This window comes from Olea europaea, unplaced genomic scaffold, assembly GCF_002742605.1.
Source record: "Olea europaea var. sylvestris unplaced genomic scaffold, O_europaea_v1 scaffold797, whole genome shotgun sequence".
Taxonomy (NCBI): Eukaryota; Viridiplantae; Streptophyta; class Magnoliopsida; order Lamiales; family Oleaceae; genus Olea; species Olea europaea.
In genome coordinates, this window is record NW_019266402.1 from 84542 (window position 1) to 154451 (window position 69910).

Consider the following 69910-nt stretch of genomic DNA (forward strand, 5'->3'; position numbering starts at 1 on the left):
ATCGGAGCGAGTCAACTCAACTCACCAAACTCAGAACGAATTAGAACACCCAGTTGTACTTAGTAAAAATTCTAGAAAACCAGTAGAGAAGAACGGATTTGAAGATCGATGGTCAGTTTTCTTTAAAGAGACCAATAGATCCAATTTATTGTTAAATCTAAAGAAAGGTAACGTTTCTTTAAACACCAGATTTATACGCAAAGGAGTTAAAAAAAGTTTAACGAAGGAAAAAAAAAATTAGAAACCTAGGGTTTCGAAAAAATAGATCAGAGATCGAGAGAAACAAAAATTAAAAAAAAAATCAAGAAACACTCGCTCTGATACCACTGTTATGTTTTGAACTTCAAATCTTTAAGAATCGATAAACTCAAGAATCAATAAAATGCAGAAAATCAAGAAAAATTAACACCAGATATGTTTTGCCCTTTTAAAAGGGCTCGGATGTTCGATTTTTCAACCTAATCACCCGTTGAGCATCTCCCAAGAAATTAAGCTCCAGATCCACTAATATCGAACAAAAAACAGTGTACATATGTAGGAAGAAATTGAAAAATTCTTCGAGTTTTTCTTGCCTCCTAAAACAACAACACAAACTGCTTTCACTCTCACAGATTGTTCAAAACAATCGTCTCTCTACACAAAGAACATAAACATTATCAATCACAAAGATCGATTTCACATTACAGTAGCCAAGCCCTAATTTTCACTCAGAAAAGGGGAGAGAGCAAGATGAAGAGACTGAAAGAATTCTCTAGAATAAATAATAATGCCAAGACCCAGTGTGTATCTATCCATACCAATCGACACAATCAGAGAGCAGAGGAGCAGCCACGTGTACGGCTGATCTTCAATCCTTAAAGAGGCGTTTTTCAAAAAACACGTTTTATCACCCTTTTAAAACACAATAACCCGATGAAACAAATTTGGCCCAATATAAGGAGGCCCAACAGGCCAAGACTAATAAGAGGCAGCCTAAAATTATTAACGTGGGTGAATCTAATAATGGACACGTTGGGAGCTCTAGCTCTTGCTACAGAGAAACCAACCATGGAGCTTATGGGAAAGCCGCCCGTGGGCCGGACTGAGCCTCTTATCACCAATGTCATGTGGAGAAACTTATTAGCTCAAGCTCTGTATCAGATAGTTGTTCTTTTGACTATACAATTCAAGGGAGAATCAATCTTTGGTGTGAGCGAAAAGGTAAACAACACATTGATTTTTAACACTTTCGTGCTTTGTCAAGTTTTTAACGAGTTCAATGCGAGGAAGCTTGAGAAGAAGAACGTATTTGAAGGGATACACAGGAACAAGCTGTTTCTTGGGATCATTGGTATAACTATAATTCTTCAAGTAGTAATGGTGGAATTTCTGAAGAAATTTGCGGATACAGAGAGGTTGAATTGGAGTCAATGGGGATTCTGTGTAGGAGTTTCAGCTGCATCTTGGCCTATTGGTTGGGTCATCAAGTGCGTACCAGTATCAAGAAAACCAATATTTAGTTATGTCAATTGGAAGATGTTAAGTTGCATGTAAAGCATTCAGTACTGTTGTTTAATCTTTTATAATTAGTTTTCAATATATTTGTAATTTGTTCTTGGTTTTTATTCTTTATGTGAGATATTTCTACAGTTTGACTATTAAAATTGTTTGAACTTTTGGACTAATGAAAGCCCACGAAACACAATGAATCAGATAAAAAAATTTAACATACGATACCATATATTCCCACAGCAATTTTAGAACGACCAAGTAAAAAGCAATCATATGAAGAAACGAGCTAGATGAATGCAACAAATAGCCAGATATTTTCCTTTAGTAATACTGTCAAACATCCAAGGTGCATTAAAAATGAAATTGCTTTTTGTGGAAGTAAAAAGAGAATGCTGTGTTACCAAGGATTTTCGGCCGTTCTCGTGCAACAAATTCCTAATAGATGAAAATCTGCTTTGTGAACGAAATCTTGAAACAAATTTGATGGGAACGTTGTTGAACTTGAGGAGCATTGCATGCTAAATTTTGCCTTGTTTCTTAGCGCGCATGTCGAAAAAGAAAATAGGGTGATTCTTGGCACTTCTTCATGTAATAGTATCAAGAAGTTGAAATTTGTAACACTTCGCTGAACTAAGAAGTGTCAAAATTTTCACTATTTCATTGTCAACTTTTGGGTTAATTACGTCAATGATTGTTGAAATTTTTAGCCCGTTTGGTAAAAACTTAATATCAAGAATTTAATTTAAGTCAAAATTTATAATTAATTTTAACAACATATTTCATAAGATCCACAATTTTTCAACCACATATTTCATTAATTTCTATTAGCATCTATTAAAAAATTAATTTTAATTTCCACCAAATAGGACTGAATGATTACTAAAATTATTTTGTGACAAACTTCTTTAAATACATTAGATCGATCGATTAAAAATATTAATTATAAGTCCCATATGGCGACATTAAATGCCAATACATCACCGCATGACGTTACTTATTATGTCGGTCAGAAAAATTAGGGAGTTAGGGATTGGAGATTTAATACATTCAGATTCTGAAAAATAACGTCCCTTTAATTTTGGTCACTTTTGAGCTTAAATCGTATGGTAAACTTATTCTTGTTTTTTAATAATGTTTTTTTGCTAATTTGGAGTAACAAACAACATTGTTTGTTGATATGTTGGTACTGTGGCATCATATAGGATTTAGTGTTAATATTTTTTAATCAAGTGTGACTTGTTCATAGGAGTATTTTTCTAAAAATTGGAAATTAATGAGGTTGACTTGATCGTGGGATTATCTCGCATCGATCGTTAGCAAACATGATTTACTCTTGGAAGAATTATGGAAATCGCATCTATCGGGCTTCTAATCTCCCACATTCTTTCATGCTCTCCTTTGTGCAATGGACCCTTATGTCGATAATTATATTTCTTATTTCTTTTAGGTATAATTGAAATAATTTGAAGATCAAATAAACGAGATTAAAAGAGGATTAAGGGACAAGTGCCAAAGAAGAGGCATTATAAAGGCTAGCGAGTAAACTTTTTATTTGTTTTTGTTGTTTATTGTTTTTAAACATTTAGAAAATTCAAAAAAACCAAGAAAAATTGCAAGAAAAAAATTGAAGATTTTGAAAAAAAAAAATCCAAAATTATTTATACATATTTGTTTTTATGTTACTAATTAATGGGGGTAGCCTTATTAGTAATGATGATTTTATGTTAGAAATTAAGCTAATTTAATATGTTACGTGTGACCAAATGGTGCTATTTTATACTTATTTTTATATATTTCTTATCCATACGAAACTCTATTCTTGAGCATAATGGTCTGATGTTTGAATATTATTGTATAACATGATGGATTTTAGAGGTGGTAAAACTAGGTTGTAAATAATCCTAGATCCTATGATGAAATACTTCAATCACTTAATGTATATTCGAGAATAGTTTGAGAGTAATTGTATGGATAGAGATGTAGTTGGATATGCGTTGATTATGATCATGAATTATGTGTTGAGTGATTTTGGCTAACATGTGAAAATTACGTATTGACCATTCTTTAGAATTCTGATCCCAACTACTTCTCCTCACAAGATACTTCACTTGCAAGTCGTAGCTGCGATTAAAACGGAAAAAAAGAAGAAGAAGAAGAAATGCCGGATTAGGAAAAATTTGTCCACTAATATTGGTATTGATGTCTAAGTAAAATAGCTACCTACACGGCTGAGATTAAAACAGAATGATGGGTTGCTGCAGATTTTTGTGCTTCCCTAGTTCTTGTAATAAAAGAGAAACTGAACTGTGATATCAAGAAACCAATTTGCTAGGCATACATTGGAATTAAGACCCATAATGTGATTTGACTGAATTTCTATGGTCACCCTAACTTGGTGAAGTTTGATATCAAGAAGGAAATATAATTATGTTATCTTAAAAGTAATATTGAAATGTTAGGCATAGCCGTGTCACAATAGTAGGTTGAAAACAAAATTGCTACAAGGCCTAATAAATCATAAAGCAATCTTGCAGTTTTTCCTCTTGTTTTGCCTATACTTGTTAATGAATATAAGCAAATTTGTTATGAAATTTGAGAACACCAATCTTGGAACTCAATGTCTCGCTTGAATTTTTAGAAGAATCAAATGAATCGTTTGAAAATTGTAAGCTCTGATACCATAAGAAGACTTAGGGTTCTATTTAAAAGGTTAACTTTGTTAAGATGAGTAACCTTAAATTACAGGCTAGAGTATAATATTACGCAATAGTAATGATTTTTATTTGTTTCTGTCATGCTTAATGATCAATATAAGGAAATTTGCTACTATTAAAAAGGAAATTAAAAACTGCCGTATTTCTAGAATTGTGTATCTATCCTTTCTATTAATGACTTAAGAGCATCTTATGAGACAAAAAAAAAAGCCTGGCTGGAATATGGCTAATCCAATGGTCTGTCTAATTAGCCTCAATAAGCCTGTAACATGGCTAGCTACTAAGACATTATCTAGCAACAGTTCCTTCATCATACAGTTTTCGCCACCAAAATGCTTTACACTAATTATCTTTCCTCGTGTCAAAAAGGAAAAGGCCGCTCACTTTTTTTGGTCCATTTCACACTTAGACTTGTTGAACCGTCTCATTTGAAAGTTTAAATTATTAATCATTTTCATAGAAAGTTGATGTCAAGGCCATTTGCTATCGGCTAGAATGAACGAGTGTCCTTTTGTAAGGTAGATTTACATTTTTGTATATAGATAGAGGCTAAGTTTAATGGGTTTCACTTGCATTCTTCTCCATTACCGCCTTCTGTTGTCACTTTTGTATACAACTATATACTGTAAATTCTGACTTTTCTTTCAAAAATCATATATAATATTCGTATTTAAAGTATTAGAGGACCACTCTATCAAGTATCACCTCCTTATTCATGCTCTTAAGGACTACAGAAGAATACCAGAATCTAACGGGCCATTTGATTCTTTAAAGGGCTCTTTTGCAAGTGGCAAGCTGAGTGGTATTATGATTTCCTTTTAATTTATCAATTACCTCAAGAAAATGAGGGAAATTTGTAAATTATTAAGCTATTTTGTGTGCTTAATCGATCCAAATATTCTGTGTACATATACCTTGTATTATATTAATAGGCCAATTAAGTCTTCATCCACAAGCAAGATTTTAAAGGACTTTATAATTGGACGGATATACTAAGTAGAGCTTGATGCACTTACTGAAGTATTATTTACTACATGATATAACTTTTTACTTACATTTCCTTCAACATGCATGCCTAACAAATGCAACTTTGCTCGCATTCCTAATCCCAATCTTTTCCTCAGTTTCACTGCAATAATTGCACCCATATCATCTGCAGTACGAAAATTCGTTCCCAATTCCAATACCTGCAGTTAGCTATATATTAAAATTGTTGTTGCAAATTTATGCATATATCGCTCAAAAACCACTGCAGGTACATTCAGATCCTAGTTACCAGTGACCCTAGCATACCAAGTGATCATCACCATGGGATTTTGGAAGCACCCTCATTTCAGTGAATATAGGCAGGGATCTTCCCAAGTACAAACGCTGAACCGCAGTATCCTTCTGCACACATGCAAAATATGATTCTCATTAATTGAACTCAGAACCACAGTGGTGTCCCAATATTAGACAATTACCAGAGCCACACTTGTAACCATTAACCATCCAACAGACCACTAATCAGAATGAGAATCAGAACACTTAAGTTTCAAAAATACAACATAAAACAGAAAATGTAAGTTTAATACATCATTGAAATTTTGCAGAATTCAGTAATAAATTAAAATAAACAGTAAATCATATCCCAGTCCAAGGTTTATATTTTGCAAGAACCATGGAAGAATTGGGAGAATAATTTTCTGAGAAACTATTTTTTCCATGCGACAAGACAGATCTTTTCAATAGCACGGTTCAACCATCTCATAGTTTCCGAATCCGAGAGTACCTAACATATAAATACGAAATACAAATTACATGGATCTACTAAAATGGCATTAAATTCCCATGGGGAAAAAATGAAATTAAATATATATATATTGTTCAGCAATGCCACACCACTGATAAAGAGTATGCATAGACAAAACTATGGAATCAGAAAAAAATCAATTCCACGACTCTTTTTCTGTTCCCTTTCTTCTTTCCTTTATTCACTTTTTATCTATTCAACAAACCAACCTCCCACCCCCACACACACAAAAAAAAAGGGGATAAAAAATAGAGAGGTCACACGAACACTTGAAGAAAAAAGACAAGCAATGAACTGAGAAAACCCAGCAAAAAACTGTGTACCCATCTTCGATTGGATTGTCTTATCTCGTCAAACTGCAGTTTCCTTCTCCATCTCGTCTCATACAATTCATGGACCTGCAAATCCAACAAAAAAACAACCCGAATCTTTACAAAAGTCCAGAAAATTACATTACTTATCCAAAAAAAGCAAGATCGTAAGACTACTCACCAGATAGAGATAGATGAGGGAAAGAAAGTAGGCAACTGGGTGGCAACACTTGAAAGAATTAAGTAACCAAAAGAAAATCAGCACCATGCACACATGATGGATTATTGTTACCTCCAATATACTACCCATCTTCCGGAATTTATTCAACACTTCACAAGATATGCAGGCTTAGGGACAATCAATTCTGAAAATGAAAAAATGGGCAAAATAGTGTGGCCAAACGGGGATTACATGTACAACATTGTTGAAAAAAATTTCAATGTTTTTGTGTGCATTGTTTTGCTACTTGAAGGGTGTTTCGATTGCCAAATTAGCATTTGCAAGTCATATTTTTTGGTGAATTGAGTTGATTTGGCTTAAAACTTCTTTGCGAAAGATTTGTTGATGTGTTCTTTAATTGTGTGTCCAATCATCGTTATACTCGGATATTTTGTCTAATTTACTACTTAACAACGAACTGTTGAGAATTATAGAGATTATCTATAAGGATGGACAGTTGAACCATCGACAGTTAATGAGGTCTTACGTTTAGGAAGAAGTGGAACAATATTTGTACACAAATAAAAGTTGCAACAATAATAACAAAATAATAATATAATATAAAATGAAGAACGTCATCATTGTAATGTATAAAATATAACTTCAACCCTTGAACGTCATTCCACTTTACATGCCTTGTGTTGAAATGGGGGTTTGAACATGTTGCCTGGTAATGGCCAACTCATCCACATCGAGTGGATTTTCCTGATTCTTATACTAGACTCAGATTTGAATAACTTACATCGCATATGTGATCTACCTAGTGGACAATGTACACTCATATTATTATTTATACCTAAAAATTTGATATACCAATGATAAGCATTTTGTACAATTAATATATCGAACTTTAATAACATGCAAGTGGCAGATATGAATAAATTATACCAAACATTAGCAAACCAGTGAGACTGATAGTTTAAAATTTTAAATGTCTTTCCTGACACTTGCTATTTGTCGAGCTCGACATTTTAACTGTCGATCTTCACAACTATTTCGACAATTGAACTATAGATATTTATGGTTAGCAACTAACGGGAGCATGCTTTAATGGATGTAACTGTAATTGCAATCCATTTTTCATAGCATTAAGTGTGCTCATTAATGCTCAACTACCAAATGTCAAAATCTTCATAAAAAAATTACAATTGCTTTTATTAAATAGATAATCTTTCACAATATTTTATGGAGGACATTGCTATCTTTATTCAAAAAGATTTACAAAATTAAACTGAATGAATGAACAATAATTTGCAAAATTGAAAATTAATATGAGCTTGTTAAATTTAACAATTCAAAAATCGTAAGTTATATATTGGGATTATGATTTTTTTTTTTTTTTTTTTTGTGGTCGCTTATCAATAATTTTTTATTTATTTATTTTTTTTTTTTGACCTGCTTCATTCTAGACTCGAAATAATGAGTTTTATACAAATCACGTGAAAATGTGCAGTTGATTCTAACATTGTGTAATGTATTGCATCTAAAAAGATTACAAAATGTACACAAAAGAGGGATTTGATTTTGGTTAATTATGTGGAAAAAAGGGCATCCTAGGGATTTGATATTGGTGAATTATGTGGAAATAAGGGCATCCTCCTTATTCTATGCATTGCCAAAACACCAGCTCAAATGTTGTATCTTTACAACTCCTCTGTTAAATAATTTATCATTCCAAATATATCAGAAAAATAAGCCCAAACCAAACTATTTTTTCCATCACAATAAGCTTCATTCTATAGTCATTCAATTCTGATTTTTGAATGAAGCAAGCCTGTTCTTCAAGTACTTGGAATAGTTGATAACCCACTAGTGCCAAAACATTTAGTGTAGCAACATTCAAACCTAGAGCAGCGAGCATGAAGATTGGAGAAGATGAAGGGTTTGATAAATTGTCAAATTAAAAGTGGTATGGATTCCTAGTATTCATATGAATGAAATTAATAAGGATAATCTTGGATATAATATTGATATATTTATAGTGGATAGATATATAAGAATGGTGGATGAAATTAATATTTACTAGAGTCCTCTAAATGGGTTATACACCCATTTTTTTTTTTTCATTTTTATTATCACACAAAATCATAAAATATTAGTTATTTTTATATATTATTCTCTTTTTTCTCCAAGAAAAGTAAAACTCGTTTGCAACAGATACCAACAAAACTATGCATACATTCTTACCAAATTTTAAGTTGCAAAATTATCCAAACTTAAATTGAATAAGAAAGGTATTTTGAGCTTCAAAATAGCATTCAATATAAAAAAATTGTTTGAATTCATTGTTTTTAGTTTTATCTATTGAACAAATTTTGTTAATTAAAATATAATATTTTAGAATTTTTATGTAATTTTACAATGCTGAAAGAGTAAAATGAAGTATATTTTAAATTTTTTATTAATTTGAGGTTAGAGTTCAGAAAAAGAAGATAGTTGTTATTTTTTAAATCTAAGCCTGTGTTTGGCTTATTTTTGTAAATTGTCTATAAATACTGAAGTCATTTTTTTATCTAGATATTTTCAAATATCCACAAGTGCTATGCACCTATTCACCACCTAATTTTATATATTTATTGTTTAACACGTTTATAAACATACATGCTAACAAAAGAAAACATCATTTAAAGATTTTTTATATATTTTTTTTTATGAAAAATTGATAATTACAAATGCAGTTTGCAAAATGTTATATAATGTAATATATAGGACGTGATTAAATATTTTAGTTAAGAATATCTTTGTCTATTTATCTATTTATATTGTTATATATATTTGTCAATTCTTCAGCAAAGGATATTTTGATGTAATCATTATGCAAAATGTACAAGGTTAAAATTTGTAAAATATGGTATGTAAAGTCCCCATAGTATATTTTGTAAATCTCTCTGTTTTAAATTAACAAGAAAAATGAAATTAGTAACATTTCTATAAATATATGAAATGGTAGCTTTTTTTTTTCTTTTCAAACTAGTGTAGCTTGCCAATGGATTTATTCACATTGGAAACTTGCAACGAAAGATTAGGAACTGAAATAGTAAAAAAATATTGGCAACAATAAGAGCCTGTTTGGGAGTGATTTTGAAAATTGATTTTTTGATCGTTAGGAGAAAAGTGGGGTCCATCTGTGAGAGAAGAAGTCAAATATGACGGCTGAAATAGTGAAATAACGGTCAAAAAATCAATTTTTTGGGTGAAAAAATCGGGCCCAAACGACCCCTAAATCTTGTAGAAAAATTGTTAGGATTTAACGATGAAACGTCCTAGAAAAATACTTAGTGGTTGGTAATTTTGCATTAAAGTTAGTAATTGCAACAAATATTTTTGCTGAAAGTGCAGTAGTAAAGCGTCACTGTCAAAATGAACAACCTACGACCAATGTTATTGTAGTTAGTAATGACTAAGGGCCTGTTTGGGCCCGATTTTTTCATCCAAAAAATTGATTTTTTGACCGTTATTTCACTATTCCAGCCGTCATATTTGACTTCTTCTTTCACAGGTGGATCCCACTTTTCTCCTAACGGTCAAAAAATCAATTTTCAAAATCACTCCCAAACAGCCTCTAAATGTAGGGTAAACAATGATAATATATTATATTGCTAAAGTACTCATCCACGGAATTTAGGGCGCAACAGAAATTTCCATGACAATCGTCACACTTTTCATTATTTTTTTTCTAGTGTCAATTGATTAATTAATTTATTATTATTATTTTGGGAGTATCAATGTCAAACTTTTCATTCAACGAGCTTATGCTTATCCATTTTCTTGAAACTTTAACAGGAGCCTTTATTTATTTCTCTTTTTTTGGTCATCGGTCCTTTAGAATCTTGTTCTATGGAAATTTCTCAGGCAACTTAATATATTTTCTGCCACTCCTATCTATTTCTGCATCAAATTTTAATATAGAAATTTCGCCCTAATGTACTTTGTAATATTCGACGAAAAAGTATAAATTTTGGTGCAGAAGTTTGGAATATTTAATGTTCAAGAATCACATTCCTTCCTAAATTCAAATGATGTTATCTTGTGACTTATTAATGTGTCATAGTTTAGTTTAGAATCCATAGGATAATATATTTTTTACTAAGTTGATAATAATAAAATTATGCTAACGCTAAATTTTATCGACTTTGCTTTAAAGGAACTTCATCGAATCATCTCAATAATCTTTTATGCAGACAATATGATCCAAATATATTCATTTTTTATGGTTGCAAATTCACGGTAACTGATATCCTAATTTTTAGATAAAAATTAAATACGTCACTAACTTTATATTTTAACTCTTTTTTTAAGGAAAATTTTGGGAGGCATTTTCAAACCCTTCTCTCTAAATTTATTTGTATTGATAGTGATAAATTTTATGAAGAACCTTTGAGACAGTTTTTTTCCATAATACATCACTAAATTTATTTTTATTTTTGCGAGGAATTGTTAGAGCCGAACTTTGTAATTTTCATTGATGTTTCCGTGTGTTTCATATTCATTTTCTTGGGAGTGCTGAACTAATTTTCTACTACCATATCATGTTAAGCCCTTTCTAATTCAACTAAAATGGCTGATTAAAATCTAAATTAAAGTCATTAATACTTTTAACCGTATATTTAATATGTCCTGCAACTATTCAACCACACATTCCATGATCAACTTTTTATCAAAATTTATTAAAAAATTGATTTTTGTCTAAATAAAAGAGGGCTAAACATTTTATTTTTGAATGTTGACGTAAAGAGAGAGCCCTTTGTAAGAACAGAAATTTGATTGTAGAAAAACACGGAAGTAGTGTCCTTGCTTAAGAAGGATTTTTCTTCTCTCTCTCCTCTTTTTTTTTTTTTATTATTTTCATTGAAGATAAAAAAAAAAAAAAAAAAAAAAAAAAAAAAAAAAACTAAAAAAAAAAAAAAAAAAAAAAAAAAAAAAAAAAAAAAAAAAAAAAAAAAAAAACTTAATAGAAGCTAATTATTGGGTTGCAAGTGCATTCTTCTGTTTCATTGCTTTCTGTTGTCACCATTTGATACAATTATGTACTATAAATGTGACTTATTACTTTCAGAATGGTTATATAATAAAATTTATTCAAAAATTTAGAGATTTTGAAATCTTAATTTTGATTAAAAATCATTTACAGTGAAATGTGATTTTCTTTCAGAATGATATGATAGTATATACTCGCAAATTTAGAGATTTTGAAATCTTTCAGAATGATATAATAATTATTTATTCACAAATTTAGGGGCGATTGGTTTGCCGTTTTCCAGCCTTTTTTTTTCAGTTTTCGAAAATGTCCAAAATGTATTTGGTCTGTCGTTTCCGAAAAATCGTTTTGAGTGTTTTCAATTAAAAAACTCAAAACGCGGAAAACAATCAAAACACACCAATTTTTCTTTTTTATTTTTTTTTATTTTTTGTTATCCAAGGAATGCTCAGAAGCACTTTTAAAATAAAAAATGTTGTAATCTGATACAATTTAGTGTAGTACAATAATTTTAAAACCCGCAAAACATTTTTCAATTTACATTATTGTTTTTTTTTTTATCAAAATTTGGAAGAACTATTATTTCCTTTTTTACTGTGATAGCAAAATACATCCAGGAGGATGAAAGACGAACTAGCTATTTTCTTTACAACGATTCCTATTTTTGGTCTATAAATTTATTATTTATTAATTTATTTTTGTAGCAAGAAAAAATAATAAATTCAACAAGTTTAGAATAAATATTATTTAGTAATATAGTAGCATAAAATTATTATGTTTTACAAAATAATCAAATTAATTGAATAAATGTCATAAAACAATTTCTAAAAATTTTAAACCAAACGCATTTTCTAGTTTTATGTTTTGAGAAATCGTATAACCAAACACGTTTTCTATAATTCGAAAATAGTCTCTCAAAACAAAAAATTAAAAATGAATTCAAAACAAAAAACGGAAACACGAAGAGAGCAGACCCTTAGAAATTTTGGAATCTTAATTCTTGTCCCAGGTATGGGGCATTGTGTTTTTCTTTCTTTTTTTGGTTTTTTTCTAAGATTCTCAGCAAGATAAAATTCCTATATTCTCCAAGTTGCAAATGTCTTTGTCTCTTCGGGATTTCGGTACATTACCACGTAGAAAAGAACTTGTACCTTGACGAATGACGAATACTACCTTTTTTTTTTTTTTTTTTTTTTATGTGAAGTATAAGGTAAGGCAATACATATCCACGTACAAGTGCAGGAATCATCTCATTAATTCCCATGCAATCTCCCAACGCATACTTGATACAATTTTATCCATTTTTCTTGACAGTCAGAGTCTTTATTTATTTTCCTTTTTTGGGTCATTAGTCAATTCTAATCAACTCTGTATATTTTCTCCCATTCTTCTTCTTCTCTTGTTTTGGCATCAAATTCTAGGTTTGAGAGATTTCTCAGAAATGCAGTCTTCGCAATATTCAATGGACATCTGCATCTTTTGCTGCAAAGTTTGAAATATTGAATGTTGATGAAAGCTGAAATACATTCCATGCCACAAAATTCTAACGATTTATCTTTTTGACTTGCTAACGTGTCAAAAAAATTAAACGACCGTGAGAATTCCATTTTTGACTAAGAATGCATTTTGAAATAATATATTTATAAAAAATGCCTTGTTAAAAAATAAGGAAAATTTTGAATTTGCGTGTAATATTATTTTATTAAAAAATATGTAGTTGAAAAGAATAGAGAAAAAATGTATTTTGAGAATAATGAAATCAAACAAGGGCTAATTTAGAAACCGATTATATTACATCAGTCAAAAGTAAGTTGAGAAATAATTAACCAAAAACAAAACTATATTAAATGCTAAATTTTGTTGACTTCGTTTTAAAGGAACTTTATTGTCTGACTATTGTTTTTTGTATAATTGAAATAAATAAATTAATAAATCTCACAACGTAAGCCAACGAAACCAGGCAAAAAGACAAATTAAGTATTAAAAAAAGAAAAAAAGAAAAAAGAAAAACAGGGAACATAAAATGCGTAACTTATCTAATTAATTCTTTGAACCTTGCTACATATACATTAATGTTTATATAATGATTTACATAATACTATTTGCCCGTTTAAAACAGATTCAACTTTTTTTTTCCTTCACATCATTTTCGATAATCGCTTAAGTACTATTTTATGTACAAGTAACAAAATCATAATTCTTTTATATTATGGGAGAGGGAAGAATCGATTTACTATATAAAGTTTCAAAGTAAAAACTCACCCGTTTAAGCAATAAGATGGGGAAAAAAAGAAAGATAAAAGATAAATACAAATAAGTAGGAACAAATCAAATATGTTTTATGTCAAAAAAGTAATATTTATAAGTATGATTATTCATGTCATTTTACTTGGACTCATGTCTGTAAATATAATTAATATCTAAAAATGTGGAGGGTCAAATAAAAATCGTGGTTGTAATATAAGTTATATAACCACCCTTATAATTTATAGATTTCGAACAAATATAATAATTGGTGTTGATGTTGATGATGCAAATCTTGAAATGTCCACGGATACATACACATTATTAATAAGATTAATTGAGTGATTTTGAAAATATTTTAAACATTGTCATGTCTATTTAATGTTGTGTAAAAATTATGCAGCAAAACACACTCGACTCAGACAGAAAAAAAAAAAAAAAAAAAACTACCTTTTAAAATTTGAAATACAACGGCCGCAAATGAAAACCCAAAACGGAGAAAATTCAAAGTAACGGCATTGGAATTTTGCAGCATGTCATTTCATTATGCTAAAATTTATTCCCTGTTCACGGTGGGCAAAAATTATGTTACCCACCTACCCACATCGGCAGGTCAAACAAATATTTTTTTCAAAAAAACCCTAAACCCAAAAAAAAAAAAAAAAAAAAAAAGAATTACCCTTTAAAATGTGAAAATCAAGCCGGCAATATTTTAGGGGGGTGTCCTCAATCTAGAGTTTAGTGGATTTTAAAACTTCATATAAATTGAAGTATCCTCAATTCAAATTTAAATATAATTCATTAAAATATAGGTGTCCCCAATATAGATTTTTAAAAATATTTATAAATTTAGGTGTCCTCAACATAGATTTTAATAGATAGTTTTGAAATTTAAATGTCCTCAATAACTAGTTGATTTTAAAAGATTTCGTTAAGTAGATAGATTTTGAAGGATTTCAAGGTAAAAATATAAGTACAAAGAATCAGTAACAATTTTAACTCAAACCTAAAAGTTTCACAACATTTCTCACATCTCTCCATATTTGCTGCCCTCTCTCTCTCTCTCTCTCTCACTCTCACTCTCACTCTCCCCCCCATCTTGAACAAGATTTTCTTCTTCTTTCTATCTCACATTTCTCTACTGTGAAAAGATCGTGTATGAGAACTTTTCAATTGATGATAATTTATGAAAGACTACTATTTTTTTGTTGAATATTGGGTGTGATTTTTTATTAAACTTATTTTTTCTTATTGAAGCTATATATTGTTTACTATTTTATAGATGTGCTGAAAATTATCGTGGTAATTTACGATTTCTAGTATGCATACTGGAACAACTTCGTCTTTCAAGTTCTGTACCCTATTCCTTTTTCTTGGGAAGAGCTGTGTGTTTTCTATATATACCTGAAAATCCTAGCCAAGACATGTCAGGATGGTATCCCACAATTTTTTTTTTTTTTTTTTTTGTTTGCATGGTCAATGAGAATTCTGGGGGTATGGAATTAATTGCCTTGTGGTCATGTATGTGTACATCTGTGTGTTTGTATCTCACAAGGTTGTGGCCTTTTAAACTAATTCATATTGATTACGACTTTGATTATTTAATACTACATATTTTTGTCCTCTTTCACTCTCGCATTTTGTTGAATATTGGATGTATTTTTTATTGAAGCTCTGTTATAATATTCAATGTTTAACAAACAATTGAACAATGATTCGATCATTTTCTGTGATTTATTAACGTGCATATGTGTAAGAATGAGTCGTTAAAGAAGAAGTAAAAATTTGTGGCTTATGTTAAGCATATTTATAAATTTTACCCAAAATCTATAAAATCCATAAAAATCGTTTAAAATCTACAAAATAGAAATCCATTCAAATCTTATGAAATCTATTAAATTCTATCAAATTTCACACAATCCATGAGAATTTATAAATTTACCGTAAGTTAAGTTTATACACTTGTAGCGGTCGAGGAATTGATGGATCCCATTTCAGATTGTTAGAAATTTTTCTGTCTTTCGATTTGCAATTTTTTTTGTTGTCCATTTTACTGCGTTCTGGAGTTTTACCATTATCATGACTGAAAATTTTCAAGATATCATGCATTGCTCGGATAGTGTTCACAATCTTCCAAACCACCTTTTTATCAGCTTGCTGAATAGAAAGAGATGGCATTTGGCATTCGTAAAAATCAATTGTTCAAGGGCCTTGCTTTCTCTCTTCAATGAAATTCTTGCAAAACACAACGAGATTTCTAATTCTATCTTGCCTGCATCTGCAAGTTTTCTCATCAGTATTGATCAACCACGCGAAGACACCAGCTATTTCGCCAATGTTAATCGGACAATCCTCTCTAAGGTTGTCAAAGAGAAAAATCTTGTCGAGCTCTTTAAACTTGGAGGTGCTAAAGGTATCACCGTTTCTCTCAAAACTGACGCGAATCGTGGAATTGATGGAGCAACAGAAGATATTTTTCTCAGACAGAAGGAGTTTGGGAGTAATACTTACAGTAAGCCACCTACAATGGGTTTTTTCCATTTTATATTTGAAGCTTTCAAGGATCCGACCATCCTAATTCTATTGGTTTGCGCTGCCCTTTCTCTTGGATTCGGGATCAAAGAGAATGGTCCAAAAGAAGGTTGGTATGATGGTGGAAGTATATTTGTTGCTGTATTTCTTGTTATTTCTGTCTCAGCTATCAGCAACTTCAGGCAAAGCAGGCAGTTCGACAAGCTTTCGAAGGTGAGCAATAATATCCTAATTGAAGTTGTGAGAAATGGAAGGAGGCAACAATTATCGATATTTGACATTGTTGTTGGAGACATAGTTTGTTTGAAGATCGGCGACCAAGTACCTGCAGACGGATTATTTCTAGATGGGCACTCTTTGCAAGTGGATGAATCTAGCATGACAGGTGAAAGCGATCATGTTGAAATCAATCAAGATCGAAATCCCTTCTTGTTCTCTGGTACAAAGGTAATTGATGGATATGCTAGAATGCTTATTGCATCTGTAGGAATGAACACAAGTTGGGGAGAAATGATGAGTACAATTAGCAGAGACTCAAATGAGGAAACGCCTCTTCAATCTCGATTAAACAAGCTGACTTCATCAATAGGTAAGGTTGGTTTAGCAGTAGCTTTCCTTGTACTAGTCGTGCTATTGGTTCGATTCTTTACAGGCAATACAACAGACGAAAATGGGAATAAAGAGTTCAATGGATTTGGTAAGACTACGGTCGATGATGTGATCAATGGTGTGCTGGGAATTATTGCTGCCGCAGTAACTATTGTAGTTGTTGCAATTCCAGAAGGATTGCCGTTGGCAGTTACTCTGACTCTTGCTTATTCAATGAAAAGGATGATGTTTGACCAAGCTATGGTGAGAAGGCTCTCTGCATGTGAGACTATGGGATCTGCCACTACCATATGTACCGACAAAACAGGTACTCTTACTTTAAATCAGATGAAGACAACTAAGTTCTGGTTGGGGAAAGAATGTGTCGAAGGGAAAAACTATATATCAATTCCGACCGATGTTCTCGAATTGCTGCATCAAGGGGTCAGTCTCAACACGACAGGTAGTGTTTACGTGTCGACTGCTTTAGGGATTGAATTCTATGGTAGTCCCACTGAAAAGGCCATTCTTTCGTGGGCTGTGCTTGAATTGAATATGGATTTGGAGAAGGTCCAGCGAAATTGTAGCATTGTGCACGTGGAAGCATTCAATTCAGAGAAAAAGAGAAGTGGCATTTTAATGAAGAAGAATGACGATGACACGATTCACGCACACTGGAAAGGAGCTGCCGAAATGATCCTAGCAATGTGCTCTCATTACTATGATTTGGAAGGAAATGTGAATCATCTCAATGATTTCGAAAGGATGAAATTTGATCAAATAATACAAGGTATGGCTGCAAGTAGTCTTCGATGCATTGCATTTGCATATAAGCAAGTTTTAGAGGTCGAGCATGTCATTCCGAGTGGACAACCAAAAATTCAAGATAATGGATTGACCCTATTGGGCCTTGTCGGCCTGAAAGATCCATGTCGACCAGGTGTGAAGAAAGCCGTGGAAGATTGTCAATATGCTGGTGTAAATGTCAAAATGATCACTGGTGATAATATTTTCACTGCAAAAGCAATAGCCACCGAGTGTGGAATACTCAGGCTGAATGAAGAAATGCGTGATGGATTAGTGGTCGAAGGATTTGAATTTCGTAACTATACAGAAGAGGAAAGAATGGAAAAAGTCGATAAAATCTGTGTGATGGCAAGATCATCTCCTTTTGACAAACTTCTAATGGTGCAATGTCTGAAAAAGAGAGGACACGTTGTGGCAGTTACTGGTGATGGCACAAATGATGCACCCGCATTAAAGGAAGCTGATATAGGCCTTTCAATGGGAATTCAAGGCACTGAAGTGGCCAAAGAGAGTTCAGATATCGTCATTTTGGATGACAATTTTGCTTCTCTTGCCACCGTTTTGAGATGGGGAAGATGTGTTTACAGCAACATACAGAAATTCATCCAATTTCAACTCACGGTGAATGTAGCAGCACTTACAGTCAACTTTGTAGCAGCAGTTTCAGCTGGTGAGGTGCCATTAACAGCAGTCCAGTTATTATGGGTGAATCTAATAATGGACACATTGGGAGCTCTAGCTCTTGCTACAGAGAAACCAACCATGGAGCTTATGGGAAAGCCGCCTGTGGGCCGGACTGAACCTCTTATCACCAATGTCATGTGGAGAAACTTGTTAGCTCAAGCACTGTATCAGATAGTTGTTCTTTTGACATTACAATTCAAGGGAGAATCAATCTTTGGTGTGAGCGAAAAGGTAAACGACACATTGATTTTTAACACATTCGTGCTTTGTCAAGTGTTTAACGAGTTCAATGCGAGGAAGCTTGAGAAGAAGAACTTATTTGAAGGGATACACAGGAACAAGCTGTTTCTTGGGATCATTGGTATAACTATAATTCTTCAAGTAGTAATGGTGGAATTTCTGAAAAAGTTTGCGGATACAGAGAGGTTGAATTGGAGTCAATGGGGATTCTGTATAGGAATTTCAGCTGCATCTTGGCCTATTGGTTGGCTCATCAAGTGCGTACCAGTACCAGGAAAACCAATATTTAGTTATGTCAATTGGAAGATGTTAAGTTGCATGTAAAGCATTCAGTACTGTTGTTTAATCTTTTATAATTAGTTTTCAACATATTTGTAATTTGTTCTTGGTTTTTATTCTTGATGTGAGATATTTCTACAGTTTGATTATAATTGTTTGAACTTTTGGACTAATGAAAGCCCACGAAACGCCACGAATCAGATAAAAAAATTTAACATAAGACACCATATATTCCTATAGCAATTTTAGAACAAACAAGTAAAAAGCAATTGTATGAAGAAACAAGCTGGATGAATGCAGCAAATAGCCAGATATTTTCCTTCGAGTAATATTGTCAAACATTCAAGGTGCATTAAAAATGAAATTGCTTTTTGTGTGTTACCAAGGATTTTTCGCTGTTCTCCTGCAACAAATTCCAAATAGATGAAAATCTTGAAACAAATTTGATGGGAATGATGTTGAACTTGAGGAGCATTGCATGCTAAATTTTGCCTTGTTTCTTAGCGTATATGTTGAAAAAGAAATCATTGTGATTCTTGGCATTTCTTAATGTAATAGTATCAAGAAGTTGAAACGCTTCGCTGAACTAAAAAGTGGTCACTATTTCATTATCACTTGACGGGTTAATTACGTCAATGATCGTTGAAATTTTAAGTCCGTTTGGTAAAAACTTGAGATCAAGAATTTAATTCAAGTGAAAATTTATAATTAATTTTAACAACATATTTCATGAGATTCATAATTTTTCAATCACATATTTCATCAACTTCTATCAATATCTATTAAAAATTTGATTTTAATTCCCACCAAATAAGGCTAAATGATTACTAAAATTATTATTTTTTTTAAAAAAATAAGTCATTCAAACTTCTAATTTCATGCATTAGATCAATCGATTAAAAATATTAATTATAAATCCTATACGACATTAAGAGCCCGTTTGATTCCCATTTTTTAAAAAATGAGAATGAAAAATATAGTCGTTACGGGACCCACACAAGAGATAGAAAGTCAAATATGGTTGTTTGATGTGATGGATAATGGCCGTATTTTTTATTTTTGTGGTCAAAGAATGGGAATCAAATGGGAGTTAAATGCCAATATATCACCGAATAAATTACTTATTACGTCAATAAGAAAAATTTCGGAGTAAGGGATTGGAGATTTAATAGATTCAGATTAGGGAAAATAACGTCCCTTTAGTTTTGGTCACTTTTGAGCTTAAATCGTATGGTAAATTTATTCTTGTTTTTTAATAATGATTTTTGCTAATTTGGAGTAACAATTAACATTGTTTGTTGATATGTTGGTACCGTGGCATCATATAGGATTTAGTGTTAATATTTTTTAATCAAGTGTGACCAGTTCGTGGGATTCTTTTTCTAAAAACTGGAAATTGATGAGGTTGACTTGATTATGGGATTATCTCACACTGATCGTTAGCAAGCATGATTTACTTTTGGGAGAATTATGGAAATTGCATCTATCGGACTTCTAGACTCCCACATTCTTTCATGCTCTCCTTTGTGCAATAGACCTTATGTCGATGGAGAGGCATCTTAAAGGCTAGAGAGTAAACTTTTTATTTGTTTTTGTTGTTTATTGTTTTTAAACATTTAGAAAATTTACAAAAACCAAGAAAATTGCGAGAAAAAAAAATTGAAAATTTGGTAGGAAAAAAATCCAAAATTATTTACACATATTTGTTTTTATGTTACTAACTAATTGGGTAGCCTTATTAGTAATGATGATTTTATGTTAGAAATTAGAGTAGTCTGATTGCAAAGATGAAAATGAATTGAATTGAAAACGAATTTCAGAGAATTGAATTGTCTAGAATTGTTATCCTGGAAATTGTAAATTATTGTGTTTGATTGGTATAATTTTTCACGTGAAAAATGTTAAAATAAAATTATTTTTTGGTGTTCGTTTGACTTTGTTTTACATGAAAATTGTCAATTAAAGGGATAAAATTTACTGACATTGGGGATAAAATTTGTTTCCACTGACAACAAAAAAAAATCGAGAAAAGCATTTATCTTTTAGTGTTCATTTGACTTTATTTTACATGAAAATTGTTAATTAAAGGGAAATATTTTTTTACAATAATTCTTAGAATTTGTTTTCATTGTCAAAAAAAATAAAGTTGAACAATGGGTTGGAAAACCAAGAAAATCACAACTTCCAAGACAAACAAGGAAATCAAAGTCCATGGAAAAATATCCTATCAAACACCAAAAAAGTTGGAATTTTCCATGAAATTCAAGGCTAATCACACGACCTTTAGGTAATTCGATATATTACGTGTGACCAAATGGTGCTATTTTATAGTTATTTTTATATATTTCTTATCCATATGAAACTCTATTCGTGAGCACGTAGCTATTTTTAATGGTCTGAGGTTCGAAAATATTTTATAACATGATGGATTTTTGAGGTGATAAAACTAGGTTGTAAATAATCCCGGATCCTATGATGAAATACTTTAATCACTTTATGTATATGTGAGAATAGTTTGAGAGTAACTGTATGGATAGAGATGTAGTTGGATATGTGTTGAGTGATTTTGGCTAGCACGTGAAAATTAGGTATTGACCATCTATTAGAATTCTGATCCCAACCACTTCTCACAAGATACTTCACTTGCTACTAGTCATAGCTTAGCTGCAATTAAAAAGGGGAACAAAAAATGAAGAAGAATAAGAAGAAATGACGGAGTAGGAAAAATTTTCCCACTAATGTTGGTATTGATGTCTAAGTAAAATAGCTACCTACACGGCTGGGATTCAAAGAGAATGATGGGTTGCTGCAGAATTTAGTGCGTCCCTAGTTCTTGTAATAAAAGAGAAACTGAACTTTGATGTCAAGAAACAAATTTGCTAGGCATAGATTGGAATTAAGACCATAATGCTATTGAAAGGTTAGGCATAGCCGTGTCACAAAGTAGGTTGAGAACAAAATTGCTACAAGGCCTAATAAATCATAAAGCAATCTTGCAGTTTTGCCTCTTGTTTTGCCTGTAATTGTTTAATTAATATAGGCAAATTTGTTATGAAATTTGAGAACACCAATCTTGGAACTCAATGTCTCGCTTGAACTTCTAGAAGGATCGAATCAATCGTTTGAAAATTGTAAGCTCTGATACCATATGGAGACTTAAGGGTTCTATTTAAAATGTTAACTTTGTTAAGATGAGTAATCTTAAATAATAGGCTGGAGTATAATATTACGCAACAGTAACGATTTTTATTTATTTCTTTCTATGCTTATTGATCAATATAAGGAAATTTTCTACTATTTTTTAAGTTTGGTGTTGTGCTAGTAAAAGTATAATGCGAAATAAAGAAAAAGGAGTAACATGGAGTTAATAGTGAGGTTGCTAATTAATTAAGACTTTTTAATAACTATGATTTTCAATTTTTCAATTTTATTTTTGACTCCAATATTTCTCTTTAAAAAGGAAATTACAAACTGCTGTATTTTCTAAAATTGTGTATCTATCCTTTTCTATTAATGCCTGGACTTAATACAGATGCATCATTTTCATAGAAAGTTGATGTCAAGGCCATTTGCTATCGGCTAGAATTAACGAGTGTCCTTTTGTAAGGTAGATTTACATTTTTGTATATAGATAGAGGCTAAGTTTAATAGGTTTCACCGGCATTCTTCTCCATTATCGTCTTCTGTTGTCACCTTTGTATACAACTATTTACTGTAAAATCATGGCTTTTTCTTTCAGAAATCATATATAATATTCGTATTTAAAGGATCAGAGGACCACTCTATCAAGTATCACCTCCTTATTCATGCTCTTAAGGACTGCAGAAGAATATCAGAATCTAACGACCCATTTCATTCTTTAAATGGCTCTTTTGCAAGTGGCAAGTTGAGTGGTATTATGATTTCCTTTTAATTTATCAATTACCTCAAGAAAATGAGGGAAATTTGTAAATTATTAAGCTATTCTGTGTGCTTAATCGATCCAAAATATTCTGTGTACATATACCTTGAATTATATTAATAGGCCAATTAAGTTTTCATCCACAAGCAAGATTTTAAAGGACTTTATAATTGGACGGATATACTATTTAATTAGGCTTAGGGTTTAGGAGTATCATAATTATCATTCTTTCTACTTCACTCTTTGCCAGTGGGTCAACCATCAAAAGTGAAGTAATCGTGTTTCTTTCTTTTCTTTTCTTTTCCTTTTTTTTTTTTTTTTTTTTTTAAAAATAAATGAATGGAAAGATCAAATGTTTGGAATGAGTTTTTGGTTAGACGAGTAGAAGGGCCCCTTCGCGAGCACCATATTAGTTTCAACCTCAATCCTAGTTATTATTTGGTTTCCAATTTCTAAAATTCATTTTTTTTTCATATTTATTTTCAACCGCATATTTCATGGAATCAACAATTTTATCAACCTTTTAATTGTAAATCTTGTAGAAGAACTTTCTAAAAAAGTCACTCGGGACAACTTTATCTATAAGCTCCGATTTGACCCCTAATTTAAAGCTCATTTTTTTTTCCAAACTATTTCAACTTCACTTTCTTTTAATAAAATAATTTTATATGTGAATCCATAATTTACTTCTACATTTTAACAACACGTTATTAAAAAAAAAAAAAAAATCTTTTCACAAAATCTATTATTGAAAAATCTCTACCAAACGGGCGATTAATTTTTCTATTCGTTTTGGAGAAGGAAAGTAGGGATGGAGGGTATTTAACTATGAATCATGCTACTCAAACGGGGCAATTTGACAGGAATTGGTGATAGACAACACTTGTCATTTATTCATTGAAATTTTTTTTAAAAAAAAAATAGGCGAATTATAGTTTGACACGTCAGCTCTGTCACCAATTCTTGTCAAATTGCCCTGTTTGAATAGTTTAATTCATTTAACTATAGCTACAAAATTCGTAACATGCAGCTAAAACACTTAGCTCCTATGATTGCTAAATATTTTTTTATTAAATTTATTGTATGTACATAAACTAATTACTACATGCACGAGCACATCTTTCAATGCGATTTGACGTTACTATAATGCTTAACTAGTGTTATGAAAAGAGAGAAAAGAGAAGAAAATAGAGAGAAGTCAATAGATTTTTATGTTTTATTAAGAACCAAAGCCCTCTATTTATATGACAGAATTAGGGATGCAACGGTAATAATATCTAGGGCTGCAGAGGTATAATTGTCATTCACCAATAAACCCTAATGAACTTTCCTTTTTACAACACTCCTCATTGAATGACACATTATAAATTATATATCTCATTGAAACATTAATTGGCAAAAAATCAATGGGACAAAAATGCCAACAAAAAGAGTAAAAATAATTTGGAGTAATAAAATGTTGCCTCGTTAAAACCTTGTCAAGAAAACCCCGTGGCACAAAACTTGATCGAAAGAAAAAGAGTAAAGCTACTCCCCCTGATTTCAATCCTTGTATTAATTCATCATTGCCTTGTATGTCGCTATCTTCAATATTGCAACTTTGGTGAAATGTCTCATGTTGTCATGTACAATCTTCAAATAACACCGTCTTCGTAAGGGATACTTTATCATTATTTGATAACTATAGTAATATGATAATTCGAAAAATAGCTCTTGTTGATCTCTTCAAAAGTCTCATACATATAATGTATTATTTTGAAGGTAAATGTCTTGCATGTTATAGACATAATTACACGAAGAATATGCCTCATTAAAACCTCATTAGGAAAAACCTTGTGGAAAAAAATCCTAATGAAGGAAAAAAGAGTGCACTATTTTCTTGAATACGCTATAAAAGTTGCCTTATTAAAAACCATGCCAGGAAAATCTAAAGGGATAAAACCTTGGTTAAGGAAAAAAGAGCACAACGCGTATTTACTCCCCCTCTTGATAATATCACTTGAATTATGTTTCAGGCATATTCAATCATTCTAGAATGGTATCAAAACAATGCAAGATAAATTATCTATAATCACATTTATTACAGGCACATCAAATTTCATGCATTATCACACTAACAAGGTAAATACCTATGATTATATTTACCACATGATAACTAATTTATTTATACAAGTGTTCGTGAAATTCATTAAGTAAAAAGTCGTACATTTCACATTATGACTTTACTTTTTCTATTTTCATTTCGTACAAGTATACACCTTTTGGTGTTTGAACTGTATATCCAAAAAATTCATGTTTCTCTAGTAAGTTCAATTTTACTAGGATCGCATCCATTTTATTTGGCTAATCATTATTTCGATCGATATATGATGCAGCACATCATGTGTAAAACTGTTGTCGATAACCTTTTCTTCTCTTGTTCGATTCTATTTCTTTCTCCATGACGACATAACTTATTGAGATATCTGAATTTTTAATACATCAGGTACCTGAACCGCTTCAGGGGTTTTATAATCTGTTATATCTAAATACTCATAAGAGTGTATGCCTCCTCAATGAGACCATCTTTGCTAATTACTCCATTTGGAGGTTTTTTGTATTAGAATCGAATATCATCACACTTCAGGCGTACCATCAAATATCATATTAACTAATTGTCTCTATGACGTTAATTCAAGTTGGAGCATTTGAAGCTAATGTGTAAGATATTATTGATCCATTTGATCAGTAAATGCATCTAAATAAATTATATTTCGAACTTCTGGTTCAAGTGATCTTTTGTAAGAATTTAGATAATAATGCATTTGTACATTATTTTCAACTTTTTAATTCCTTCCCCTAATACTGAGATAATTGTCAAATTAAATTGACAAATATTTTTACTGCATTATAAAATATCACCATTTGTAATAAGGGTTCATACTATGCATTTTTCTCAGCATTCATTACTTTCTATCTCACTGCATTGTAGTGGATCAATTTTAGACATACTGCACTATCAAAATAATTATATAAAAAATTTAAGCTCTGACCATAAGCCAATTTTAATAGAGAGAACTATGATATTGACAAGATGTGTAATAAAATTTCCTAAACGGAAATGGAAAATATATTTTTCTCAATTAAATTAGTTGGAGGCGTTTAACAAACAAGCTTGTTAAATCATTTATCGACATCTCAAAAAGCACTCATTAAAATATTGAAATTTATACCCATTAGCATTAACAAGACATGATTTTGATTATTTAATCTGAAAATTATGCTCATACTTTAAAATTTGAGCAATAAATTCGCAAACTTCGGGTTGCGAATATCATGCAACTATCTAGTACTTGTATCAAATTTATTATATATAAATAATATTTAGATGATCAACGTGGTGGGTGACGCGGCCCATATATCACCCTAATTAATTTTCAGATATATAGGAAATACAATCCCAATTTTAGCTAGTGGCCTTTAATGATCAATTGTCGATAATGAGAACAAATGATACATAGAAATTTATTGGATTGAAGAATTCTAGTTCTTCATTTTGATTTCGCATAATTTGATCCAATGATGGTCCAACTGGTCATGCCAATCAAATTGAACTTCTAGTAATGTAAGATATAATCCAATTATTTAATTTCGAAGAATATGATTAAATATTATATAATTATGTAATGATCAATGTCCACATGACATAAGTCGTATTTTTTCCTTCAGGGATAAACACAAATTCAAAATGATATATTTTTCGAAAATTTGCTACTTCGAGAGCACATTTAACATTAATTATTGTTTTTTCAAGAGCAATACATAAATATTTTTATGAAATATTGATATATACCTAGTTATGATTATTTACAAGTGATAGAATAATATTTTTCAGGAATATTGACACATTTAAATTAATCATAACATTTTTCTAAAATATTAATATGGATAAATGTATGCTTCTTTAGGAACACAATATCGTATTCTTCAAGAATACTAATTTATATTATTTTTACTTCTTTTGGAACAATATATCAATATTTGTCTTAAAAATATTGAAATTATAACGACATGCTCTCCAATAACATGTCATTTTTTGAGAATATGGAAACACCAATTAATATGCTCTTCTAGAGCGATAAATCAATATTCTTCTCGAATATTAATAAAATAAGGACATTGTTTTCCATTTAAAAATTACAGCCAGTATTGAATTATTTGTGTTTCTTCAAGAACACAACGAGATATAATTTCTCAAAATGTGTGCTACCTCAAGGGCATGTCGTGTTTTATTATTACTTATTTAAAAACTATCAATATTCTTCTGGAATATTGAAAGTTATACAAGAATTTATTTTTCAGGATTAAATACACAATTTTCTAATTATGCTCTTCGGAAGCAAGTAAAATATAACTAGAACATTAATGATAATGTGCTGGCTCAAGAGCAAAAATATTTTATAGTAGACAAATATATGAGTATTAAAATCATGTATTATAAGGGTAAGAACGAGACAATTAATCAACCGATAAATAATAGTAATGAACATTTAGCGATGAACTTAATTTAATATATGGTACTTATACAATCACAAACCGCAATAATTAAGTGCCCACTTTGTTTAATATAAATTTAAAATTTGTCACCAAAATTTAACTAGATACTGTGACATAATTGTGCATACATATACACGTAAAATTAATATTACCTTCTATCAAATATGAAGATGAATTGCAAACTTACGCAGACAGAATTGCCTCAGAACCTCCAAAAATGGTACAAGAAGGAATTGATGATAAATTTGGGTGGCTAGAACCTTGGATATCAATCATTAACCAAGAAGGAGAATTGCACACGTGGTGGTCACATATCTTGGAAATAGTCAGGCACATAATTTAGATGAATATGTCTATTAGTAATATCATGCTCTTATGGAGCAATTAATATTCTTTTAGAATATTTTTATAACGTGGGTTGTGTTTTTTCGAGAATACCAACACTATATTCATTTAAAATAAATATAATTTAAGTTATACTTCTTCAGAAGTATTGAGTCAATATTCTTTTGAAATATTGAAATTATAATTTCATGCTCTTATGGAGCAATTAATATTCTTTTAGAATATTAAAAATGCCGTGCTACTTCATGAGCACCAACAAACTCTTGTTTAAAAATATTAACTCTATAGGAGTATTTTATCATTATAAGATGTTTATCTGTATGAAGATCTGCTCTTCAGGAACGATAAACATAATATTCTTCTGGAATATTAATAATAATGTTGTGCTACTTTAGGAGCAAAATATTTGTAATAAACATATTTATGACAAATATTCTTCTGGGATATTAAAAAAATATTGTTCATGTAATGCTGTGCTATTTCAAGAGCAACAACAAGATACTCCTCTATGATATCGATCTAAGCAATTTCTCAAATCAGGAAATAAATTGAATTTTATAGAACCACTCTTTGAGAGAGAGTAATACTAGAATATTACGATCATATGCAATTTAATAACCATGAATTTTGGATTCTTCAGGAATAACAAAATATTCTTCATGACCAATATGTCAATATTGTGCTACTTCAGGAGTAACAAGAAAATATTTGTAGTAGACAGATCTACAAATAATATTCTCAACAATTAATCCGTATTTGTAAAGCTCCATTATTTTTAATTTATATGAAGTACATGAAAATCGAACTAACCTTTTTATATATATAAATTCCAAACATTATATCTTACCATATGCTTTGGACAACGGATAATTGACCCACGCATAATTGGCAGCAGACTCACAAATTTAATGGCAACACAATTGGACTTTCATTGTAATTGTTTCTTGAATTTTGTCAAAATCGCCTTGCCTTCCTCTTTTATAACATGCCGTCCTTTTTCCCTGCGTATTGTATATGTATTTCAGCCTACTAGCCCTTTTTCGTGTATGTATGTATATTTAAATTCAGTAGCCACCCTCCTCCTGCATGTATAATTCTCCCTCTCATCGCCAAGTTTGACTCATAAAGGCCTCTAATTATTCTTCTCCTCTTTTTGACTCTCTTTCTCAATTCATACATAGGCTAGGTACAACTAATGATGAGTAAAGCAAAAGAAACCATTAAATTGAGTAAAAAAAAAAAAAGGTATGAGGCGGCGGCAGCAGGATTCCAAGGAAACCATTAATTGATAGATGAAGGCAAATAGGCAATCCACTTTCTTATACAGAGAAAGAAAGAAACTTGGGGATGATAAGGAGAAAGAGTTAAATTCATCGAGTTAAATTCGTACAGATGAATGGAGAAAAAAAATTGTCCTCATAAAATAGTAATATATTTTAAAGAGAAATCGTGCTGATAACGTGTTGTGGAAAGGGAGAAAAGAGAAGAAAATAGGGAGAAGTCAATAGATTTATGTGTTTTATTAAAAACTAAAGCTCTCTATTTATATGACAGAATTAGGAATACAACGATAATAATTTTTAGAACTGTAGGGATATAATTATCATTCATCAATAAACTTTAATGAACTTTCCTTTTTACAACAACTAAGAGAATATATTGGACAAATAAGGGTAATTTTATAGTTGACTTCTGATATCCATATATAGTGTAGACTAGAATGAGGTACACAATGTTTCAATTGTGTTGAAAAATTGTATATAAAATTGGTTTTCACCAATTCTTAATTATTGAAGTGAAAATTATTATTTAATAAATGAAAAATTAAGTCAAATTTAATTCACTTAAATACGTGAATAATAGGAAAATTATATAGAATATTGTGGAATATTCTAAAAATTATTTGACTAAAAAGTTGTGTCTTTCTACATGAATGATTGTGGCTTTAGCATTATCAGTTTTCAAAAGATGTGTCTCTTCATATATAAAGACTAATTCCAATAATTGTGTCACTTTCATAGGTCGTGTCTTTTGAGACAAACCATTTCACCATCTATATATAGATTTTATGTGTTTATTTTCATTCATTTATTCACTTCATAATTGTATTATCATACTAATGCATATTTATTTCAAAATTCTTCATTTATTTGGAGTCAAGTTTCGTATAAAGAGAGTTCAAAATATAAGTAGTTTTATTGGTCTATGTAATTTGGAGTACTTCTATTACGAGATATGTACTTTGTATATTGGGAGACAAATGACGAATGCCGGAAAATCATTAGCACTCGTGCAGAGCGTTATTGTCTTAAGGACAGGTACTCTTGCCTCGATCAAATTCATATTTATGTATTTCTAATTTCTACTTTACGTATTCAATTTTGCTAAATCAAGATTCTGTCCGATTTTATGCACAAGAAAGCTATATTATTTGAATATAATTTATGCACGAACATTTTTCCGACAAATTGCACTATTGTAGCCTGGAGGAACAGGTCATGTATTTTATTTATTTATTTTTTATTATTATTATTTTTGCACCGTTTCTTCGAAATAGTAAATCTTAAGAGTTTGGATCATTTATGTATTTTACATCTCGAGACTAATTGCATATAAATATGTATTTTCTGTTAGTAAATTCCAGCTACAAACACTTATAATTATATTTTACCTTAGTTCGGTTCTTAACTTATAAGAAAACTTGGGTCATTGCCATTTCCAGTAATTATAAATAAATAAATAAATAAATAAAAACTACAGTTTAACTTTTTAAATCAGTAAATCTTTCCAGTAATTAGGATTTTAAAAAATACTTAAACATTATTACAATTTTCACGAGAAGGTCACCTGCATAATTCTTGAATGCATCAGCCAACCTAGCTAATCTATCCATGTGAACATATTAAAAGTTGAAAAATAAAAAATCCATGAGAAACAAGACTCACCGTCACAAGTCATTTTCTAACCTGGCTACAATTTCAGATGTGCATTGATTAGAACGTGTGAAATGTCCAAATCCCAATGTGGAAGGAACGTATATACATGTCATAAAGAGAGGAAATTCCCATTAAGTTGTTTGGTTTAATTATCTATACAAGTTACTTGTATAGATATATTTAGGTGTGGAATGGATAGAAGACGGGAGCCACATTAGTGTACGGGCACCGGGGATAAATAAAGAGAATAACAACGAAGCAATATAATTAGAGTATGTAAATCTGAAATGATGTGGACTTTTATAACGCAAAGGTAGAATAGCTATAATTGAATGAAAAGACACGTGACTTGATCCTGATGGTCGTGACATCTTCTCATAAGTTTCACTCCATTAATCTTAGGTTCAGTAGCATTTGATGTTTCTGAAAAGTGGTCACCCTAGAGTCTAGGTATGACCTATAAAAAGGGGTTAGTCTATGGGTACAGGAAATACCCATAAAATTATTACAGATTTTTGAATTTGCTGAGTTGAATTAGAATAATTCGTTTTTTATTCCCTTTTCAGTTTCAGCCCTTTTAAAAAAATTTAACCCATAATCCGGAAACAAAAGCAAACCGGTTTTCCTCTTGACAATTCACCCACTTCATTTCCCATCAAATCATTGTCATTTCCCCCCAAATATGTAACGCGAGAGGAAGATCTGTAGTTCTTCATTTCACCCAAAATCGCAAGCAAGAGGAAAACCGCCCGTTTCTTCATCGCCGACATCTGGATCACTGCCCAGCGCGCACCATTGGATGTAGCCCACCGAAACCGAACGTGGAAATAGTATTTGAAGACGGCAGTGGAATCGTAGATGATGGACAAAGGTTTTTTCATTTTTTCCTCATTTTGTTCCAGCAATTTATTGTGGAAAGCTTGCCTCTATGCCCTTTTCTTAATATGCGAAGCTTGTTACTGCATCTTTGTTGGGCTCTAATAATTTTATTAGATCTTTTTTGTTGAATACTAGAGGATTATATGATGTGCAAGGGTAGTCAAAGGGGATCTTAGATTTAGTTAGGTATTATCTAACATGTGGACACCTGAACATTTGATTAGTTATGGACTCGAGGGATTTCAACGAGTGTTAATTGAACATTTTATTTCAGCAATTCTGTTTAGAGTTTCTCAAGTTTAGTTGAATTTAAAAATTTGTCAATTTAAGCTATGGGGTAACTGATACTCAGGTTGAGGTCATTTTAACGTTCAAGCTCGTTGTTCAGAGTGGTTTAACTCCATGGAGAATCGAACAAGCTGACTTGAGGGTTGTCATTAGGATTAAACTCCTTGTACAGACCCATTTGCACGGGTCTGTACAGGCCTCTCACATGGGGGTGGATCCCACATGTGGACCTCCACCCTCATGTGAGAGCATCTGTACAGACCCTGTGCAAATGGGTCTGTACGAATAGCATTTCCCCATTCGTTATTCCTTCTATTCCGTACCCAATCATTCATGTAGATGTGAATTGTCTCTGTATAATTTTGTTTGCAAAACCTTGTTGAGTTAGATCAAATCAGAAACACCAGTTTGATAAGATTCTGGAATTGAGGATGGGATCAATCTACTGTATATATTTTAGGGTAAAAAGTAGATCTATGTAAAATGAATTTTAGAGATTTCCTTGATTATTCTGTTCACGAACATTTGTGAATGAAAAAATCATAGTTCATGTTCGGTCCGTTATGAAAGAATTTAGAAGTACATTTTCTGTGAAATATTTTTTTGCACTAATCTTTCACATACGCTTCTCAGCCCTCATTTATGCACCCAAGAAAACCGAATTATGTAGCTCGAGTGATCGTGTAATTTGATCTTCCTAATTTGTAACAATTTGCAGACATTGAGTAAAAGGCAGGATTGAAGTCATGAAAGAATTGGTTCGTGCGAAACCTGATGCAGCTTGAGTGATCGTGGGTCAAGGACAGACCATTGTGCATTTGTGTGTGAAGTACTATCAGATTCGGGCCTTCAAGATCTTAGTGTAAAAACTCCTAAAACTGTTGTTACATGCTAATTGATTTCGAACACTTTTCGCGGTCGGAGTTTGTCTTGTTGGAACTAAAATCGAGTTTTGTTCACGTGACTTGGCCCTGGGAAATGTTTATATAAATTTTGATTTGGACTTCTGATTTTAATGCAAAACAGGTACCAACATTGTTTTTTTTTTTTGTATTTTATATTCAAACCTGTTTGTTTGTTTAATGCAAAGTGAGGCAATTTATTCTGTCAATGTACATCTTGAAGAAGCCTACTAATTCTTGAACAAAATTGTGCAAAAATATTAAAACAAGCCTACTAAGCAATACAACAATTCGCAAAATATTAAACTTATGTCCAAAGCTCGAACGACGTTGACAAAATTAAGCATTGAATATCGAAGACTACTATGACCAATAAGTTCTTATAGTACAAATAAAGCATATAGCAAATACAAATTGACATCACCCATTCACATCGGTCCCTTCTCTTCCCATCACTTTCTACAATTCCTTTTCCTTTGCGAAATGTAACGTGCAATGTTATGTTGACATCTCGTTTCTCGATAATTCGAGCTAGGCTAAGACTCTTAGCAAGTCTTTGTATACCTCATTGGGCTCATGCTTCACCTCTTCGTTAATGGTACTCGACTCCTTGCTTATATCTTCATTTTTCACCCAATCGAAATATCCACAGTCGTTATTACACGTAAAGAACAAGCGCCCTTTATTTCTAGTATCCCGTTCTACCTCAAAACATTTTCGAAATCCGCTTTTACATGAAGGGCATCCACGTTTTGTTTGGCATTTTCCGAAGTAGTGAGTGTTACTTTTATAGTCGTGACAAACTCTGAAATTCATTCCTCTCATTCTACTCAACAACTGCTGACGAAACAAATAATCTCACATGAATGCAACTGAGTTTTGAAATCCCACATTCAAACTTAAGAATAACAGCACATTACAAACAAAGTTATAGTGGAAAATGAGGAACAAATAGAAGTCTCATTCAAAAGGACATAGGATCCCTCATTTGAGGGCTAACATGCTCCTTTCCCCATGGACAAAAGGTGCATCATTGCAGTACTGCTGCTGCTTATAATCTTGATATTCATTGTTGTGTTTGATTATGAAGAATTGGTGCTTATATTATGATACATGCTTCATGTTCATAATGCTTTGTGGTTCTTCCGGCTTCATTTCTTATGCCATTTACGAACACACATAGGATATGGCTTCATTCAACCTCAACGAAACCAGAATTGCCTTCATGCTTAGCATACAAAAGTAGGCACACTTAAGCATAATTCTTCTAGTAGCTTAACAAAAATAGGCACACTTAAGCATACTCTATACGAAAAATACACTTTTATTGAAAAATGAACAAAATACCTTTGCCCAAAAATTTATGAAAAATACCTTTGCCTAGAACAAAATACCCCTCTTTATGAAAAATGAACTTAACAATCAGACTCAGAAATTTATGAAAAATCTCAGTAATTTAGGAAGAACAAGAAATCAAATACTTCAACTTTATCAACAGTCACGCTCCACAACCAACATACTTCAAATATGTCTAAATAAAGAGGAAATAACACCCAAATCATGTAAACAAGTCTAAGACAGCTTAACCATAAATTAACCTTAAATTTGATAAAGAAATGCATAAATCAGTAATTAACAAAATACCTTTGCCTAGCATCTATGATTCGACTGCCGTCTTCAAATGCTATTTCGACGTTGGGTTTCGGTGGGCTGTCGTCCTCGCACGGTGGCCAATGGTGCGCGCCGATCGACGTCGGCGATGAAGAAGCATACAGGTTTCCTCTTGCTTTGTGATTTGGGAGAAATGTCTAGAATTTTTTTGGGAAGATGAAGACAGGTTTATCAAAAGAGACGTGCTGGACGTCCAGGGACGTCCAGGCGCCTATTTGGCGCCCCCCTATTGGGGGGTCGTCTGTCAGGCCCCTGGACGTCCAGTTTTATTCTTATCAAAAAGGGTCAAACCGGTTTGCTTTTCGAACCGATTTTTGGCTTAAATTGAAAAGAGAATAAAAAAAATAATTAGGGTCCGTTTGATTGTAAAAATAGAATTGAATTGTTTAGAAAACGAATTCCAAGGAATTGAATTGCCTATAATTATTTTCCTGGGAATTATAAATTATTGTGTTTGATTGGTATAATTTTCCACGTGAAAAATGTTGAAATAAAAGTATTTTTTAATGTTCGTTTAGCTTTGTTTTACATAAAAATTGTCAAATAAAGGAAAATATTTTTTTAAAATAATTCTTAGAATTGGTTTCCATTACCAACCAAAAAAAAGACGAAAAAATAATAATAATCGCTACAATATGGTAGAATTTGAATTCTCATCATTTATGGTGAGAATTCAAATTCCACTAAAACAAGGAAAATTCCAAGTTCCAAGAAATCCAAGAAATGCAATTCCATGGAAAATATAAGGTATCAAACACTAAAAGTTGGAATTTCCAATTCCAATTCCATCTTTTCTTTTTTCTTTTTTTTTTTTCCATTTCCATGCTATCAAACACTCCCTTAATTCTATTCCAAGTCAGCAAATTCAAAAATCTGTAACAATTCCGTGGTTATTTCCTGTACCCATAGACTAACCCTATAAAAAGTAGGTTGACAAGTTGAATGTGAGGTGTTTGTTACAGAGATGTCACGTCAATCAATCAGAGTCGGACCTGATGGGAGGCCCAAGAGGCCTCCGCCTCAGGCCTAGAATTTTAGGGGGCCCATTTTTTACTTTTTACCTTTTATTTATTTTTTATAACCCATTGTACCCATGCGTTCAAAAGAAACAAATAAATACTTTAATGAGAAGAAAAGGAAGGAACGTCAAAAAATTTATTTGTTGTTTTATTGTTGATTTAAGTTAACAAATTTAATTCCGTAAACTTCTAATTTTTTATTTTATTTTTTTTAAAAAAGGATTGTTTGCTACGACTTCGGGCCTAGGGCCCAAATTCCAAAATTCGCCTCAGATCCCGCGAAGCACAGTTACGGCCCTGCAATCAATTAAAGAAAGATCTTGTATGGAGATCTCTTGGAATAGGGGAAGCGAGAGATGCACTTCTCACAATAAGAGGCTAATCGCTTCAAATTTTCTTTGCAACAGGTTATAGCACCTTGTATCGACCATGAAGGGGCGACCTCTACATGGCACTTTGACTGAGGTGATGCATAATTTCATCTACCTTAATTATATAGCCTCACTAAGTTAGTTAGGAAGTGTGTAGTGCGGTCTAATTAGACTTGCCAGTTGGCTTTCATGTGATTGATGCTTAAAGTCTTCTTGAATGACCCATAATTATAATCTTTTCGTTTCTTTTGATGGAGAAGGTATGTAATTACCCTTCTTGGTTCCGTCACATGATTTTGAATTTATTGAGTTTCTATCCTATAGAAATTTGTATGTTGATTGTTTGTATTTTGGTTACAAAAAACTTGTGTGACACCCAAAATCTAGGATTCCAAGATCCTTAGATATGCCTTGGGTCAACAGTCTTGACATACCTACTCAGTGACAAATCCAAGAATTTGGATCAGCACAGGCGGCCGTCAACCGTTGACGGTCGACCACAATAAAATATTAAGACCTCATTTAATGTCCTATTTTTTTTATTTTTTATTTTTTGCTAAAAATGCATTTTGTAATAGTGATTTAATGGATAACATGTGGTTAAAAATAAGGAAAATTTTTGAATTTGCGTGTAAAATATTATTTAATTGAAGAATATATGGTTGAAAATAAGATAGAGAAAAATATTTTTTGAAATAGATGGAAATCAAAAAATGCCTAAATTTTAGATATAACAATTATTTTGTTCGAATTGAACATATATAAATCTGTTATAAGAATAAACGATACTCACCAAATGACATTGTTGTCAAGTTTTGTACAATTCAAAGAAAGAGCATGAGTTCAAATTTTTACAATTGCATTAAAATTGTTTAAACCTAATATATATTATTTTGTTAAATTTATTTCAACCTTCAAGAAGTGCCATAATGGTTGAGCATTCAACAATCCTTGCAAGAGATCATACATTTGAATCCCCTCTAGCTCTCTCCCTTTGCATTAATTTTGGCAAAAATTATGGAACTATAGTTATTGCACACGATAAATTGGTTAGTAAGGAATTTGAACCTAAGACTTCAGGCATGTACATCCAAGTTTTAACCAACTTGACTAGAAGAAATTATTGGAATTAAAGTGAATAACTAGTAATATAAACTAAAAATCTTATCAATTGTCAATCAAAAAAATTGCTTCAGCTGATCCAGCATGCGCGACCATGGGTGATGGATCCGCCACTCTGCCTAGCAGTGTCCTTTCTCTTATTTTGGTGATACACTGTCCTGATTTCTGCATATATCCTATATTTTATTAATCATTTCCGACGCCCCTGCCTTGAAATTTTAGAGATAGTATTTTTGTTGCTTAATTTGCAAATTTTAGTTCTAATTCCAAATGTATCTTTATTTATAGGAATGTGGACATAAACTTTGCTAATTTGAATCATGTATTATGTATTTAGACTTGAGAGATCCATCACATCCATTTGTACCATGAGTTCTTGAAGCTATATGTTGGGAATCTTATCGTATTGAGAGGTTTTTTTTTTTTTTTTTTTTTTTTTTTTTTTTTTGTAAATATTTTGACAGAATATGGAAATTTTGCTATTGGATATTGTACATTTTCATCATTATTTTTTGTCACAACCATTAATTTGATGTGAACGGCACCCCTCACAAATATATCAACAAGGGGGGAAATCACTAAAAAAAAAATAAAATCCATTTTTAATAACGAATGTTCTTATAGTAAAATGTAATTTTTGGGTTATTCGTTTAAAAAGGACCAAGACAAAAATTTCATTATTAAATGTAGAATTTCTTATAGGGAAGGGAAAGGAGAGATAGTGCGAGAGATCTTTAAACTCTGCCTATATATATTGCAATTGCAGAAAAAATAAAAAGATTCGACATTACCAAGTACAAGTACGAATATAGATAAAAAGTAGGAAAGATGAAAGAATCATATATTCGGTTGTGAAATGGACTCTATAAATTACTCTAGAAATTAAGATTTGAGTTCTAGAAAAATTTGGTGTTGTGGCGGTTTCAAAAGCTTGGTAGGATCAATCAATTATTACAATTGCTCAAGATATTCTTTTGTTATCTTCTAGCATCCATTTCTTAGTTCATGATCACTCATGCCAATTGGAAACGAATAATTAGTAAAGATGCACCATCCGAACCTACAATTTGAGGGGCCAATGTGGCTCGAGATAAGTGGCTCTGCCCACAATTTGATGTTTGGCATTCATGTATCTACTTCAAAAGAATCATCAGCACTACTCTACTAATTAAAAGTGAAAAGTACAGCAATGAAAGAACAACCTCTGTCCTTTCTAAAGATGCACGCTTTTTATAATATACCCAAATATGAAAACTTGATCTGATCATGCATTTAGAAGGTGTCAATTTCCCATCTTGAGATGAGACCCTAAGTGCCTGTTTGATCAGGGCCAACAACGAAGTCACAAATATAAACATGTCACATCACTTAGAGGTATAGACAATAGCAATCACAAATATAATTTACATAAGAGAAATGTTGGGTGTACGCAAAACCCCTACCAACACACACACACACACACAACAACAACAACAACGTTGAAGACACCATTAATCCTCTTCCACAAATGAGCTTCCTATTCACTTGAAATTCGCTTCAATTATTTTTCTGATTTGAAACCTTCTCTTTCAATTTCTTGAAATGATCGATACTTCGAGTTACTACGATTGAAATATTCGATTGTTTGGTGTAAATAGGGTATCAATATGAAGTTGACTCCAATGGAAATGCGAAATATAGAGATATCTTACTCTCGAAATTCATTCCAATTTTCAGTATTCTCTGAAAATATACTATTGAAATATCCGTAAAAAAATTTAAACTACTTATTCTATATAATAAACACCTGATTTAAGAAAAACTATTTAATGACCGGATTTGGGTGTTTTGATTAAATTTTTCTTCATTCGGGCAAAAAGCCCATTTTTGGTTCACGACCAACCTTATAAAGCGCACAATTTGCCATGGCAGCATCTTTTGATGGAAAGGAAAGTTTAGGATGATCCCGTTCGTTCCACATTTTTTCAACAAAAATACATTTTAAACATCACATCATAAATCCTACCTTAGAGTGTTGAGGTGAAAAATTGTAGGCTGATTTGATGGAAAAAATGTATTATTTTCCCAAATAATGTGCACCAAACGGGCTCGATATAAAACTTAAAAGAGCTTTAACAACACGCTTTTTATGGGATTAAGCTAACAGCATTCTTCAATTTAAAGAACAAGACGTCAAAGCAAATATATGACTAGAATAAAAGTGAGCACTCTAGCTGTATATTTGAGTTCATTTCTCCTCACAAAAATTATAAAATGCAAGAACCAGGCAATAAAACAGACACCCGATATGTTATTACATAGAGCTAACGTGCCATTATTTTGGGTGTTTCCAGGCCTAAAATGGCCCAACTACTACACGCAGGGGGAATCAGATTTAGAAATATTAGCAGTTACATCATATATGTTGAGACCAGTTCGCATCACTTCCGACTCTAGGCATGCCAGTTTTTCCCTTTTTTGACTCTGAGTCCACCTTAAAGGTTGCCCCACAGACCTCGCCTGAGCTGTCCACTCTCGGAACTGCCTTCAACTCGTTGATGGGATGCTCATAACTCCGTAGACCTCCAGAAGAAGTGAAGATGCATCCTGAATGAAAGAAAAAATAAAGCTTTGAATCATAGGAAGGAATAAACAACATTAAGCACCTCTCTTTTCGTTATAAATTTAGAACAACTTTAAAAGTCAGATAAAAGAAAAATTATGGTGAGACTCCCAATCCCATATCCCCAACAGTCTTGAGCCACACTCGGATAAAGAAGGTAGAACAAGGCCTGTGCCTGGTTATTTCTCATACTATTTCCATCTTCCAATTTCATACAACAAAGGGGGGTATATCAGAACCCAAAAATAATTCTTGTCCATGCAAAATACGCATTAAAAGAACTGTCAATTACTTAAAGTTATGCAAAAACCTAAGTACCTTTGGGAAATGGGGCAAAAGATTTTCCACACCCTTGTTTCACAACTTCTCCATCATCAGAGAGCACGAGATGACCTTCAGAATCAGTTCCCCAGAAAAATGGAACACTACCATCAGCATCCTGTATTAGAAATATTGAAATATATAGAATGAGGTAAAATCTAACCTGTATAAGGTGCTAAACAAAAAGAAAACATCGAGAGTAGGTTTGGCAGAACGGATTAGACTGTACAAGAAACTATGCATAAAATTACATGAGATAGAGTACTATATAGATAGTATTAGGATGGATTCAAGTCGATGATATTTATGAGTTTTTCATTCAAGAGAATGATAATTAAACTTCATATCTTACGCGGCCAAAGAAAGGCAGTGCAAATACCCTTTTTTGAATAAAAAACAAAAACATACCATCCACGATGATATTTATGAGTTTTTCATTCAAGAGAATGATAATTAAACTTCATATCTTATGCGGACTAAGAAAGGCAGTGTAAATACCATTTTTTGAATAAAAAACAAAAACATACTATCCACCTAATACTATCAGTATACTACATCTACTTACATTTTATAGTTAATTCCTTGTACAGTCAAATTCGGTGTACCAAACAAAACACAAAGGGATTAAGAATTACTCACAGCTGCAATAAATGTGGTTTTTGAAGAACCATCATAAAGAATGAATGCAAACTTCCCTAGAATATCTCTCACAACTTGATCTGCAGGATAAGGACCTCTATCTCTTAAAGTCCTGTAAGCTTCAATAACAATGATCACTTCGTTTGCCGTCTTGTTTAATCCATACTGCTGCTTAAGATGCGCAACATTCTCGATGTGGCCTTCAAACACACAGAATATGTCGTCGACTACAGCAAAAAGTCTTGAAAAGACAACCAAATGAATAGAAAAATCCAAATATAAATTAGCAACTTAGCAAAACCAGTAACAATCTGAACTACAAGAAGTAACAATTTAATGAAATGACGAGCATATGAAGTAACATTTGTGCCGTCTGCTAATGAATCCATATTGCAGTGGTACAAGCACTTTGTCAGGCCATGACTGTTAGCTTAGCCTATGAAAAATCGATCAATCATTCGAATATCAATCTACATGACAATTATTCTTGAAATTGCATACAGGGTTTATATGTCATGACTCGAATGATTAGTCATTCAACTTCTTTAGTAAGTGAAACATAGGTAATGGCACGAACATTTCAACAACATTCATACCAGTTGTCCAAAAATTCATCTATTTACCCCCTATATCCATTCCTTATTTCGTGGGATGGATAAGGATATAACTCTGCAGTCCTAAGTAAAGACACGTGTACAAAGATCTTGATACCACATAAGCAATGTACGACTCTATATGAGACTCAAGATTTTGGGCCTCCTGGATTGAATATACATTTTTCAATTTCATATTTATATTCTCTGTGGATTCCCCACCCTTTTTTTCACTTCATCAGGCAGCCAGAAAGCACATTCCAGCACCGCGTTTGTTCAGGAATCATCAAAACTCGCTGACAAAACCTCCTCATAACAATTGTTCACAAATTATAATTTTGACAGTTTTCGTAAAGGACACCCGAAATTTTTCAAGTTTGTTGCATCTCTTCAAGTACATATCATTCTATCTAGATCAGTAACGTTAAGACAGAGGTGATTAGATAGAAAGATACTGAAAAAGAGTTAAACAAGATAAAAAGCTTAACAATCAAGAAATTGGCCTATCTTGAAACTGTATTTCCCTAAATAGCAGTAATTAAACGAAGCAAGCACGCCGAATATTGGTTCTTTTCTCAGAATTAGAAATGAGAAAAACAAAAAAATAAAAATTATTACCAACCAACAATTTCCTAATTTGTTTCAAAAATAAAATAAAATAAATAAATAAATCAAGATCCATCATCCATGACTCCCCATTATTTTCAGCATCCAAAAACACACTCAATCTCCAATTAAGATATGTATACAAACAGATAATACCCAGATACACCATAATCATCAAAAACCAAAAACAAACAATATCCAGATCAGATCAAGAAGGACAAAATAAACACAAGTAAGCAGCAATTACCTTGGAAGAAGAGGGTTTTGCTTATCAGAAGAGTATGACATGAATCCAGATGAACCAAGATTAATAATGACAGAACCAGGGTGCATGGACGAGAAATGGCTAGCCAAAGAACCATCTTTGAGTGCAAACGCCGATCCTGCGATATGTGGGCTCTGCAGGGCCTCGGGGCTCTTCGCTACAGTCTTATCAAACACTGCCAGCATTTTCTTCCCCTTGGATTTTCTTGATTGCAAATGAAAAGAGAAGATGGGATCAGCAAATTGTGGGTAGTTTCTTGACTTTTTGTTGTTTCGTTTCTCTGTTATAAGTAGACAATAAGGAACGGATTTATTTATATAATACGAAGATTAGAGAAGATTTATCAAGTCGGTTGAACAAGTTTCTCGAGCAATAATTGAATTCCACAAATGCCCTTTTGATATATGGATAAGATGGAAAAATAAGAATAATACTATTGCAGTCGTTCAACGTGACATACTTAATTGATAATAATCTCTGAACTTTTATTAATCCTTCTTTGAACTTGCAAAAATTTTGAATGAAAACTTAAATTTGAAATGTATTATAAATTTATTCGCCCATTATATGTTATCTGAACTATTTCTCTCTCTATTTAAAATTTCACGTGAATCCAAATTGAATGGATCCAAGTCATGCAATAGCAAAAATCAAAATAATGTTCCGTTTGGACGTGATTTTTCATCGCAAAATGTTGATTTATTTTTTTATTGTTATTTCACATATTTCATCCATAATTTTTGACTTCTTTTTTATAATTGACCTCTATTTTTTTCTTAACAATCAAAAAATCAATTTCCAAAATTACTATCAAATTGTTAGATTGGGAGAATGATAGTAATATTATATTATCGTGAAGAAGAATAATAAAAATTGTAACGTGTCTCCTGTAAGCTCATTCTAGCACCGACCTTCCACGTGTTTATCTGGAATTGGGCCACGGGCTCGAAGCCCAACTAAATGGTCCCAGATCCACGTGTTTCGCTTGATTGGGGCTGTGGAGCACGGAACCCAATACGATTTTTAAAATAGTGGAAAGGATAGCAAATTTGTAACAAGTGGAAATTACATCTAGGGTTGTGCAAAATCCAACGCAAACCGCTCAACTCGATCAATTCAAAGTAACACGATCAATTTGGGTTTGTTTTTTAAGTTTAATTGGATTGGATTGAAAAATATATCTGAGGTTGGATTGGATTGAGTTTCGGTTTATGATTTAAAATTCAACCCAACCCAACCCAATAACTTAAAAAAATTAATATCTAAAATGAAAAAAAAAATTAAATAAACACAATTGTAAAGATATGAGAAGGACTTATAATTTATAAACGTCCATTTTTTAATATAGATTGATTCCCATGAACACAATGTACAAATGAAATATTATTTGATAATAAAGTAAAAATTAAGAAGATGATGATGAAATGAATAAATCTAAAAAAAATTGTTAAAAAAGAATATTTTATAAATTTTAAACTTATTTATACATCATTTTTCAAAAAAAATTCCTTATATAGGTAATTAAAGAGAGAGAGAGACTTTCGAGTAATTTCAAACTTTAAAAATTTATCAAAATTTAACAAAAATATAATCGGATCCAACTTTAATTGGGCAGAAGCCCAAACCGACCGACCGAATCCGAACTTGGTCGGGTTGAGTTGAGTTGGGTTTAAATCATTATTTGGATTGGATTGGATTGACTTTAAATAAAATCGATCATGTTGGGTTGGGTTGGGTTTGGGTTGGAGAAAAAATCGATCCAACCCATACCCAACCCTTATTACACCATAAATTTTCTTGTTAAATACATGTATGCATATTTTATAATTAGCCATTATTTAAACCAAAAATATTGCATTTTTTATAGTAAAAATAATAACTACAAAACTACATCCAGGGCCGGTCCGAGAATTTTGAGGAGCTAGGCGAATCATCATTATGACGCCTTTGAACGTAATTTTTTTACAAACGTAAAAATACTTTAAATGTTTAAATAAATAATATATTTATATTTTAGAAGAAGATTGGGTACAATCTATAAGATAGAATTGCAAAAAACCTAAAAAAATCCGACAACTCTAGAGACAAGGTTAACATAATATTTAGCGAAATTGTCCCGTTTGTGGAAAAAAAAATATAAATTGTCATGTAAATAGTTATCTTCAAAATTATTAATTAAAAAAACTTGAATGAAGTGTAATTTACAAATCATGAAATAGTTTTTATGAACCATAATTTGAAATCCTTTGAATATTGTAAGGATGACTCGTAAAGAGAAAAATGATTTTCAGTTATAAAAAGTACAAAAATTAGGGTCTAGATTGCAAAATAGTGAGAAATATATAATTTTTAGATGATAATGTGATGACTTATGATTATTTAGTGATTAAAAACGTAACTAGATTCTTATGATTTTGATTCAATAACATTTTAATAAATTCAAGATTTTGAGGGATTAAAGTGAAAATAAGTTTTAAGGTCAATAATGTATTTGTACCAAATGTGTATTTATTGGAGTATCAAAATTATTCTATCAACATTGGACTCATTCCGAAACTCGTGATAAATGACACATTATAGACTCGAGAAAATGTTAATTTTGATAAAGCAAATTCAAGTTATAACTCATTAAAATAACAACTTGATATGTAATATTAGTTTTTAAATTAAATCAGATTACCCTAACAACCTTGAGCTCGTTTGGTAACTCAAAATTAATCATGTTTATTAAATTTGAGAAATATTAATTTGAATAAGATTGTACTAAGTTTAAATCAACAAAAAAATACTGTAGTCAAATTAATTTTTATATCTATCCTTTAAATTTAATTGGAATTCTTAAGTGAATTGTTTTTCATTTTTTAGACCCCCATATGATTTGAGGCCTTAGGCCATTGCGTTGTTAGCCTTACCCCAGGGCCGGTGACTGCTTCTCTTATCAATTAATTGGTTCAATAGCTATAATCGCTCCACCAAATCTTTTGATAGAAAACGATGTAAAATGAAAATCATAATGTTATAGAATGTTTTTGTTATGGATGATTACTCCAATCTCTCTAGTATGTATGAAGAGACTCTCTCTCTCTCTCTCTCTCACACATGATTGTTTCTTACAGTACTTCAACTGTAATTTTGTGTTATAAATGCATATCTTTGAAATTTCATAAACCTGATCTTTATAGCGAAATATCTTCATAATGTTATTTAATTAATTCTTCCATGATTTTTTTTCTAGTTGTTCCTTCCATTTTTGTTGATCTGTTAGGAATCTTTTTGAAGATTTATTATTGGTTTCTTCCTTGCTACAATCCCAAGGTACGTTGCAGCATTATTTCAAGATCGTACCTGACAACTCAACTATACAAGCATGTATGTGAGAAGGTTATTGAAAGTTATGAGACCGACTTTGATCTTGTATCATGGGGCATAAGGAGGAAATGGAAGCTAAATGGTATCATAATTGTGTAGCTGTACTAAATTTCAACTTCATATATATATATTTTTATCGAGAATATTTAGTCTTGATGTTTTTACCCCATCCTTGCACTATTTAAGTTTTTGGTTTGGGAATTTTTTAATTTTTGCATGGTTTGGATGACACGTTGATCTCATTTTGTAAAAATCCTAGTATGCTGTTTTGTCAATTTTAATCATATTTGTCATTTCCTAAAATATATTGTTACTTATATTGTCATACTACAAATTATTCTGAAGTGTTGATTCCAATTTTTCCTTTATTTTTTTCAGTTATGCTACAATCAATGTAATATTACCTACTTCATACTTATGTTTTTGAGGCATATAATAACAGGTTAGTGTGTCGCAGAATCAGCGCGAAACAAATCAATGAGTCACTTTGTTACGTTCGAATTGCTTATCATTTCCAAAAGATGAACACATCACTGTTAGGTGCTCGACTTTTCAAAATGTAATGAATCATTCATATTTTAAATTCTGTGAAAATTTGAAATCAAAAGTCAAGCATTTCATGTATTTTCACATGGAATCAGGTTTCATTTCAAATGGCAATATAAGTGTATATATGTTAAATTACAGCAGCTAGAGTAAATATCCCTTGAAAATTCCTTTGCTAATGGACAAGAATCACATTCAATTCAAAAGGACCCAAAAAAATTGGGTTTCATAAACAGAGATACAATGGAGAAGCTTGAGCGATTTGTATTTTTTTTTTTTTTCTCCCATGTTTGATTGCCAGTGTTCTGGATTTATTTGGCCTGAATCAAGGTTACTCAAAAATATGATGACATTTTAACAGCGTGGAAAAAAAAAACAAATGGAAAAAATATGATGAACCTAGTTGAATTGATGTACTTATCAATCTTTGCACCATCTTTAATACTAAGAAAAATTTCCTCGTATCAGATTAGGGAAGGCAATGTCTATGTTAAATCAGCCTGATAATCCCAACTCCACCTTATTCATCGATGATGGAGTCCTGATAAAAACTTCCTACACAATACACAATTTTTCCTTTCACTTTATTCTGATTTAGTGTCCTATATTCGTAGGCATTGTGATAAAAAAAAAAAAAAAATGTATATTAGTGTAATATCCAAAGTTGCAGTATTCATAATTAATAATTACAAATGGAAAAGGTTACCTTTAATCATTTTGGAAAAAATTTCTTGTACATGTTTCAACGAAATCACTTGTTGGATGTAACACTCGATGAATATCTTTTGAAACCAATTCGCCACAGTCGTCGGTGATGAGTAATCTCAACTTAAGTGTTAATAGTATCTTCAATTTGATTTTGAAATCTCCATATATTCAACAATAGGATTTACTGCATCTCCTCCTTTTCATTGTCATTAAAAATTTTCAGTCACATATCCAAAAAGGAAAGTGCATGATACAGTACTTTTGGGATTCTAATGGATTTATGGAGTAATTTCGGTTATTAATTGGGTTTAATAGTATAAAATGAATTAGTAAATATTAATAAAGTATATATGAATTTGTCCCTTGCAAAAAAAAAAAAAAAAAAAAAAAAAAAAAAAAAAACCTATTTGTGTTTGGAAAATTGAAACATATTGGTAGCTTTTAATATTTTTCTTTGGATTAATAGTAGAAAACCCCTAGAAACATTCTCATGTGCGATATATTCATATATCTATTAAAAAGCATAGAAAATTCCCTTGTTTGGCATCTTTTGTGCGAAATATCCCTCATTGTCATGATTCGACAAATTTGCTGTTAAAAATAGTAAAAAAAAAAAATTAAAACAAAAAATAAATAATTGCAATGACAGTACCCAAACTTTTTTTTTGTGCAAATTATACCTAATCTTTTTATATTTGCCACACATAATCACAAATCTTTAAAACTTATTCCAAAGAAACACCTAAATAATTCTCCTCTAAAAGCAATGCCCTAAAAAGTCAACGGAGAAATGGAGAAAATATGCCTGCACCAAAAATCTCATAATCCACCATTTAAAGGATATTGGAGTTTATTGGCTCCTACCTTCAAATCCCATTTAAATTCCTTATTTAAAATCTCCTAAGCTTCATGTGTTTTGACTGCCATCATCAGATAACATTGAAAGAGCATTTGCACATCTTTGCATATTTCATTTAACTTTTAAGCCTTTTCTTCTCGACCTCTAACTCTGAGAACCCTTCGTCATTATCGAATTCTTAATAGTTACTTTCCACAATATCTCAAAGCTCTTAGATAAAAATGAACTCTTCATCTTTACAAACTAAAAATCATAGTTTGGTTTCCAAATATTTCAATTAGCGCTGGCACCAACTTATGTGGTTTTTGGTTACAGCTTAAATATGCTGCATTAACCTAATCTTTAATGTAAAGAACTAATGCAACATCGATCTTAAAGAACAGAGGGTAAAAAGAGAGAGAAGAGGAAAGTAAGTCTCTAACTTTCTTTAATAATTTCATAAACATGTAACAATACATTTCTATTCATATAAAAACTACACCGTTTTAGAAAACAGGCGAGCTGCTTAACTTTTTAATCGGTCTTAGAAAATATCGCTTAACTACATTATCTAATAAACCTAATTAAGTCGTGACTACAAATACAAGTTAAATTTCTTTTACATATTTAATACATTAAACGACGTTGAATTAACTAGGACAACTCCAAAAGCTACCATGGATTGGGTTCACCTATTCTTGGCAATGCGAAAAGTTGTCGAGCATTTTTCTTAACTGGATCGGGTTCATTGCTCTTAGATAATGCAAGCCAAGCTGCATATCTTGATGTAATTGATGATACTTGTGAATTGTATTACCAAAAAGGCAAAAATAATAATAATAATAATAATTAAAGTACTATCAATCAATTAATAAAATATGGTCTGAGCCTGCAAGAGCAAGAAATGTTGGGCATGCCAACACAAACTTATGACTGGTTCATGCACAGCATGTGCAGTTCTATCCTGTTAAACAGCCAGACATGTAAAAATCTTTTGTGAACCTATTCAATTCCTTTTGTAAGAAATTATGTAAATAACCAGCTAATGGAAGAGAAAGACTCAACTTTTGCCCATTCTTGCATTAGAAGCAAAAAGTTTCTTTGCAGATGTTGTGGGTGTGCATGTATAGGACATACGCCTTTAATATTTGCCTAAATTATTGTATGTACACAATATGCATATCTGATATAACACGAGAAATTCCATTCAAGACTCTGACATGAACCATCCCGAGTAACATTAGCAGACAAAAAAATGTGACATCTGACACCATATTGTAATTACAAATGATTCGATATGATTTTCTACAAAATTTTTTTTACATATATCTATGTAATGTGGTGTAGAGTACCCACCCGTGTCAATTTCTGGTACATACTCTTTTGTTTGAAAGTCATTCCAGCTGATTTTCAATCATCTTATTACCACCAAATCCTTCGTTCCATTAGTCAAAACACTTAAGTAATCTTAATGACTTAGATCAAGCATAATTTATATTGTTTATTAATAAACTAGTGAACTGTAAAATAATTACACCAAGTGTCGGAAAACCCATCAGGCATTACTATAACTGGTATTTTAGGCACTCAGAGAAAAGATTAACTCTTGAGTTTGAATAAATGACATGAAAAGATAGAATTTAATGTCTCAGAGAACATAAAGATCCCTGATTACAGATTAAATTCTTGAGAAATTCAGATAACTACATCAGAAGGAAATGGGAAATAGAAAATCACCAAAGTTTATGCGGTTTTCGACCAAGTCATTGTAGTTTACAAATGTTTAGAAACATAAGTACCGTATCGATGTATCTAAATAGACGGTATAACTTCTTCTTCCTTGATTGCGTCTAATGTTATCCAATGCGCCCAACTATCATGCAATAAACCCAGTCGAATTTCTATCTAGGGCTAGATACCAAGAAACCAAGCTGCCGAGCTAAAACATTTACTTCTTCTTCAACTTCTCCCTCATCAACAAATGTCCCAATCTCATCATCAATACTCTCATTTATAAAGTCTTCCAAAAATCCTACATCAAATGACTTATCTGCATTTTCTTGATTTTCTGTGTCATCATTTTTCTGTAAACGTTCTTCCTCCATATGCATTGAGATTCCACTTGGTTCTCCAATAATATCACCATATTCTTGAGATTTAACATAAATGTTTCCTTCCCCTATCTTGACTATTTCTTCGAATTCAACATTGTCAACATAAGTATTCGTTTCTTCACCAACCTCGGCTCGACCATGATCAATTCTCTTCCTCCTCTTCTTACTAATCGCTTCCTCTAGTTCTTTCCTTCTATTCTTCTGTTGGACTATCTGTTGTAAAAAATTAGGATTTTGAATTGCCTTTGCCAAGAAACTCACCATCTGTTGTTGTTTCATTTCTGTCCCTTTAAGCTTTTGTTCCATTGTTTTAAGGTATGCATTATTATTCTGCTGCTGTTGTCTGAGTTTCACCAATTCCACAGTTAAAACCTGTTTATCGCGTCTTAACTGATCGATTTCTGCATCCAATCCAAACTTTCCCACTTCAACATATGAGTCGAGACCTTGATGCGAAGCTTGAGGATTCGACGATGTTTTTCTCCTCCTTATGTTTTTCAAAAGATGTCTTTGCCCCCTCAAAAACCCTTCATTAGCAAACTCCCATTTGTCTGGATCAACCTTCCTAAATCCCTGAACAATTTACATTCACAAGCATATAGAAACAAACCGAAATGCTTTATTTTTTATTTTTTATTTATTTATTAATTTTTTTTTTTGTTAATACTATAAAATGAATATACTTGAAATAGAAATATATATAAGATAACGAAAGAGTGAGAATGTCCTAACTTATTCTTAATATAGACTATGCCATTCTAGACAAATTCATAACTAAATCATAACACAAACTATCATTCGATATATTATATTAGTCGAGTTGACTCAGACAAATAATTGAAATTATATAGAAAAAATCTATTTATAGGGTACAAATTAATAACTTGAAAAGGAAATATTGTAGACTAATTACATAATAAAAAAAGATCATATACTAATTACGTAATCAAACTATCATCCATAATCATCACATAAACTCTGAAAAATATCACGAAAGTCATAATTAAATTATACCACAAATTACCTTCCACTCAAATAGAAATATGGAAGTTAAGGGAAGAGACATAATATAACACCAACATTAATCCATCTATTTTATATTTGTATGAGTCAAGTCAACTGATTAATTACTATCTATACAAATACTCAAAAAATAAAGAAGATATATAGAAAGACTTTGTTTATAAGGTTACAATTTACAAATAGCTCGAAAATGAAAACATTATACACTAATTACAAAATCAAACTATTAGTGAATATATAATCACATAAATTATGAAAAATATCACGAGATCACAAAATCTTTTCTTATTTTCGACATGGTCGAAAGCTTAGTTTAATCTGAGATCTATATAGAAAGGATGAAGAAAGCAAATCTTGATATGGCTGTGGAGATTACTCGAGAAATAATGAATAGTATGAAATGCAGATACTGAAGAATAGTGTAGACATTTCAGACTTTCCCTTTAAAGCCATTGAACAGACAAAAAATCTACAGTGTGAAATACATTAAACAACACCAACTTTCCATTTTCAAACAAAAAAATAAAGTATAGTAGTCCCACAAAAAATAAAAACAAGATTTAAAAATAACTAAATTCTAGTTCCTTCACGAACATGTATATATTTTAAATAAACCAAATCTAGGGCACCCCATTTCCACTACAATACTCAAAAATCATCGAAGTTAAATTTATGAAAATCCCAACTCATATTGGACAATACAATAAACAAGATTTTAACAAAGAGAAAACTTACATAAGTATTAAGCTGTCGGACGAAGCTTGAGAAATTATTATGTTTGAAGTACCTAGGAAGAAGATTCATGGCAAAGGCCTGTGGATCCAAAACAATGAAACTGTTGTTACCTCTACTCCAAGAAACGACATCGTCCGTGTTCGGATCATCGACAAGTTCATAAGTCTTTTTGAGGAAAGGCGGAGGGCCTGTTTCATGGAGCCCCTCCAATGGCTGAGGAAAACCCATTAATGGTTCACCAGAATGCAGTGAGCTCGATCCATGAAATTCTTCCTCGATGGATTGTAAAGGATTCATTTTTTCCTTTTCTTTTTTTGTTCGTGAATATAATTTCAAATATATAGAATAAAATGGGAAATACTACGAAAGTGGCATAGTTTTTCTGGACGAATAATGTGGTGTTGGAATCGGGGAATATATGTTTTTTTAGGTAAAAATCGAGTTACGGGGGAGAAAAAATATGCTGTTATGAACTGGTTGGGCGAGTGTCAAGTCTAGCAAATAGGTTATTGGAATATAAGGAGTTTATATATTATTCTTTATTACAAAAGTTGGAAATTTAAATGTTGAACCCCGCCCCGCCTTGCCTTGCCTTGCCTCTAGAGGTTAATTGCGGAATGTGCTTTAACAGGCCAGAGAACAAAAGTTGCATGTACACCGATACCCACAAAAAGTCTCAATTCATGTTTCAGGAATCGAATCCTCACACTGCGACTATCAGCAAGGCTGGGTATACCTCACTTTTGTCATTTGCATCACTGGGATATGTCTCGAGGTCTACAACAGTTGGAAACTTGAACAGGTGTTAGGTTGATGAAGCAAGCAAAGCACGAAAAGGTCCTCCGATTTTTTCAAGTACCCCCTAACTCAACCAGGGTTGGGATGGGCCGAGGAGAAGGGGAGGTTCCTTTCTCCTATTAATTTGGCAAGGACCAATTAATTCAGTCTGTGTTCCCGTTTTTAAATCCTCCCAACTCATCCACGTACCAAAAGTGGGGTGAGAGCCGAGAGAAGGTGGAAGAGAGCTTCATTACTTGTATTTAGCCCTCGTTTGTGGAAATGAAAATGGGTGAAATTGAAAAACAAAAAAAAAACAAAAAAAGGTTTTCAATTTATAGAAATTGTGTGGTTGAAAATAGGAGAGAGAGAAATGAAATGTAATGGAATGGAAATTAATTAGGACCAAATCGGAGGGGGGGGGGGCTTAGTTTGACATGACTGATTGATTCGGTATGTTATATATTCCATTTTTAAATAAAAAATGATACTTGTGTGTGTTTGATTGGCTTTATTTTTCATGAAAAATATTATTTTTTCACCAAAATTCCTACCTTTGAAGTGTTTGATTGACAATTTTTTTTATGGAAAACATTTTTTAACTATTGGTTACGTGATCATATTTTTCTCAAAAATAAGGAAAACATTTTTTTTGGGGGAGAAGTTGTTTTTATTTTTAGGTAATCTATTATCCCTCTCTCTCTCATCTATCATCCCTCTCTCTCATCTACCTACTAATGAAAAAATGACAAGTATAATATTTTTTAGATTAAAAACTAAATAAATCACACACATTTAATTAATAATTTTCATACAAATAAGTTATAGGTCATTCAATTGCCTAGAATTTATTTTCTTTCTATACAAATTTCATACTTGTAATCAAACGCGCCCGCATAGAGGAAATGCACAAAAAATTTTACAAGTGATAAGATGACATCAACTGACTGACTTTATTAACTATATTTTTTGCCCAAAGTTCAATATATGCCCTGTACATATAACATTGCTCTTTAAAAATACAATTAAACTACTTGTACAAAGTAGTTTAATAAAAATGGTTGACAAAGTATGTGTTCGCAAGAACAAGGCCAATGAATTTTGCTGCTTTCAAAAATTATTTTTGAATTGAATGGTCTTGATTTTGCCAACAATCACTTTGTCAACCTATTTTTGTAAACCTACTTTGTAGGCATAGCATCACTCTTAGAAATATCCTTAATTCACCTCTATACCAAACCAATTGGAGTGGAGTGAGGGGGATGGGGGTGTGGGGAAGAAAGTGAGTGAGTGTCCTTCTCTATTAAGTCTCTGTTTGATGCTCATTAAAAAGAAATTTTTTGAGGAAAATAAGTTTTGAAATAAATATTTTTGGGAGAATGTATGGTTAAAAATGTAAGAAAAATTTTGTATTTACATGAAAAATATTTTATTTTGAAAATGAATTTTAGAACAAACAAAAAAATTGAGAGAATAGTAGACAAATAGAGGCTAAATTCAACATTAGTTGATCTATTTAACTTATTATTTAGTGGTAGCAATTGCCTCAGTTATTAATTGGATTGACTTGTTTGACAATAAATTTGTGTTTGAAAAGGCTTTGTAAATTTTGTCCTTTAGATGACCATACTAGAATATAATATATTAATGGATATGAGAATTTCATGGACCACAAAATTTGAGACTTTTAGGAGATACAATTGATAAATCCCCTTTTAATAATGAACTTAAGCACTCGATCGGCTCCCCATTTTACCAAATTAAATCTAGTGAAATAGTATTTTTTTTTTTTAAATAAGTCGTTGAAAAATATGAAAAGTTTTCGATTTACGTGTAATATTATTTTATGAAAAATTATGTGATTGAATAGATGAGAGACAAAAATAAAATTTAATTTAATAAAGGCCATATGACAGCTAAAGACGTAGTATTTGCAGCAATGATTGTGTGTGGCTGTCTGCATGGAAATCTAAAGAAATTAGGACCACCCTACATGGAAAGGGTTATTTTTGTCAGATATTTTACAGCTACTCACATTGGTGAGGCCCGCGTTAATATATATATATATATATACACATGTGGGGCCCTCGCTACAGTGGCGGTCCCGGTATAAACCCTGTAGAAAAATCCAAGAAATTATATACAAAGTATCTGGGCTTAGGAAAAAGTTAAAAGAAATATCTAGACAACTAAATATTATAATATACCTTAAAATAATAGTTCCAATTTGAATGTTTTCACACTTTATCATAAACATAAAGGTCCACTCTCTTGATTGTTGTCATGGAACTAGATCATCTATGTAAATATTTTTATATGTACAAAACAAAATGCTTCTGTGACAAAGTTAGATGATATCTCTTCTGTAAACTAAGAGGACAGAATAAAAAAATAAAATATTAGTCCTAATATTCACAAACTTTTATAGGCCAAAGTAATGAAAAGATTAGTCCTAATATTCACAAACTTTTATAGGCCAAAGTAATGAAAAGGACTACGTGACAAGATAAAAGAAGTTTAAAATAAAAATAAAGTATTAGGAGAATTCTCCCCCAACAATGCATTACTCGTTGAGTATAAGGGCCATCGAAGTCAGAAGGAGGATGTGAAACCTAGATCGAGCATAAAACGGCCCGTGAAAAGAAGAGTGAGGGTAGTATTTACTCACTCACAACTGCATTTGAGTTGAAAGGTACATAGTAAGTCAATCGACGAAGGACATGGAAATGTACACACACATATATATATACCACTTGGCCCATTCTTTCAGAGACATGTAAGAAAACATTAAACTCTATCGTATTTATAAATTTGTGGACCTGCATGATTTTTAATAAATTCAAGTGTTTCTTGAGTACTTGATTGTCAAAGTTGAAGCTCTCTCCTACCCATTTACTATGGTTGAAGAGACTAGTGGAATTTAATTTGTTTGGCCAACTTCTCTCTTGCTCAATTACCTCAAGTGAACTTCAAATTCTTCGTAGGTTTAGCACATCTGATGTTGGTCAGTGGTGGGAAGTATTGAACAGTGTAAAAAAGGTAATTATATATAGTTAGCTTCCAAAAATGTTGGTGCAAATTAAACATGCATTTTAATGGATTGATACGATTGCGAATAAAATATATTTGTTTGTCATAGTGTTCATGTTGGGAAATTACTAATTTGCCATGTGGGCCTACATATGTAATTAATTATGTACAAATACTATCTTAAAGTTAAGTCTAAAATTAAAGTGGTCTAATAAAGAATAAAATAATTGAGTTTTGGGCATCTAAATAAGGGAAAATTACATAAAATCAGGTATTTAAACTTTCAAATTCATAATTGAGGGGTAACGAAACTTTATGCAAAAATCAGGTACCCACTACAAAACCTAAATTCCCCATCCCCATCTCTAATATCTCCTCCCGGTTTTCTCCTCTCTCAGCAGCAGGCGCCTCTCTCCTCTCTCAATAGTCGTGCCGCCACCGTGGAAGAGAATCTCCGGCACGACGGTGTTACCTTGAATCACGCCTCTCTATTTCGACCGATCGGACAATTTTTCCTATTTTGATCCATCCTTCCTACCCATCCCTCTCTATTTCGACAGATCGATTGGCACCTTGCAGTGCCGTCGCATGATGCAACACTCTTTTAGCGACATACGGTGAGGCAATGGTGAGGGGTGTGAGCGCCGCTTCACCGCTCACAACGGCGACGGCAAGGGGATTTATGATTTGTTGTCGTGAACTTTGATTATTCCAGAACCATAGCCATTTGTGATCTGCAGCCGCGATCGATGTGGTTGGTCTGTGATATGTTGAAGATGCGGTGTATTGTCTTGTGTGTTGGATATGGTCCTGGTGGCTATGATCGTTTTCGGCTGTGGCCGTGTTGGTGGTGGAGATGTTGGTTATGTGTTGTTGGTGTGTTTGGTGGTGGTGGTTGTGGTGGCTTCTGGTGGAGGTGGAGGTGTTCTTGTGGTTTCTGGCGACGATGGAGGTGTTCGTGTTGGCAGTAGTGATGTGGGTGGTGTTGGTGAGGTATGATTTAGGTATTTTTTTTGTGTTTGGTGCTTGCAGTCATGGTGGTTTCGGGCAACGGAGGTGGTTGGTGGTGGCTGCAGTTGTTCTAATTTTTGTTGGTATTTGATTTGATATGGTGGTGAGTTGGTGGTGATGACGACGATGATAATGGGTGAGGGTGGCGATTTTGTTGGTGCTGGTGCTGGTGCTGTGGTGGTGGTGGATGCGATGGTGGTGCCGGGTGAGGATGGATTGAGATTAGGTGTTGGATGTCTGTGTCCAACTATTTGGTCCCCTCTGTGACTGTGACTGTAAATTATGACATTAAAATTCGATCATTTATGAATAAAAAGTAATCTGTGACCATCAAATTTGAAAATATGTGACATGTGACCGCGATTTTGTTGGTGCTGGTGCTGGTGCTGGTGCTGGTGCTGTGGTGGTGGTGGATGCGATGGTGGTGCCGGGTGAGGATGGATTGAGATTAGGTGTTGGATGTCTGTGTCCAACTATTTGGTCCCCTCTGTGACTGTGACCGTAAATTATGACATTAAAATTCGATCATTTATGAATAAAAAGTAATCTGTGACCATCAAATTTGAAAATATGTGACATGTGACCTATAATTTTTTGAATTTGTGACCATTTGTAACCTATAATTTTTTGATCTGTGATCTCGAAATAATCTGTGACCATCAAATTTGAAAATATGTGACATGTAACCTATAATTTTTTGAATTTGTAACCATTTGTAACCTATAATTTTTTGATCTGTGATTTCAAAATAATCTGTGACATATCAAAATTTTGATTTATGATCTCGAAGAAATCCGTGACGAATTAATTTGATGATATGTGACCAATAAATAAATATGTGACTTATAATTGTGAATTTGTGACTATTAATCGTATAACTGTGACTTTATCATCATTATTTAATAAATATTTTTAATTAATCAGTTAAAACCTGATTTTTGCATTAATGAAACTTGTAATCTGAATTTTGCATTATGCATAGTTAAAACCTGATTTGTGAACTCTTCCCTCTAAATAAAGTGTGTGATGGATTATACTTGTAGAGACCAATTCCTTTAAAATCTTATTTTATGATGTATGAAATAAATAAATAAATAAATATATATATATATATATATATAGACACACACACACACAAATACAAGAGAAGGCATATTGAAGAGGAAGATAAAAAATCTACAATCAAGAACATGCAATTTATAATCAAGAAGATGGAATTCAAGAATCAAGAAGTAAAGTCAAGATCAAGAATCAAAAGAGTCAAGATTCAAGATCCAGAATCAACATCCAGTATTAAAAAATTCACAATGAATTAAGGTACATTCCACATTTTATAATTCTCTTGGTGATTTGATATCGAGAATCCTGGCAATTAAGTAATTTGATTTTCAATTTCTTAAGATTTAAAGTTTATATACTGAATTTTGGAATCTTTTAATTTGGACCATAAATATTATCAATAAATTTCAAAATTCAGAATTTTTCAAGAAAGAATTTTAGGGTTGAAAGTTATAATTTGGATTTTTCAATTTAAGATGTGAATTTTAACCCTAAAATTCAAAATTTTGAAATTTTTGGAAAATTTTCGAAAAAGGAATGAACAAGAACAGTCGGAGCACAGCGGCGCTTCATTTGGGCGTGCAGTTCCCGAGGGGCTGACCCCATTGTAGCACTATAGCGCTATAGCCCAGGTTTGCTCCGTATTCTTTTTTTTTTTTTTAAACAAAAGAGAGAAAAATAAAAATTAAAAGACCAAGGGGAAATCAATTTCAAATCTTAAAATTTAAAATTTCTTTCGGATTACTAATTTTCTAAAATAAATTAATTGAAGCAATATGTTACTAAAGTAACATCTCTTGCCTAAATTAATTTATTTGGAATATTAATGGAAAATCAATATTTGACCTTTATTTGCACACTTGTGATAATAAATATGTGGCAATTGTAAAGTTTTTCATTATGTGAACATTGAGTCGATCCAAAGATAGACTTAATATTTGACCGAATTTATTGTCTATATTTGATTACTACACAAAGTGTATCATTTACAAGTTGACATTGTTCGTCCAAAGATTAAATATTAATGTTGTACTTGATCTCCTGTGATGGAACGCATCATTATTTAAAATTATTGATTGTCCAACAAGGATTATTATGTGAACATGTTCTTTAGGTTTAAGTTCTCTATTATGTTAATCTAACTTCTACAATATCTGTCAACATCAATCTAATTCATATGCTTTAACCAAAGATTAAGAGCTAGAAAAAGAATGTTTGTATCGTTCTTGACGACGTGGATCTAGACCTTGCATTAAGGGCCGAACAATCCACATTAAGGATTTGAGTCCACCAATAAAATGGGACTTGAATAAGTGGGATTATTCAAATCGCATAAATTTTATGATCATGAAGCATCGAATTTCAACAACATTTAGAGGCATTGTGTCCGATAAGGTAATTACTGTCAAGGAATTTCATAAGAAAATTGAAAAACACTTTTTAAGAGGAGATAAGGCCGAAACTAGTACACTTTCGACGAACTTGATTTCATTAAAGTATAATGCTAAATAAAATATAAGGGAGCACATCATGTATATGTCTCATCTTGCTTCAAAATTAAAGACATTAAAGTTTGAGCTGTCTGATGACTTGCTCATGCGTTTAGTTTTGATTTCTCTTCGTAAACAATTTATTCAATTTAAAGTCAGTTATAGTTGTTGAAAGGGAAAGTTGACTCTTGATGAACTCATTTCATATTGTGTGCAGGAAAAAAGAAAGTCTAAAGTAAGAGAAAACCCGAAGTAGCCACTTGGCAAGTACCTCTAAGGACAAGTTAAAGAATAATGAAACTGTATCTAGTTCAGTTCAAAAGAAATAGCAAAAGCCTGAAAATGATAAATAATCTGGCTGTTACTTCTGTGAAATTCTGGGACATGTGAAGAGAGACTATACTAAATACCATGCTTGGAGTATAAAGGAAAGTACACTTCTCACTTTAGTTTGTTTTGAGGTTAATTTAGTTTCAATAACAAGACATGTTTGGTGGATAAATTCTTGTGTGACTTCTCATATAAGTGTGTCTATACGGGGTTGCTTGAACTGCCAAGCCAATTGATGCTAAAAGATTTATCTATGTGGAGCGATAGAAAATTAGTTCAAATTGAGACTATATGGTATTTTAGGTTATCATTAAAGATAGATTATTATTTGGATTTGAAAGAGACATTTGGATACCATCTTTTAGATGAAATTTGATTTCTATTTTTATATTGGACAAATTTGGTTACTCTTTTTCATTTGAAAATAGTTGGATAAGTCTTTTTCATAATTCAAATATTGTGTATATCAGTTATTTATCTAGTTATGATATCTATACTTGTTTAATTCCGTTGCATCTTATAAAGAAACATTGCATGTGAATTAATGTGGTATTAAACGTAAATTAATCAATAAGAATTTTGCATCGATATGTCACAAGCATTTAGGTTATGTCTCTCAAAAGAGAATGAAAAAGCTTGTGTTAGAAGGAATTATTGATCCTCTTATTTTTCAAATTAATTACATTAAGGGGAAACAAACAAATATAAAGAGATTAGGTATCAATAGAACTTCGGACATCTTAGAACTAATTTATACGGATATTTGTAGGTCACTCTCTTCGACTTCTTGAAATGGTCAATAGTCATTTATTACGTTCATAGACGATTTTCACATTACGGCTACCTGTATCTCATTAATATGAAATTCCAATTACTGGATATGTTCATGGCTTATAAGGCTAGGGTTGAAAATAAACTCAACAAAAGAATAAAACACTTTAGATCTGGTTATGGTAGTGAATAGTATGGCAGATATGACGAATCAGGAGAACAATGTCCGAAGCTTTTGCTAAAATTTCTAAAGGGATGTGGGAGAGTCCCTCAGTACACCATTTCAGGGTCCCCTAGTATGAATGGTACCACCGAAAAATGAAACAAAACACTTAAAGACGTGGTAAGGAGTATGCTTAGTAATTTTACATTTCCATAATCTATCTAGAAAGAAACACTAAAGACTGCAGCTTAAATTTTGCAAAGCAACTGTTAAGGGGTTATAAATTTTTTAAAGACCTCATATAGGTTAATTTTCAAAACGGGAAATGTTCAATTCCTTAACGATGTAGAGTTTGCAGGGAAAATAACGTTTTAAAGATAATGACTGTCTTTGAAGAAGACTGTATATATTACTTCTGTTGCAATTAACAATGATCAAGACCGGGAATAAATATGCTTTAGATATTGTTCAAGAAGCAATTTTGGATGAAGATAATATTATGAAATTTCCTATACACAATCAAGAGATTGTTCCAAAAAAATTAAACTTAACAACTTCAAAAACAAATGCCATTAAGGAAATTCACTAGAAAAAGAAGAAAGACAATTTCAAACAACTTTGTAGCCTTTCTCTAAGAAAATAAGAATGGCATTAGATTGATGAAAGAAGCTCTGATCAATCAACTTTCATTAAGCTATGCAAAGGGGTAATTCTCAATAGCGGATTAATGATATGAATAAAAAGATAAAGTCCATGAAAGACAATGACATTTGGGAACTCATCTTATTGTTTGAAGGTACGAAGTCCATTGGTTGTAAATGAATATTTAAAGTTAAGAGGGACTCGAAGGTGACGTGAAGAAATGTAAGGCTCGTCTTGTAACAAATGACTTTATTCAAAAATGAATGCATTAACATTAAAGAAATGAAAAAAAAAATCTTGGTGATGCGTCTTTTGTATTACGGATGTAGATATACTAGGATCATTCTTGGGGTATTTTTGGATTATCGCAAAAGAGTTATATTGACAAAGTTCTTAGAGGATTTGGGATACAGATATGTAAACAAAGTGATACCCATATTGCTAAGGAAGACAAGTTTAGTCTCAATCAATATCCTAAGGATAAATTTAAATAAAAGGAAATATAGAAAATTTCCTTTTAAAAGGAAATACAAATCTAAATTTGTACACATCCAGATGTAGCATTCATTGTTGAAAGGCTGTGCAAATATTTAAGTAACTTTAGGATGGATATTTGGAAAGCAGCCAATGTTATTCGATATCTATAGAGAACTAAGGATTATAAAATCATATATAGAAAATCAGACCAATTGGAGATAACTGGATGTTCTGATTCTGATCATGAAATATGACTATGGAATTATGTCACTGTGTTGCACATTTTGGCTGGAATTGAAAGGCCACTTAAATTATTATGTTATAATAGTAATCTTGTATTCCAATAGGAGCTTAGTGATGTCAAAGTTTATAGACATTAAGTTTCTAGTTGTTAAATAAAAAAATCAGAATAGTCAGATTCACAAACTCCACAATTATGGTTCCATTTACTAAATGGTTGCCACTCAAAGTCTTACATGAGCATAATGTTCACACGAGTGTTGCATCTTTTGATGATAAGCCAGTTTAGTGGGAGTTTGTGTTCAAATATCATCTATTTTGGACATTTTTTATCCATGGATATTTGATTTAATTCAGAAATAAAATATTCAATTAAATTTCACTTCAATTAAATTTTTGGTTTGATTTCATTAAAGAATAAGGTAGGACCAATTACAAATGGGCATGTTTAGATCATATTGCATATAATTTTCATCCTACACATCCACACTTGATCTATGTCATTTAAGTGTTTCGATATACATGACCATTGAGGATTTAGTTATGATAATTGTAACGAAAACTGTTTGATACTATATTGACATAATTAATGGACGAGGTTGTTCAGAAATGCTTTTAGTTATGATAACAAATGTTTTAAGCTCATAAGGTTATACAAATTCATAAAGTAACATATGTGGCCCAAGTGGGATATTGTTGGGAAATTATTAATTTGCTATGTGGGTATACATATGTAATTAATTATGTATCAATGTTATCTTAAAATTAAATTCAAAATTAAAGTGATATAATAAAGAATTAAATAATTAGATTCAAGCATTTAAATAAAGTGTGTGTCGAATTATATGTGTAGAGATCAAATTCCTTTAGAATTGTATTTTATGATGAGGCGAAATACATATTAAAACTATATATAGGGCTATGATCCTCAATTCATATTCGACTTCTCATTCTTTATTTCATCACATCAACACGAGAATACAAAAGAAAGCATATTGAAGATGAAGACAAAAAATCTACAATCAAGAATAGAAAATCTACAATCAAAAATCAAGAATAAGGAATTCAAGAATCAAAATTATGGATCAAGAAGCAAAATCAAAATCAAGAATAAAAAAGGGTTAATATTCAAGATTCAAGATCAGGAATTAAGATCTAGTATTAAAAAACATTTCTAGTGAATTAAGATATGTTTCACACTTTACAATTCTCTCGGTGATTTGACAAGGAGAATTTTGGCAATTAAGTAATTAGGTTTACAATTTCTTAAGATTTAAGGTTTCATAAAATTCTAACAGTTCATTGATCTCAAAATCTAATCATACACCCGCTCGACAAACTGTTGCCATACTCTTTATGAGTGTCTTGGAGTTGTATTTATCACTCTGTTTAGTCCATTATCGCTATTAGGTTTTGAAATACGAAATGAGGAAATTACAAAATTCCAGGCATTTCAAAATCACAGTATAAAATCAAGTGAGTTTTTTTATTCACAATTCAAGTATTAATTTAACTATTAATATTAATATAAAATATATCAACTCTATCTCATCCTAATCCAATTACAAATCCTAAAATTCAAATTCATTTTTCTCCATTTCTCTTTTCTCATTCTCTCCACTTAATCCACAACTCTGGTGCTACTGCCCACTCCTGGAGACCACCGCTCACTATCGGAGACCACCATCGCAGCTCGACGATGAGTGCCATTGAGCAAAGCAGCCGATGAAGACTGCTTAATCTCACTAGTTGGTTCGCGTAGTGAGATGACGATGACTATCGCCATAGTAGGAGAGGTTATGGAGGTGGCCGCTTTGCTCGAGGTCCATGTCGACATTGGGGAGGACCAGGTCGAGGTGGTTTTGGAGGAGGTGGAGGTGGGGGTGGTCTTGGTGGAGGTGCAAGAGGCCATGGTGGAGGATTTAGGGCTGGTGGAGGAGGTCTTGGTGGAGTCCATAGAGGTAGAGGATTTGATGGTCGTGGAGGATGATGATAGGGGGTGGTGGATGATTTGGTAGGGGTGGAGGAGTTGGAGGAGGTGCTGGTGGATGGGCAAGAAGAGGTGGTCAATTTGGTGGTGGTATTGGGGGGTAGTTCTTCTGGTCATGGTGGAGGATTTGGAGCAGGTGATGGCGGTCGATAGTGGTGCTGACGGTTGGTGATGGTGGTGGCGATGGTAGTTGTGTCCTGTGCTGACAACGATCGCAGGGTGAGGGTGGTCACAAGGGGCAGTGGTAGTGTTGGTGGCGTGGTGTGTGACATAGTATCTAATGGATGTGACCAATTATTTGATTATATGTGATCAAGTATTAAATCGTGACCTTAAAATTTGATAGCTTGTGATTGAAATATAATTTGTGACCAATAGATTTGAAAATCTGAGATCGATAGATAAACTGTGCCCTATAATTTTTTTTGTTTTTGTGACATCGAAATAAATTGTGAACTATAAAATTTTTAATTTATGACCTCAAAATAATCTGTAACTAATTAATTTGATGATATGTGACCAATAAATAAATTGTAACATATGATTGTGTATCTGTAATCATGAATTCTATAACTATGATTTTATTATATTTAATTAATAAATATTTTTAATTAATTAAATATATACCTGAATTTTAAATTTTCAAACTATTTACCTTACTTTTGAATTAGTGTAAATAATAAACGTGGAATGAATTTTTCCCATACGAAATTATCAGTTCCTTAATAAGTAGTCTGACATGAACCGTTTTAGACGAAATAAGGGCCTGGCTTGGCTTATTAGCGACTCGCCAATTCGAAGTCGAGATCTAACAAGGTATCAAGCAGTTGCTTGATGGACGTTTATAGTCGGGCTTAGTGTGTTCTCTCTAGTTAGTCGGATTAGAAGCCTCGAAAGGGAAACACTTGCCAGGTGGGTATATATCTGGCTTGATCTTAGCAATTGATTTGATCTAATTAATTAGTGATTAAACCGTGAAAGCCATTCATCCACGTTGCTCAGATCAATTCATAACACGTTTCCATTCCTAATTGAATGATCAGAATTAAAAACATAAAAGTAATAATCCGGGAAATGATTAAGATTTTGAAGTCAAATTTTAATTAAAATAACTCCAACAAGAACAAACCCTATTAATATGTCAACCAACCATAAGAAATCATTAAACCAACCAACACAAACTTTATTTTATTTTACAGAAAAGAGTTGTATTCATTTATCCGTTCCATCCCACATAACATGCTTAAAAGAAACCTAAATGATGGAGTGAACATCAATAAAAGTGACGAACACGAATTGTGAATTGCTAATTCATCTTGCATACAGATTTAAATAAAAAATTGATGAAAATCTCCAACATTTTATTATATATTCAAATTCAGTCTGAATAAAAAAAACTATCATCTTGAATGATATAACTCTCTAAATAATTAAAAACATTATTTAAATAAACTAGGGGAAAAAAAAAGAAAAATATTGAAGCCCTCCCACGTACATTTAAGAGCTTCGGCTGTGTTCATGCTTGATGGAGTCAAACACATACGTTAAAAATCTTCTTATTCTTTTCTTATAATATTATTGATTTTAAAAGTTACTTTCTAACTTCTGTTTAATCTCGATAAATTTTTTGGTTAGTATTCATTTTTTTGTTTTTTATTTATTTATTTAATGACGAAATTTCCTTTGGTAGATTAAGTTTGTTAAACTGTGTATTTTGATTTCTTTATTTTTTTTAAGTAAAGAAAAATAAGTTTAGAATTTATAAATTTTAAAAAAATTAAATCGAAAACCTTCGATGATTACCAAATATATGAGCCGACTCTGACCCTAAATTCTATGTCCTAAACTCAAAGCCATAAAACAAAGAGAGTTCATAAATAATGTTTTCCTTAAAATGAAAAAATAAGAGAAAAATCGTCATATTCTGCTTCAACTTGATACACTGTTTACGCTTAAAAGACAAATTACGGGAAAAAAATCTTTATATTTTGCTTTAACTTGATACACTGTTTACGCGTCACAACTCAATTAAAAGATAGGATTAAACTAATAAGCACTAACTGATTGTTCAATGGAGCTTCTGGATGGCTGTAGAATCCATTAAAAAATTCATTCAAAAGTTAAAGCATTGTTCAGAGATTTGCTAACTTTATTGTAGGATTTAAAATAATTTGTTTTTCTACTTTCCTTGCGTGTTTTTATTAGAAATCCACTTGGCGTATATGGATGCCTTCACAAGCATTTTACAGGGCACACACGGTGGGAGGATTAATTTTTTGTCATTTTTTATTCAGGTGAGGTCCATCCTTTGTAAGTTATCTGACAGGATTCCGTGAACAGGATTCCGTGAACCCGACTTCTGTACATGAGAAAAAATTCATTTGATTACCACAAAAATATTTATTGATTGCTTGTCCGACAGTGGCGGATCCAGAAAAAAATTCAACATGGGCTAATACGTATAAAAAAAAATATTACACATAAAAAATATATATATATATATATTTTACTTAAAAAAATTTTAATGTACATTTGGGCCGAAGGGATGGGTTGTAGCACGGCCCAGCCCGTCCTTGGATCTGCCCATGTTGTCCGATGACGTCTTAAATAAAAGTGAGGAAATAATATGAGGGATAAAGACACGAGTGCTGTCTTGAGTTTCAAAAGCCTGCAAAACCATGGCAGAGTCTTGTTTGTAGATGATCTTATTTGATTCGTTAGGAATTACAAAATTTTTGGAAGTTGCTTATTTTTACTTTCTGTTAAAAAAATTGAAAAAAGAAATTGCTAATTAAGTAGTCCAAACCGAATGAATATTGAAATTTATTTAATCGGCGTATTTCTTTTATTCCTCTAGTCGATCAAATAAAGAATTGCTTAAAACGTCCTAAATTAATTCTCGCTCAATGCATAACTTTTTAACACCTTATAATGGAAAAATCAAGTTAAATTAAAATTTAATTCATACGGGATTTTATTTTTTTTATCTCGAATTTTATATGATATTATAAAAAATAATAATTTAAGTCTTATTTTAATAAATTTGGGTGAGACACAAGGTTGGCCTTGAGGGTACACAGATAATGCGACCATGCATGCCCTCATAATTATAGGGACACCATATTATTTTGTTAATTTAATGTCGCTTTAGAAGAGAGAACCCCCCCCCCCCCCCCTTTTTTTTTGTAAATTAAAGAGACATAGAATTATAAATATTGATATATTTTTTTAAATATGACATGTTATAGAGAAATAAAAAAATTATTTTTTTTTTCCCAATTAATGTTTCTCTCTTTTTTTTCTTGAATAGTTTCTATTAACTAGGTAAATTATTCCACTTCTCATCCCAATGTGAAAATTTATTATAAAAAATTAGCCATTAAATTTTAAACCCCAACCCATTATTTTACATTTTTTCCTTAAGTATTTTCTTAATTAAATGAAAGAAGGGCACTATTTCTATTCTATATAAATCAAGTGATTTTATGTAGTATTTGTTGGTCCCATCCCGTGGAACATTTGTTTGATTCGTTTAAAAATAACAAAAATTCAAAGAACAAGAACACAGAAGAATTTTTCCCTCATAAAGGGTTCGGATGTTCAGTCATGAAAACTTACTCACCCATTAAGCATCGACTAAGCGATTTGGCTCTAGATCCACTAATATCCCCAAGAAATCTTACAAATGTATGAAGAAATTACTGATTTCTTCAAGTTCTCTCTAGCCTCTACTTTTACAAATTTGATAACCAAAATCTCACACACAGATCTTACTAAACAGCCATCAATACTCAACAATATAGAGATTACATCACGAAAATGAAAATTATCAATTTCAGAGAAATCTTAGTTCACACACAGACAGAACATTCGAGAGAAAGAAAAGAATAAATCGTCTCTAAAAAATGGAACGTCCAAGAATATAAATGCCCTACTAAACGACACAGATCAGAGGGTTGAAGTGAGCCACGTGTACGTCAAATAACAGCCCTTAAGGGAGGCAAAAGTCATGTTAACAAAAAGTTGATTAATCAATTGGGCCAGGTAAAAAATCAATTTAATAGGCCCAACCATTTTAGGAAATAATGATGCAGCCCAAAACATAACAGTTTTATTTGTGTTTAGAATCGATGTAAGTTATAATAAGGCCCTATTTCAGCCCCATTTTTATCTCATTAAAATGAAAAATATGACCGTTATCCATCACATTAATTCACTATATTTGACTTCTTATCTCTTGTATGGGGTCCATAATGACTATATTTTTCATTCTCAATTTTTCAATAATGTGGCTTAAACGGAGGCTAAATTTCCTGCCTCCATTATCCAACGAAATCAAGGCGCACTTTGATCCATAAAAGAAAGGATTTAAACTGAGCTTCTGCAGTTGATATTCAGTTTTTTGGTGGATTATCTAACGTATTCCAGTATGAACCCTTTTTCTGAGCCAAGTTGGTGCCATAAACGTCTTCTTAGGCTTTAAATGACCTGTGAACTGAACCTTTTTCCTGAGCGAGCAGATGAGAGTCCATTGCAATATTTCAGAGACGATGTGTTACTCTCCTAAATATCTGACATTTTCCTGTTTTATATAGTATGAATTTATTCATCTTGTTTTTGTCTTTCAAGATTTTTTCTAATTTTAGCCCTCTTTACTTTTTTTAACACCTAAACTACCGAATTTGGATCGTGGGGGGTATTTCATTACATTTGGGCTATCTAGCAGCAAAATGAAAGACTACGAGTTATTTCACAAAATAGGCAAACGTTGGGGGTATTGTGTCAATTACCCTTAATTCAATAATATAATTGCTTCTTTGAGATAGATTAATAATTTAATAAAAGGTTAAGATTAAAATAAACAATTAATTTGTATTGCGCATTTCTTGGAAGCGACAATTTTCATCAAAATTTAATAAATATTTTTCGAAAAGCTTTGTCAAAACAACACCTAAATGAGTTCCAAAAATAATCAACTTTGATGTGTTTTTTATATGTATCGTCATCATAATCGAATTGGATCTTTGAACTAGACTTTTACCTTAATTTTCGTACGAATCTAGTTTGACCATCACAATACAATGATCAACCCCACTCGAAGAAATAGGTATTTGTTGGCGATCAAAATATCCAATAGGAATTTGGGAAAAAAAAAAACTTAATGTGTTTTTAACAAGTCAAATACGAGTATATTTTTCACTCTGTTTAGTTTATAAGGAATTTAGTATTAATTACTTTGAGGTTCTCAAGTAGGTGTGGACATTTGGACCTTGAAACCCAACAAATGATCTGAACCCATTTTTGGGGCAAAAAATGGGTTTGGTAACAGGTCAAAATTTCGAGTAGATATCGATTGAAGGTTTACAAACTCCAAACCAACCAAACCGCAAATTTTAATTTTAAACTAAATAAATTATATTTTTTTGCAAATCTTAAATACTCCCTCTCTCTCATTTCACAACCTTTTGTGCTCTCCGGTCGACTTTATCCTTCCCTTTCATTTCGACTCTTTCTCCCAATATACATAACATCAATTGTGATTATGATCTCTTCGTTTCTCAATTGATCAAAATCATCCTCATGTGGCTCTGGAAGCCATAATTAGGGGTGTAAGGGATCTGATTTTACCGATTTTTGACAAATTTTCAAACCAAATCGTTTAAAATGATTTGAGAAAAATCCAAACTTATACCGAACCATTTTGAATGGTTTGAAAAAAACTCAAACCTAAACTTAACGGTTTGGTCCGATTTTTAACCGCCGATTTCGCCATATATTTTTTTGACCGTCTACTTTTATGTCATTAATTCATTGAATTTAATATATATTTATATCTCACTAGTAATAAATCTAAAACAAATTAAGCCCCTATTTGAACCAAATTTTTGGGACAAAAAAATGAAAATTTGGATAATTATTCCACAAGTCCAGCCGCCTTTGTTGACCTGCTATTTCATGTGTGGGTTCCAACCTCCTCTCCAATAGTCAATTTTCTCATTATGATGATATGAAAAATATGGCTCAAATAGAGGCTAAATATATCTACTATAAATTTAAATATTAACTAAATCAAAATGAAATCACAATAAACTAAAACATAGTTTTTTTTTTCATTTTTGTTCACCTTTTTTAGGTTAATGACGATACAATAACGTTACAACACAAGTCTACTAAACTAGATATAATGTCCAAAAAATATAATGATATCCAACAAGATCTCTTGATCATCATATGTGAAAAAAAGATATTGATTAAACAAAGAGAATAACCAACTACAATAATAAAACAATTGTTTATAATATCTAAACATAACAATTACACAAGTTTGCGTTTGTATGATGTTACGAAACACATTTATTTCAAATTCTTATCTTAGTTTGCTCCAAAAAATTATTGATCTGAAACTTTATTTGTAGCAAATATTATCACCGAAGGTCTAGGATCTCTTTGTCTCCGATTTGGTATAATGGATTTCAATTCGACTTTGAAGAGGCATAAAAATCTGAAAAAGAAGTGTGTGGTGCCGGTGGCTTAAAACTGTGTTGGGTGTCGACTAGAGTTCATCTAAATTTTGAAAAGGAAAAAGGCTTTTGATAGATTATGTTAGTCTTAAAATTAAATATATATTAGGATTATTGGATCATAATAATAATAATAATAATAATAATATATTTGTATTAGAAAATTAGGAATTGACAAAAATACCCACAAATGACAAAAC

The 69910-nt window shown here is 31.8% G+C and overlaps 4 protein-coding genes, 2 long non-coding RNA genes and 1 pseudogene across 7 annotated transcripts; 3 read left to right on the forward strand and 4 right to left on the reverse strand.

The window, feature by feature from the left end:
* LOC111391504 overlaps nucleotides 1–1575 on the forward strand; it is a 7990-nt pseudogene extending 6415 nt beyond the window's left edge.
* Nucleotides 1576–5130: 3555 nt separating this feature from the next.
* LOC111391499 (C2 domain-containing protein At1g53590-like) lies at nucleotides 5131–6818 on the reverse strand. 2 transcript variants are annotated; one of them, XR_002702121.1, is made up of 4 exons: nucleotides 6490–6818; nucleotides 6321–6395; nucleotides 5482–5594; nucleotides 5131–5392 (listed from the first exon to the last, which is right to left on the reverse strand). XR_002702121.1 is itself a non-coding variant. In XM_023016732.1 (4 exons), the coding sequence occupies exons 1-4, from the start codon at nucleotides 6616–6618 to the stop codon at nucleotides 5198–5200; spliced, it is 495 nt and encodes a 164-aa protein (XP_022872500.1). In that variant the 5' UTR covers nucleotides 6619–6818; the 3' UTR covers nucleotides 5131–5197. The 2 variants fall into 2 exon arrangements, 1 of the variants encoding a protein (XP_022872500.1); XM_023016732.1 differs by having other exon boundaries at nucleotides 5499–5594.
* An 8888-nt stretch (nucleotides 6819–15706) lies between these two features.
* Nucleotides 15707–18988, forward strand: LOC111391497 (putative calcium-transporting ATPase 13, plasma membrane-type). Its single transcript, XM_023016730.1, has one exon. The coding sequence runs from the start codon at nucleotides 15830–15832 to the stop codon at nucleotides 18923–18925; it is 3096 nt and encodes a 1031-aa protein (XP_022872498.1). The 5' UTR covers nucleotides 15707–15829; the 3' UTR covers nucleotides 18926–18988.
* Nucleotides 18989–31117: 12129 nt separating this feature from the next.
* On the forward strand, nucleotides 31118–32810 carry LOC111391493. The gene is made up of 2 exons (XR_002702119.1): nucleotides 31118–31469; nucleotides 32484–32810. It is a non-coding gene; the product is annotated as an uncharacterized LOC111391493 (long non-coding RNA).
* Nucleotides 32811–32927: 117 nt separating this feature from the next.
* Nucleotides 32928–34561, reverse strand: LOC111391494. Its single transcript, XR_002702120.1, has 2 exons — nucleotides 34312–34561; nucleotides 32928–33504 (listed from the first exon to the last, which is right to left on the reverse strand). It is a non-coding gene; the product is annotated as an uncharacterized LOC111391494 (long non-coding RNA).
* A 4461-nt stretch (nucleotides 34562–39022) lies between these two features.
* Nucleotides 39023–42183, reverse strand: LOC111391485 (stem-specific protein TSJT1-like). Its single transcript, XM_023016716.1, has 4 exons — nucleotides 41859–42183; nucleotides 40413–40653; nucleotides 39771–39891; nucleotides 39023–39436 (listed from the first exon to the last, which is right to left on the reverse strand). The coding sequence occupies exons 1-4, from the start codon at nucleotides 42059–42061 to the stop codon at nucleotides 39246–39248; spliced, it is 756 nt and encodes a 251-aa protein (XP_022872484.1). The 5' UTR covers nucleotides 42062–42183; the 3' UTR covers nucleotides 39023–39245.
* A 6748-nt stretch (nucleotides 42184–48931) lies between these two features.
* LOC111391480 (heat stress transcription factor A-6b-like) lies at nucleotides 48932–51911 on the reverse strand. The gene is made up of 2 exons (XM_023016706.1): nucleotides 51210–51911; nucleotides 48932–50024 (listed from the first exon to the last, which is right to left on the reverse strand). Exons 1-2 carry the CDS (start codon nucleotides 51504–51506, stop codon nucleotides 49239–49241), a joined length of 1083 nt encoding a protein of 360 aa, XP_022872474.1. The 5' UTR covers nucleotides 51507–51911; the 3' UTR covers nucleotides 48932–49238.
* Nucleotides 51912–69910: the final 17999 nt, after the last annotated feature.

Bases quoted from the DNA above. Each gene is read 5' to 3' on its own strand.
- LOC111391499 (XM_023016732.1), bottom strand. From the start codon at position 6,618: ATGGGTAGTATATTGGAGGTAACAATAATCCATCATGTGTGCATGGTG. The intron at 6,396-6,489 runs GTGAGTAGTCTT...TTGGATTTGCAG, and splicing joins CCCTCATCTATCTCTATCTG to GTCCATGAATTGTATGAGAC. The intron at 5,393-5,498 runs GTATGCTAGGGT...AGCTAACTGCAG, and splicing joins CCCATGGTGATGATCACTTG to GTATTGGAATTGGGAACGAA.
- LOC111391497 (XM_023016730.1), top strand. From the start codon at position 15,830: ATGACTGAAAATTTTCAAGATATCATGCATTGCTCGGATAGTGTTCAC.
- LOC111391485 (XM_023016716.1), bottom strand. From the start codon at position 42,061: ATGCTGGCAGTGTTTGATAAGACTGTAGCGAAGAGCCCCGAGGCCCTG. The intron at 40,654-41,858 runs GTAATTGCTGCT...TGTCTTTTCAAG, and splicing joins CAAAACCCTCTTCTTCCAAG to ACTTTTTGCTGTAGTCGACG. The intron at 39,892-40,412 runs GTGAGTAATTCT...TTTCTAATACAG, and splicing joins AAACCACATTTATTGCAGCT to GATGCTGATGGTAGTGTTCC.
- LOC111391480 (XM_023016706.1), bottom strand. From the start codon at position 51,506: ATGAATCCTTTACAATCCATCGAGGAAGAATTTCATGGATCGAGCTCA. The intron at 50,025-51,209 runs GTAAGTTTTCTC...TAAATTGTTCAG, and splicing joins TCCGACAGCTTAATACTTAT to GGATTTAGGAAGGTTGATCC.